The sequence below is a fragment of the Pituophis catenifer genome, unplaced genomic scaffold, assembly GCF_029215685.1.
Source record: "Pituophis catenifer annectens isolate HBS135680 unplaced genomic scaffold, rPitCat1.0.hap2 SCAF_2, whole genome shotgun sequence".
NCBI lineage: Eukaryota > Metazoa > Chordata > Lepidosauria > Squamata > Colubridae > Pituophis > Pituophis catenifer.
The window spans coordinates 158952614-159022925 of NW_027256882.1; the positions used below are offsets into that span (position 1 = coordinate 158952614).

The 70312-nt window shown below is 41.7% G+C and overlaps 2 protein-coding genes across 3 annotated transcripts; one reads left to right on the forward strand and one right to left on the reverse strand.

Moving 5' to 3' along the window:
- The first annotated feature begins 8296 nt into the window (after positions 1–8296).
- Positions 8297–43682, forward strand: LOC139312803 (keratin, type II cytoskeletal 5-like). Of its 2 annotated transcripts, none has more exons than XM_070937897.1 (9): positions 8297–8812; positions 10719–10933; positions 11786–11846; positions 12425–12520; positions 13626–13790; positions 14299–14424; positions 18882–19106; positions 40760–40779; positions 43652–43682. In XM_070937897.1, exons 1-9 carry the CDS (start codon positions 8297–8299, stop codon positions 43680–43682), a joined length of 1455 nt encoding a protein of 484 aa, XP_070793998.1. The 2 variants fall into 2 exon arrangements, with proteins under 2 accessions (XP_070793998.1, XP_070793997.1); XM_070937896.1 differs by lacking the exons at positions 40760–40779; positions 43652–43682 and adding exons at positions 19384–19418; positions 20050–20360 and having other exon boundaries at positions 18882–19102.
- Positions 27417–40060, reverse strand: ETAA1 (ETAA1 activator of ATR kinase). Its single transcript, XM_070937895.1, has 6 exons — positions 39913–40060; positions 38495–38632; positions 35848–35924; positions 32737–32864; positions 30604–32486; positions 27417–28072 (listed from the first exon to the last, which is right to left on the reverse strand). Exons 1-6 carry the CDS (start codon positions 40058–40060, stop codon positions 27960–27962), a joined length of 2487 nt encoding a protein of 828 aa, XP_070793996.1. The 3' UTR covers positions 27417–27959.
- Positions 43683–70312: the final 26630 nt, after the last annotated feature.

The window sequence follows — 70312 nt, forward strand, 5'->3', positions numbered from 1 at the left end:
AAAAGGGATGCATTATTGTAGGCAACCATTTGTAACAATTCTATGCAAGACTGTTAAAAGTTGGCAATTTTTTACACCTTTTACATCTTTTCTTCCCTTGATTCCATTCCGTTGTTCAACATCATAAACACTGATGAGAGAAATGAAAGCACCATTATCTAGTACAGGTAGTCCTCAACTTAACAGCTCGCTTAGTGACTGTTCGAAGTTAGTAACGGCACCAGAGGTGGGTTTCATTTACCTTTACCACTGGTTCGCCCCGTGCATGCATGCTTGCTTCGTGCATGTGTGTGCTATCCATGCATTCACCCGTCCTTCCGCACATGTGCTTTGCTTGCTCGCACATGTTCCGTGCATGCACCTGGCCTCAAAAACTTGTCTAAATAGCACGACTTGGAGCCAGGGTGGGTGGATGAGCAGGCCCACCTGCAACCGCCATTACCGGTTCACCCAAACCAGTGCGAACTGGCTGAATACCACCTCTGAATGGCACTGAACAAAGTGACTCATGACCATTTTTCACACTTACGACGTTGCAGCATCCCCATGGTCATGTGATTTACATTCAAATGGTTGGCAACTGGTTCACATTTATGACAGTTTGAATGTCCCAGGGTCACGTGATCATATTTTGCAACTTTCTGAGAAGCAAAGTCCGTGGGGAAACCAGATTCACTGAACAACCGTGTTACTATTCTAACAACTGCAGTGATTCACTTAATAAATGTGACAAGAAAAGTGATAAATTGAGGCAAAACTCACTTAACAAATGTCTCACTTAGCAACATAAATTTTGAGCTCAATCGTGGTAATAAATTGAGGACTAGCTGTACTAAAGTTTTGGGTCCTAATGGACTCTGGTAGAAAAATTATTCTAGTCTTATTTGTGCATGAAAAGCCATAGTTTGAGAAGTGAATGAGATGGGGACTGAGAATCATGCACTATTATCCTAGAAGCAATGCTCATCTAAATGTTGTATCCTCACCAATCCATAGCTTAAGGGGAGCTTCTTCATAAAAGACAGGATTGTCATCCTAAACAATAAGAATACACACCATCAATGTAATTAAATGGGCACACCTATCTAATTTATCTCAGTTCTATCAATTCTAAAATTAATTTTTAAAAACATTCTAACATAATGAGAATGTCCTCAGGAGGGCAGATAAGAAAACATGTAAGATGATGTTACCCCACATGTAATACTGTAATTTACATACTTTATCAGGTGTTCCGATGAAAATGCATAATCATGGCATTTATGCAATTACGGTATATTATTACAGTAATTAATATATAATTATTATGATGTCATTATGATCTACTGTGGCTACCTCAAGTGTCAAAAATGTGCATCCTGATTTTCTGTTAAACCTACGCTCAGAGGAGGCATATAATACAAATAATAATTAGCTATGATATTATTGAAATGCTGCCAATTGGACAATGTAAGGAAGATGGAGGGGAGCCATGTAGAGAGGTAGACTTCTATATAGAGAACAAAAGTTCAGCTATTCTTTGTGGATGACCTTGTCCTATCTGGGATGGAAATACCTGCCACCAAATCTGAAGTTCTTGAGCTACTCTAGGTCGAACAGTGAGGGACTGGCACTGGGTCCCCTTGGGGATAAGACAGAGGTGAAATGCTCCCGGTTCAGACTGGATCACTTGATCCGGTAGCGATGGCGGCGGGTGGTTTGGAGAACCGGTAGCAAAAATCCCTGCGCCCCCCCCCCCATTCCCAGCTGAGCTGCGTGATCATCAGAGGCTTTTTTTAAAAAAAAACTTTTAAAAGCATTTTTTCTACAACCTCTTCAGCTGAAGAGATTGTAGGAAAAAAAATGCTTTTAAAAGCCTCTGACGATCCCAGCTGAGTTGCCTGATCGTCAGAGGCTTTTAAAAGTATTTTTTTCTTTACTTTGTGTAAAGATAGATGCAAAAACTAAGGTTAAGTAGTTCTGCTTTCTCCCAGTTGCTTGTCACCTTCGACAGGGAGAAAGCAGAACTACTTAATTCAATTAATGATTTCTGAGATCTCAAGTGTATGCCCATCTCAAGTATACAGTTGTTTTTTTTAATGTTGCCTAAAAAAAGAAAAAATTGCTGAATCTGAATGAGAGTTCCTGAGCCTTAAAAGCAGGCCACGATTGGCTAATGTGTAACCACAGTGTTTCCCAATGTAGGATGGCATTAAATCATCATAATAAGCCCTAATTCTGGCTTCAACAAAACTTGCTAACATCTCTCACCCCCCAAAATATGGATGCATTTGGCTTGCTGAATTGTCTCAAGGTATTTTCAGTACTACAATACCCCCCCCAAAAAAATAAGAGGAACACTCCCCTTTCAGCTGTGACTAGAACTACTCTGCAGATGAATAGAATAGAATAGAATAGAATAGAATAGAATAGAATAGAATAGAATAGAATAGAATAGAATAGAATAGAATAGAATAGAATAACAGAGTTGGAAGGGATCTTGGAGGTCTTCTAGTCCAACCCTCTGCTTAGGCAGGAAACCCTACATCATTTCAGGCAAATGATTGCCCAATCTCTTCTTCAAAACTTCCAGTGTTGGAGCATTCGCAACTTCTGGAGGCAAATTGTTCCACTGATTAATTGTTCTAACTGTCAGGAAATTTCTCCTTAGTTCTAGGTTGCTTCTCTCCTTCATTAGTTTCCACCCATTCCTTCTTGCCCTGCCCTCAGGTGCTTTGGAGAATAGCTTGACTCCCTCTTCTTTGTGGCAACCCCTGAGATATAAGAACACTGCTATCATGTCTCCCCTAGTCTTTCTTTTCATTAAACTAGACATATCCAATTCCAACAACCATTCTTTATATGTTTTAGCTGCCATTCCATTAATCATCTTTGTTGCTCTTCTCTGCACTCTTTCTAGAGTCTCAACATCTTTTTTACTTCGTGGTGACCAAAACTGGATGCAGTATTCCAAGTGTGGCCTTACCAAAGCATTATAAAGTGGTATTAACACTTCACGTGATCTTGAGGCTATCCCTCTCTTTACGCAGCCTACAACTGTGTTGGCTTTCTTGGCAACTGCAGCACACTGCTGGCCAATGGTGAAATTCAAAAATTTTCCCTACCGGTTCTGTGGGCATGGCTTGGTGTTCATGTGACTGGGTGGGCGTGGCTTGGTGGTCATGTGACCAGGAAAACCAACTATCACACTTTACACAAAAATAACACAAAAGCTACACAACTGACTCACACACAATGCAAAAGCAGCTGGACTTCACACAAAATGGCCCCTGCAACCAAGCAGGAACCTCACAGAGTCACAGGGAGCTCAAAAACAAACTATCACACTTTACACAAAAATACCGGTTCAGGCAATAGGTAGTAAAAAAATGCTTTAAAAAATAAAATAAAAGTTCTGACCATCGCATGGCACAGCTGATTGTCAGAACCTTTTTTTTTACTTTTTTTAAAGCATTTTTTTACTACCGGTTCCGGCGAACCAGTAGTATTTTCACTACCCAAACCGGTAGCATTTCACCCCTGCTGCTGGCTCATATTTAAATGATTGTCCACTAGGACTCCAAGATCCCTCTCACAGTTACTACTATTGAGTGAGGTACCACATATACTGTACCTGTGCATTTTGTTTTGCTTATGACACAATAAGCTTTAAGCAAACTCCAGACAGCTGTCTGTTCTAACAGTCTTGCTCAAGGAGTGGAAACAGTGGCAGTATGTAGACAGGCCTATCACGTAAACTGATTAAAAACTAAAACACCTATTACAGAATGGATAGTGATGTTGGAAACGAGTGATTAAAAACATATCAATCCAATCTTTTAAGCTACAGGAGTTTCCGATTCCTTGGGAAATGAAACCAGAGATCCAATTCCCATCTTTACTTCCAGCCTCATCATCCCTACTCAGGAACTGGGTACTCAGATTACTGGGCACTCTAGGCTCAGGATCATGCTACTGAATGCCAGGACGGTTGTAATAAAACCAGGCGCACCAGTGAATTAGCATGTATTACAATAGAGGGCCACATTGAAGACCTTGGAAAAAGTATCCAGAGACATTAAAAACCTGTAGAAAAACATGGTTTAAGGGCAAGAAACAAAGAAAACATAAGAAAGAAACTTAACCTTGCTCTACTAACTCTCTGGGATGTAAGGAGAGAAGGGAAAATGCATGCAGGCTTTCCAGATTCTGTTGCTATAGCCAATGTCAATACCGTGTTTCCCTGAAAATAAGACCTCCCTGGATAATAAGCCCAATCAGGCTTTTGAGCACATGTGCTTAAATAAGCCCTCCCCAAAAATATTTAAACGCATGCACAGCCGGTCCCCGCCATTTCCTCTGGTTAGGGATAGGGAGACAGAGCTGGAAATCAGATAAGGCAGCAAGAGGAGCCCCATCTTGTTCCATGCCCCCCAAAATAATAAGACCTCCCCAAAAATAAGGCCAAGCGCTTATTTCGGGGTTCAAAAAATATAAGATAGGGTCTTATTTTTCAGGGAAACACGGTATATCATTCCAATCAAACCAGTAGAGTCATTTTCTTGCTCTGGCTTACTTTAAAGTGCTCGCAATACTAAGAATTACCTGAATGGTCCATGGAGGGGGGAGGAAATGTTCCTATTCATGGAGGTCAAATTCCATTTTTTTTGGCAGGGAAGAGGATATGTTGTGTCAAATGTAGAGTGTGATATGCTTCTGGGGGGATTTTCCATCTATATCATGGACAGAACACTTCCTTGTGATGTTAACTGAAATCACCAATCTCTGCACCTATTAAGGTGGTCCATCCATCTTAAATATCTAATGATCCAGCAAATTCCTTGCTGGCACTTGGAGAATTTCCAAGCAATTTGGAAGATGTTTCTGTTGCTGACCCCTGGGATATAGAAGTAATAAGGGTACACAAGCGGGGTACCCCTGAGCAGCCTCTCCCCACCTAACGCCCCGGGCAGTTCTTTGTTTTATTGTGGAGCTCGATGAAATGGTGCAGTGCAGTGGTGAAATCCAGGGTTTTTTTACTACCGGTTCTGTGGGCGTGGCTTGGTGGACGTGGCAGGGGAAGGATACTGCAAAATCCCCATTCCCTCCCCACTCCTGGGGGAAGGATATTGCAAAATTTTCATTTCCACCCCACTCTGGGGCCAGCCAGAGGTGGTATTTGCTGGTTCTCCGAACTACTCAAAATTTCCGCTACCGGTTCTCCAGAACCTGTCAGAACTTGCTGGATTTCACCCCTGCATAGCCTTAACTTTCAGCCAGTTATGTGATCTTTAGCTAGTCATTGCCTTCATCCTTGCAATACAGGAATAATAATAATAATAATAATAATAATAATCATAATCATAATCATAATAATAATCATAATAATAATACCCCGCTATTTAGAAACCTGTCAGAACCTGCAGGAGTTCACCCCTGGAGCAGTGATGCCAGCACAAAACAAAAAGCTGGTGCAGCCAGAAAAGAGTAAGCGCCCAGATGCAAGACAATTCTTGGCCATAAAGGTGATGAAATATAACTACTACTTACTTCTCTGTACTACTTCTTCAGGTACTTATGGCACCTGCAGAACGCCAAATGGCTGCACTGTTTAAGGTGTCATGGAACCTTTTGGGAAAGGATCAGCATGAAAATCCAGTCAATGTAAGTTGAGGTGGCCTGGTAGACTATTTCATGGATAAAAATCACATTTTCTCCAAATGTACAAAGGCTATTGAGATGATAGAGGTGCTGTTCAGTGGTGCTACTTGGAAGCTTTTTGAACCTGCGATTCTGAAGACGTGCACAGAATCACTGTGTTAGCTTAGTTCCATCCATTTGTGGCTTGGCATTGTGCCCCACTTAGCTAATTAAAGCAGACAGCAGTAGTGCAAATGTACTAGAGGTGTAGCTGCAGAGCACTCACAAGTATCCAGGTTATGTGGACCATTGGCAGATTGATTTGAGCACAGGATGGAAAGTACATTGGTGGTGCTTATGGGTGACCAATGGCAGAGCACTGAGCTGTTCCTAAAATTGCGAGACTGACACGCTCCCTTTAAATTCCAATAAACATACGTGACTGCAATGCTTATTTATTATTATTATTATTGAATTGCTTCACATGCTGCAAGAGTGATGGCATCAGGCCACTGCCAACACAATTTCTGCTGAGGAGTTACTTTTTTAAATGATATCATAAACGCCTGGGTGTGTGGCAACCTTATGCAGGGTTGCCAGGATTCTCTGGACATTATTATTTTTTAATTGATTCTCTAGAACTGGGACTTCGAGAATCAGTTGATTAAAACGACAGGCTAGAAGCAATTTAAATGAGTAAAACAGAACATCCATTTCTGACTAGATTCACAAATGGTATTATTTAAGGTTTGCTCGAGCATAACCAATAATAAGTGGTTGGGTTCAAGAATATTCTCTTCAATTCAGATTTAGAAATTTATAAGTATTTGCTGATACTGATATCAGCAAATATATTATAAGTATTTGCTGATACTGGATATTGTAAACTGTAGTACTGAGACGATATAATTGATTAATTTGTAAACGCTTTATTGCTTTGACGCTTTATTGCTTTATTTTCTCTTGCTGGCTTTTGTTTTTTATCTTGTTTTTTCCTTCTCGGTTTTTTTTGTATGTTTTTTTTTAAACTTGTTATAATAAATTTAAAAACAACAACTGATAGGTTTACCACGATGATAAGACCTTACCCATGGTATGCAACTCACAGGGGTGGGATTATGCTATGTACTAAACCATAAATCATGGTGTGCAAATATTCACAAATTCTCAATAAATGAAGCATGCTAGGCTCCAAACAAACAAGTCACATAATGGCTAAACAGGTTGCAGGAACCCAGGTTGCATCTACAGTGTAGACAACAGAAGAACCCGAATCTCTCCCCCAACCCTCATCTTGCAGTGCAAGTGAAAGATACAGGATACAGTCAACTCTCCCTTAAAGACAATGGCCGACTTGTCTAGCATTGCAAGCCTTAGATAAGACTGTAATTCAATTCTGCAAAACATCCCCAAGTTGGGGAAGATACTATTCCAGAGCCATTGTTTTTTTCTCCCAATGTTCTGAAATTTTATTCTGCTTTGCAATTAGACAATAAAGGCGGGGTGTCTCCATCCCTGTTGTGAATTTTTTTCCTTGAAGGAAAGTGACAAAAGAAAAGACCATCACCCTCAGAGGCATGAGTAACTGATTTGGAGCACAACCTTTCATCAGTTCTTGTTCTTTAGCTTGATCACAAATTAGACTCATTTCCCTGGCCCATTTTCATCATCTAGGGCAGGGGTGTCAAACTCGATTTCATTGAGGGCCACATCAGAGTTGTGTTTGACCTTAGGGAGCCAGGGTGGGCATGGCCAGTTCAACTTCACTTGTGTCGTGGGCACCTGTGGTGGTCCAAGCACTCTGCCAGCGAAAACAGGCTCCTGAGCTCCATTTTTGGCTGCGACGGCCTCCTGCCAGCAAAAACGGAGCTTAGGAATGCCACCTTGCGAGCTCTGTTTTCAGCTGTGATGGCCTCCTGCAACCCTCTGCCAGTGAAAACGGAGCTCAGGAGGGCCGCACACAGCCCTCCCGAGCTGTTTTCTCTGGCAGAGAAACCATGGGCCTGCCCTTCGCTGTTTCCAGGGTAGGCCCAGTGGCCAGATCTAAGCACCCTGTGGGTCGGATCTGGCCTCCAGGCTTCGAGTTTGACACCTGATCTAGGGAAAAACCTGAGGAAATTATTATTCCCAAATGACAACTAACAATGGCTTAGATTGGTGGTGAACCATATTTCTAAGGGATCACAGTAGGTTTCTGAGGCAACCACCCAAATTGATCTGCCAGGCAAATAATCAATAGGTCGTTATTCTCACATTTCACTATCTGTGCTAATCTCAGCAGCATAAATACTGAAACTTACTAGTGTTTATAATAAATAAAAGAAGATATGAGAGGGAGCCAGAGATAAATGAGCCACAGAAGGGGGCCACAAGCAAGAAAACATTGAGAACCCTGGACTTAGATGATTGCACCACCATTTAGCCTGTGTGGAGCATGTATGGCAAAACAGTGATGTCACAATTCAAAAAAGCCTTAGGGCATGCCCAGCAATATTTAATCAGAAAGATGATCAACTGCAATCACAACCAATCCCACTTCCTTGACAATATAAATAAAAGAAGAAAATTTAAAACCTAGAGCTCACAACTACACCTGCCTCTGCTTCACAGACTGTGTCCTCTCTTTCTCTCTCTACCTCTTTCTGCATCTTTGTTCTTCAGCTCCTCACCAATTAAAATGTCTCACCGAGCCAACATCAGAATTCAGAGGAGAGGCTTCAGTAACTCATCTGCCATCCTACCTAACTTGTGTCGCACCAACTGGAGCTCACAAAGTGTGGGCAGAGGTGGAAGCTGTGGCACAGGAGGTGCTGGCTGGGGCCGGGCCGGTGGGGCTGGTTTTGGCAGCCAAAGCCTTTACAATCTTGGTGGACTCAGGAGAATCGCAATTGGAGGCAGTTATGGCAGTGGCATCGGTGGAAGCTATGGGTATGGTGGTGGAGTTTGTAGTGGCTCTGCTGTTGGTGGTGGTATTGGTGGAGGCGATGGGCTAGGTGGAGCTGGTTTTGGTGGAGGGAGAGGGAACCCTGGCTTCCCAATTTGCCCACCAGGCGGAATCCAAAGAGTAACTATCAATCCCCACCTGTTGGTGCCTCTCAAACTGGAGATTGACCCCACCATAGAGAAGGTTCGCAAAGAAGAAAGAGAACAGATCAAGACACTCAACAACCGGTTTGCCACCTTCATAGATAAGGTGAGAATAAATAAATGCTTTATTATTTCAGGTTGCTGTGGATTGGGAAAGAGCTCAAGTGCCTTCCTCCAGCTCTTCAATTTTTGCTCATGTCATTACAGCTGTTATTTATCACTACCTGGCACCAGCTAGATGAGATTACACAGCTGCCAATTTTGCCTGGTTTTGCTGCTGTGCAACAGCAACTTGATTGGAGGAATGCCATGGGGGATATTTTTCTATTGCAGAAAGGGAGATTGGAAAAGTTAAGATAGTATTTTCTCTAACGTGAATCTCAGTAGGTCAATAGAGTTTCTCACTATATATTAGTGACAGAGGAAATGAGAGCTAATCAGAATGGCTTCATCCTTATCCTTTATGAACAGATTGTATTTTTAAGAAGTGGGATATGAAGTGCATCTAACCATTTTGGCAGGCATGATTATGAGCCTTTATTCTAGAGATTTAGCACATAATATGATAGGGAGAACTGAGTTTTGATGAGTAATATGGGATATGGAAGGGGTGAGTATCCCATTCATAGTGCGTACAAGATAAGGTTTGAGAGTTGAACATCATAAGCAGTGTTGACTCTTAGCAACATGACATTCATAGATTTCTCCAGGTTGATCTGTCCTTAACCAGATCTTCAAATCTTCCAATAGGTGTACTCATTACTTCTGTAAATGTATCTACTCACATTGCTGCTAGTCTTCTTCCGTCTTTCTCAATATTAGAACCTTATCTAGCTCCAGGGAGCTAGATATTTACATAATGTATCTGAAGTAAGACAAATTAAGTCTGGTTATTTGTCTCTTGGGTGAAACTTTTGGTTGATTTGTTTGATGATTCATTGGTTTTTTTTTCTTTGCTATCCATGATATTCTGTTTTCTCTAGCACAGAATTTCAAAAAATGGCAGTACTCTTTTTCTACCTTACTTCTTCAAAATCCAACTTCTGTTATTATAGTGTAACATGGAATGTATTAGCTTGACCTTTCTTACAAGATCTTGCGATCCTTTGCATTTTCAACTATGAGCATAAGCATAGCATGTTATTGATGGTTCTTCTTCCAGTCTTAGTGGACAACCAATTAAATATGAGCCAACACTGTGCAGCAGCAGTCAAAAAAGCCAATACAATCCTAAATTGCATTAACAGAGGGATTCAATCAAGATCAAGTGAGGTGCTAATACCACTCTATAAAGCCTTAGTAAGACCACACCTAGAATACTGCATCCAGTTTTGGTTACCACACTATAAAAAAAGATGTTGAGACTCTAGAAAGAGTGCAGAGAAGAGTAACCAAGATGATTAGGAGACTGGAGGCTAAAAGATATGATGAATGGTTGCAGGAACTGGGCATGGCTAGTCTAGTGAAGAGAAGTACCAGGGAAGACATGATAGCAGTGTTCCAATATTTGAGGGGATGCCACAGAGGGGGTCAAGCTATTTTCCAAAGCACCTGAAAGCCAGACAAGGAATAATGGATGGAAACTGAACAAGGAGAGATTCAACCTGGAAATAAGGAGAAATTTTCTGACAATGAGAGCAATCAATGGAACAGCTTGCCTTCAGAATTTGTGTGAACTTCATCACCGGAAGCTTTCAAGAAGAGACTGGACTGCCATCTGTCGGAAATGGTGTAGAGTCTCCTGCTTGGGTGGGGACTTGGACTAGATGATCTACAAGTCCCTTCCTACTCTGTTAATCTGAATCAGTTTTAAAATAATGCTCACCTTTTCCCAATCCACATTCCCTTAATATATTCTGCATATATCCAGCATATTAAAAGGAGAAAAAGTAATATTTACAATCTGCTCAAGAGCAAATCAAGATAACTTGAGAAACATTGTAGAGGATTTAATTCCCCTACTCCACCACCACCCCCAACCCCCCCAAAAATCCGTGTCTTTCTGCCTCCAGGTGCGTTTCCTTGAACAAGAGAATAAAGTGCTGGAAACAAAATGGGCTCTGCTGCAGGAACATGACCAGAAAACTGTGAAGAGTAACATTGAGCCACTTTTCGACGCTTATATCAACAATCTTAGGACACAGCTGAATGATCTGGAGAAGGACAAAGTAAGGCTGGATGGAGAGCTACGTAACACCCAGAACCTTGTGGAGGATTACAGAAGCAAGTAAGACTTTCAGATTTTCAGCTTTGCTCCAAGTTTCATCTTACTCCCTCTTTTATGCATGTGTATGCCAGCAAGTCAGGCTTTTTTTGTTTTTTTTTAAATGCCAGGCGATAACCTGGACTGGCCCCTGTGGTTTTCTTGGCAAGGTTTTCCAGAAGTGGTTTGCCATGACTTGTTTCCTAGAGCTGAGAATAACTGGCCCAAAGCCATTGAGTTGGCTTTGTACCTAAATTGGGACTTAAAATTCACAATCTCTGAGTTACGAGTCTGGTGCTTTAACTACTACCCCAAAGTGGCTCTTAAAGTTTTTAGCCCTTCGGCTTTGCTCCCTCGTTTACACCCTTTGCTGATATTGCATCTAAGAATCTCACAACAGGTTCTGTTAAAGACAAATGTGCAGAGCTGCTTTACCAGGTGGTGCTCTGCACACATGTGGATTTCAACTCCCTAGGATCTCAGTGTAGTTGATATTCCGGCTTGCACAAATTCAGATGATCATTACATTGGCACAGAGACTCACAAGACTGCTAACTCTTTGCTGTCGTCTCGTGATTGTTCAGCCTTGTCCAGTCCAGGTATGGCAGACCTAAGCCATCCTGAACTGCACAATGTTGGAAGGGAATGAAATTGTGTAGAGATGCTCAAAAATTTGTCCATCTGTCTGTCCTCCTTCAGGCCTTGTAAGTCTAGTTGGGTAACAAAGCAAATTTTCTCAGACCGTTTTGTGATAATTGACCAGCCACAACTGAGAATCACCTCTGAGATATTGTCAGGACCCTTTTAAAAACATTTAAGAAGTGCAGCAGCTTTACTAGATTTACTAGGTGTTATTATTTTCTCCTCCCCAAATAGGTATGAAGGTGAGATCAATAAGCGTACGGAAGCAGAGAATGACTTCGTAATCCTCAAGAAGGTGAGAGTCCGCAGTGTAGCTACTGCAGTGTAGCTACTTTATTTATTTATTTATTTATTTATTTATTAAATTTATATACCGCCCTATTCCTAAGGGACTCAGGGCGGTGAACAGCGAACGATAAAAATACACTAAAATATACTAAACATTCTGGTCCTAGATAATTCAAGAAAGGCAGCCCTTGCTGTGATGTTAAAAGGTGGGACATACGTACATGTATGTACCAGGGGTGAAATCTAGCAGGTTCTGACAGGTTCTGGAGAAACGGTAGTGGAAAGTTTGAGTAGTTCGGAGAATCGACAAATACCACCTCTGGCTGGCCCCAGAGTCAGGTGGAAATGGAGATTTTGCAATATCCTTTCCCTGCCACGCCCACCAAGCCACCACCACGCCCACAGAACCGGTAGTACAAAAATTTGGATTTCACCACTGGTATGTACATACATACATGCTTACATACACACTGTACATATAGGTATACGTATTTTAATATTGAATAATACACAGAAAGCAATAATGAATTAATAACTCTGCAGTCCTTTAACTTCTTGCCCTTAAGTACAATGTTTTCTTTTTAGGAAGTGGATGCTGCCTACATGGTCAAACCAGAACTAGAAATTAACTTACAATCTTTAGTTGAGGAGATTGATTTCCTCAGAGTCCTACATGAAATGGTAAGCCTCAATAATATTTTCTTTGAACTGTGCTCTATTATGCAATTATATGTCCTGCCAAAGAGATAGCTACCATATTCATTTACTTTTCAGAAATAGTTTCCCTGTGAGAAGTCCCGTTTCCCTCACCCCTCAATAACCAAGATTGCTAAGAAAGAAATTTGTAGCATATTTTGTTAGAGGGAGGGAGGGAGGGAGGAAGGAAGGAAGGGAGGAAGGAAGGAAGGAAGGAAGGAAGGAAGGAAGGAAGGAAGGAAGGAAGGGTTAATTCAGGGGTATCAAACTCAAGGCCCACGGGCCGAATCTGGCACGCAAGGTGCTTAGATCTGGCCATGCTGGAAACAGCCAAGGACCGGCCAATGGTGACTGTGCCAACGAAAAGGGACCTCCATTTTCACTGGCAGAGTGCTCGGGCACCGACACGAGTGATATCGAGCTGGCCACGCCCATCCAGCCCCACCCCCACCCCCGAGGTGAAACACACCCCTGATGCGGCCCTCAGTGAAATTGAGTTTGACACCCTGGGTTAAATTAAAATCAAAAGATGTTGAAAATCCCTCAGGTAATTTAAAGAACACAAAGAGTTACAAAATAGGTTCAGAATTAATTAAGAATTATGTAAGAATTCCTGAAGTACCAGAATCCTAAGATCTAAAGATAAATGCTCTTATTAAACAAAAACATTGATCAGGCATTCGGTAACCCCAAAACTCTCTTGTACAAGTTATGATTAATTGATTGCATCTAGACAATAGATTCTTAAATATAACAAGTTGGAGGTCAAAGATGACTTTTTAGGAAAACAGTGCTGAGGATTCTATGTCCTGTGCAGTTCTTTGGATTTTCCATAGATATGTTTAAATAGCTTTCATCTCAACCTGTCCTTTCTGGTCAACCGTATTTTCTATCAAAAAACATGATCATTAGAAAAAAGTTGAAAGTAATTTGGGAAACAAAAGAAATTATGCAAAACGAACACCCCTTCCAATTTCCTTACTTACCTGATAGAAAGGACCGCTTGCTCTAAATTTTGAATTAGGCAGTTGCCAAGGCCTAATCTTTTTGTGTATATTTCCTGAGTGGACTATTCTTATCACACATGCAGGAACTGGAAGAGCTACAGAGGACGATCTCTGACACTTCTGTGATTTTGTCCATGGACAACAATCGCTACCTGGACCTCGACAGCATCATTGCTGAAGTCAAAGCCCAGTATGAAGACATTGCCAAGAAAAGCAGGGCGGAGGCTGAAGCTTGGTACCAAAGCAAGGTAAATCGTCATCCATAAAAGTTGGGTGGGTGAGCTGTTGCTGCCTTACAGTGAATAAGCTGTAAGGGGAGACCAAATGTTTTCTTCCAAAATTGGAATTAGCAAAGCCAAGTCAGTTGGAGGGATGTTGCCTCTTCTCCTTTCTCATTGTCCCACAAATCATTTATTGTAAACCTATTAGCAGTCGGGGAAACAGCAGGCAACTCTGACCTTGTAAAATACAAGGGAGGAAAATCTGATTCCCCTCCCATTTGTTTTTCAATTTGCTGCAGTGTTTACATGCCTGCTTTCCCAATTTAGTGTCCTCAAGAGCAACTTCCCTACTTCTCAGCTAGCATTGCCAATGACTTTTGACTGGGAAATGTAAAATTTGCATTCCAAGGCACCTTGAAGCATCAGATTGGGCAAGGCCTGTAGACAAACAAATATAGACATTTTCACAAATGAATAAAACTGACTCAGTTAAATAATAGTTAAAACAACAGTGGCTGCTTTCTCCTTTTTTTAGTACGAGGCACTCCAGACTACTGCAGAAAGGCATGCTGATGATCTTCGTAACGCCAAACATGAGATTTCAGAACTTAACCGACATGTCCAGAGACTGAAGGCTGAAATTGAAGGTGTGAAAAAGCAGGTAGGTAAAGGCATTCTTCCAAAGTTGTGATCATACAGTGATACTGCTCAGCCACATTTCTGACCTGAAAGAATATCAGTGTCGTGATCTTTCTATTCGTTTCTGAAGTGCAGATTATTCCCCAGTTGAAATACTTTTTCATCCTTAATATAATGCTACCTTTCAACATGTATTTAACCTCAAAATTAGCAACACCTGTATAGTGGTACTGGGGTATTCAACGTCAATTGGTTCTAAGAGGCACAATAGATACTAAAAATTACGAGTGCCAAATAAACCAGGTGACTTACCACATGACTATATGTTTTGGCCAGGAAAAACTTTGTCCTTTTTCCGGTCAATGACCTTCCCACCATGGCCCATTTCCTGTCCACTCTCTGTGCTCATCCCCCTCTTTCTTTTGCAACGTGCCAAATACCAAAGAAACTACAAATACCGGGACAACATTTTTGCAATAAAATACATTCAGTACCAAAATCGGCAAGTTTAGTAGTAGTCAAATACCGAGGTACCGCTATATATGAAACACAATAGGACAATCCACCTATTTACATTACATTACCTGCCTGAAAAAGAAAATATAACACAGCATCTATGATGCTTATCTACATAATTTCTCCATACCAATTATTTTTTTCAAACAGCTGTAAATTTCCTGGCTAACATACAATTGCAAACTGTCATCGTTTCCCTGGTCTGCACACTTCTTTCAACTTTCCATTTACAGGTAGCCCTTGACACATGACAGTAATGAAACCTGCCCGTTATCGTTGCAAGTTGTTACAGTTGTCAGGTGAGGTGATATAATCGCCTCACTTAACAATTTTGTGATTGCCTTGCTTAATGACCCCACCCCAGCTTTCCCCAATGCTGTCATTAAGCAAAGCATGGAGTGCCTCAGGTGTGGGAGGCCTGCCTGGTTCTCTCAAGGTCTCCTGACTCCCTGAGGCACCCTCCCTCAGGATCCTCACATATCTTAAGTCTGTTTCCCACCCAACCAGGCACCACACTCTCCTCCTCACACCAATCAAACACTTTAGAAAAGCCCTGGAGCATTGGGGCAGAAGGGCAGGCCATTCTGCCCCACAGCATCCCTGGGCTGTGTGACTTCATCCCATAAAGGTAAGGTGACCAGATTTTAACATTGGTAAAGAGGGACATTGTGGGCGTGGCTTATTTTGTGGGTGTGGCTAGCTGGTCATGTGACTGGGTGGGCGTGGCTAGCTGGCCATGTGACCGGGTGGCCATGGCTGTGTGTATAGGATAAGGTGAACAGATTTTAACATTGGTAAGAAGGACACCATTGTGGGCGTGGCTTATTGTGTGGGCGTGGCTTGGAGGCCATGTGACTGGGTGGGCGTGGCTACCTGGTCATGTGACCGGGTGGCCATGGCTATGTGTATAGGGACTACTCAGAGGCCTGAAAAGACATTTCTGACAGGTCCTCACACTTTTGACTGGTCCTCACACTTATGACCATCCTCACATTTATGCCCGTGCAGCATTCTTAACAACCATGTCACTCATTTCACAACTGCTTCTCTTCACCATGATGACAAGATAGGGCAAAAATGTAAAATGTGAGGACAGTCGTAAGTTCGAGGACTGGTCAAAAGTGCGAGGACCAGTCAAAAATAACTTTTTCAGCCCTCTGAGTAGTCCATATGCACAAAAGGACTAACCAGAGGGCTGAAAAAAGTCATTTCTGACAGGTCCTCGCACTTTTGACTGGTCCTCACACTTATGACCATCCTCACATTTATGCCCATGCAGCATTCTTAACAACCATGTCACTCATTTCACAACTGCTTCTCTTCACCATGATGACAAGATAGGGCAAAAATGTAAAATGTGAGGACAGTCGTAAGTTCGAGGACTGGTCAAAAGTGTGAGGACCAGTCAAAAATAACTTTTTCAGCCCTCTGAGTAGTCCATATGCATTAAAGGATACAGCAATAGAGAGGGATGAAGGAAGGGAAATTAGAGTAGGAGTGAGGGTAAGAGAGGGAGGAAGAGAGGAGGAGAAGGAGAAAGGAAGAGGAAGTAGGGAGGAGAAAAAGAGGGTGGGGGGAAGAGAAAGTAAGAAGGAAAGAAAAGAGAGAGGTGGTAGGTTTGAGGAGAAAGACTGCTGTACAATAAAAAAGATGAAAGGGAAGAAAGCCAACCCCAAGCAAATATAAAGATATTAAGATAATGAATTGTTAAACTTTAAAGAATAAAAGAGAACAAATATGAATAAATAGCAATAATTAGAAACACACATACAAACATACAATGTATTTTCTTTGAACAGAATAGTTGGCTGGTTCACAAATTTAAACAGCGTTTAGTCATTTCAATTAAATTTACAATTTCTATATTTCCTTTTTGCCATATTTATTCCTCATCTATTTTTTTAAAAAAACAATATTACCCTTCATCCTCATCTCTAATCTTAATCAAATTCAATTTTTCCCTTCTATTCTATATTATACCCCTTCCCATTGTCATCTATTTTTATATCCATCCTCACATTGGTTAATTATGTAATTATGTAATACAGTTCTTTAATACAAATTCAACATTTTAATATAAATCAATTAGTTATATAACTATCTTTTTTGTATATTAATCAATATGAACATGAATATTCCAATTATTTCCATGCAATCCAATTTCTTACAAATCAATTAATTATATTTACCAATAATAATAAACCAAATAATTTCCCCCATATATTCCTCCAAACCACAACTTAATTGCTGGGTCGCCCGCCCCTCGCCCTGCCCCGCCTCCCATCCGCGCGGCATTAGCCTACCCTAGCCCAGGGCTGGGCAATTGTGGCTCTTTTACAACGTTTGGACTTCAACTCCCGCCGAGCCCATTCTGGGGAATTGTGGAGAATTCTGGGAGTTGAAGTCCACAAGTCTTAAAGCTGCCAAGGTGGGAGACATCAAGCATGAGGCTGGCCAAGTATCCTCCTTGAGAGACAACAGTTGAACATCAGGAGAGCTGTAAGAGGGCAGGGCTACATTTGGAAATTTTCGCATTTTTGCAGGTGGTGCATTACGATCTGGTGTCTGCAATGGAGAGCAAAATCCGGCTTCTTCTCTCCGCTGTAAGGGCGGCATCAGGATTCCACCTTGGTATATTTGCAGTGCAAGGCAGCCCTCCTCTCCTGTCGCTTGGGACTCGGAGCGGTAAACAGCGTCTGGTTCGGGGAGCAGCTGGATTTTGCTCTCTATTGCTCTCTCAGCCCCCTGCAAGCTCTCATCTCTCGAGGAGCGCTCCCTGAAATGGCGCGGGAAACTTTGGTTGGGCTTCTCGAGAGATGAGAGCTTGCAGGGGGCCGAGAGAGCAATGGAGAGCAAAATCCGGCTGCTCCCTGAACCAGACGCTGTTTACCGCTCCGAGTCGGCAGGAAACGAGGGCTGCCTTGCGCCGCAAATATACCAAGGTTTTTTTTTTTAACACTGATCAGCTGTAGGTCGGCCCTTTGAAGCCCCGCGGCAAGAGTTCAAACAGTTTTTTTTCCCTCTAGCCATCAGTGGGGACTCAGGAGGCAGAATGAAAAATCGGGACTTTTTTAAAACGCCGCGGGACGCGGGACAAATTGCTCAAAAGCGGGACTGTCCCGCCAAAAGCGGGACGTCTGGTCACCTTACATAAAGGGGAACCATTTTCAGAAGAGCCACAATTCATGTGGGGTTCATGGGGCCTGGTGAGGTGGGAAGCAGGCCCAGGGCAGGATGCGGAGGGGGGGAGATAGGCAGAGGGGCCCGCTGCAGCACACTTGCAGTCAGCCATAAAGGCCATAATTTCAACACCGGATTGTAAGGATCTGTCATAACTTCAAATAGTCATAAATCAAGGACTACATGTACACGGTACTTCATCCTGTCAAGCATAAAGCAGAAGCCACATGGCTGACCCTATTACTGTACTAACTATCCAAGAAATTGTTGCAAAAACAATCCTCTCACTAGACATGAAACAACAGACCAATTGTTCCATACAGGATATTGAAAATATCCCAAATCATTGCAAACTTAAATACTTCCTTCCCAGAGTTGTGGGTGTTTGATCACTGGAGGCTTTCAAGAAAAGATTGGACAACCATTTGTCCAGGATGGTACAAAGACTCCTGACTTAGGCAGGAGGTTCGACTAGAAGGCTTCCAAAGTCCCTTCCAGCCCCATCATTGTATGATTCTAGACTTAAAAGGGCTCTTCCAAAGTTGGAATACTTTGCACATAGTCATATTATTTCATTAGTACCATCCATGCTTACAATGTCTGGAGCAGGAATCCCTTGACGTTTTGGGTGTGTCCTTGGAGATCCTACAAAAGCCCAAGGATGGGTCTTGGCCCAACATAAGTTTACCATATCTGCTTATGGGATAATGTAACTGAAGATATTTTATTCTCTTCTGAAGAGATGATCTTCTATGCTAATTTCTCTTTCCTTCCTCCCTTAAGTGTGCTAACCTAAAGGCAAAGATTGCTGAAGCAGAAGACCGAGGTGAACTGGCACTCAAAGACGCAAGGCAGAAACTGGCTGACCTTGAGGATGCCGCTCAGAAAGCCAAGCAAGAGATGGCCAGGCAACTCAAGAAATACCAAGAGCTACTGAATGTGAAGCTCGCCCTGGATATTGAGATTGCTACCTACAGAAAACTTCTGGAAGGAGAAGAATATCGGTCAGTGATAGTCCATCTAAGTAGAATCTTTAAAGGTCTTGCTGTTTTTTTGATGGAAGTCCTCAAACTCCATCAAAACAAAAAAATTCATCCCCATTAGCATCTAGTTCTGTGGGCACAATGAGTCTTTTTCCCTTGAAGTTCATCCTTCAGTGTCTCTAAGGATTTGATGACTTTGCAACAATAGACATACAAGATTGGTTTTCTTTCAGTCAGCTGTATATGCTCAGAATACATTTGAATTCCTACCCATGCTTGACTTCTGCTTTGTTTCCTGACAGACTGGCAAGTGATGCAGCAGGTGCAGTGAACGTCTGTAAGTATAGTGAAGAATATATACACAGTATACCCATATAACGAAATTCACATGACACCCAGAGACCAAGCCCAACACACATGACAATCCCCAGATATTAGATGGAGGGAGCTGCATTTTGTGCTGTCCTTCCACCCTCCTGCCCTGTCTCTTCCCCTACAATTGTAGATTTTGCAACTGCAACTGCGGCAAATTAGACTAGTAGAAGCACAGCAATTCTTGGTGTGTTATGTCAACATAGTACCACACGTATGGAATGAAAATCTGCATCTGCTTCTATCTACTTTTTTAAACATCTATAGAATGCCATAGGACAGAATTCAACCAATTTTTCAGGCCTTAGACAGCAACACACAAATCTATAGGAACTCTGATCCATCACCAAATCTTGCAACGTTAGTAATTTCATCCTAAAATCTCATATGACCTTGGAATTCTTGCATTTGATCTCAAGCAAAATCATCATACTCTTTCACCATTCGTTTCATTTTGAGAGAATATTTGAAGATCCTTTAGAAAGGATGGACTTGACAGAGTCCGTAGTAATTACCCTTCCTATAATTTCTACCAGGTAGCTGCCTTTCCTAGAACAGAAAATGCTCAGAGTCTTCTCTGTCTCTTCTTTTCACAGCTGTTATCTCTTCACATGTTTCACGAGGTTCGGCTGCTTGTAGTGGTCTTGGCTACAGAACTGGCCTTAACCTGGGTGGAGGTAGTTGCTTTGTAGTAGGAGGCAGCGGTAGCTGCAACATCAAAAGTGCGAGCCAGGGAGATGGTAGCAGCAACATCAAAAGTGCGAGCCAGGGAGATGGTAGCAGCAACATCAAAAGTGCGAGCCAGGGAGATGGTAGCAGCAACGTCAAAAGCGTGGACCATGAAGATGGTAGCAGCAACGTCGAAAATGTGGACCATGGAGATGGCAGCTCCTCTAGCGTGAATTAGGCCTCTTCTCCTCCAACAGATCACATAAGCTTAACTTCCAATCCCTTGCCCTTTTGAAAATGAAACATGTGAACAATGTCTTCTCTGGCCCTCTCTCTGTGCAGTATAAGTAGTCCTCACCTTACTACCAGAATTGAGCCTGGATTTATGGTTGTAACTGAGTCCACGTGATTGCCTCAATGACCACCATGCAATCTCTCCATTGTGGTTAAGTGGAGTGATGGGTCCCTTAGAGACTGCTAAAGCTCCTGGGAGGCCCACATTAGAGTATCTCCCCATAACACACTTGTCCTGCATTGGGCCAGGGCCTCCCTCCTCTGAAAGGCCCCCCTTGAATAGCTTCCCACCACTCTTGGTTCCATACACTTGGAAGTCTCCTCCTCCACTCTACTTACTTTTTCTCAAAGCCACCTTTCCCAAGGAGTTTCATTGTGCAGTCATCCTACACAGAAGCCACGGGATGCCATCCTGAAAATGGGTGCCACTTTGGAGAAAAGAAGAATGTGAGAACTGAAGCAGTTTCCAATATGGCACCTGCTTCCAGGATGGCATTACGTGGCTTCTATGTAGGAAAGACCACATGGCACATCGGTTGCTTCTCCTTGGGAAAAGGGATCATTGGAAAACGTAAGTGGAACAAGTCATGACTGTGGGGAAGGATGTGGGACACAGCAGGGCAGGAAGCAGGCCCAAGGGATCCAACAGGGCGGGATGAGAGGGAAGATAGGCAGGTAGGGGGAACTGCAGTGTTCCTGTGGTTAGTCTTTAAGGGCGGCAGATTACAAAGTACCCAAGTATTATTCATGTGCCTGCCAGGCATACAGCAGCCATAACTTCGGGCATAGGTTGTAAGCCCCTTTGTCCATTGCCATTGTAATTTCAAACTTGAATAAATGGATGAATATCAAGTACTATCTGTATTCATACATGTGTTTTTTCCTTTGTATTCAGCTTTTGAATAAGACAGGCCCTTTCTTTGATTGTATGTCAACAGCACTCTGCTTTTCAAATGAGTCAAACTGTATAGAGGATAGGCTTCTGTTCTCTGATTTTTCCTTCTTTCATCCCACTCAAATTTCAAAGTTTGTATAAACTACATGATCTTCTGCGGGGTTTTTTGTGCTTGAAATATGTACTTTGAAACATGGCTTTACTTTTTTGCGTGTATCCAATAAAGTACACATTGTGATTTATAAAAAATACCTAGCCATTTTAAATACCTAATATAAACATGATTATGAGGGAGGTCATTAAAATAATCTTAACATTACTGCAATAGTTAGGAAGCAGGCCAGAATTATGATACGATTATGATCAGAGCTGCGGTGGCGCAGTGGTTAGAGTGCAGTACTGCAGGTTACTTCTGCTGATCACTGGCTGTCAGCAGTTTGGCAGATCGAATCTCACCAGGCTCAAGGTTGACTCAGCCTTCCATCCTTCCGAGGCCCATAAAATGAGGACCCAGATTGTTGAGGGCAATAGACTGACTCTGTAAACCGCTTAAGAGAGGGCTGTAAAAGCACTATGAAGCGGTATATAAGTCTAAGTGCTATTGTTATGATACTGCAGATGGGCAAGTTCAGACATCTATCATCTTCAGGGTGTTTGAGACAATCTGAACAAGGTTCTTCCCCGCCAACCCAATTCTTGGCCATTAAGAGGACTTTTTGGAGGGGGAATGACCTAATGACTGCCTGAAGAAGTTCCTGTATTTTTCTTAGTAATATTTCAATAATAGTTTGCTCTTGCCTGCTACCTAGGTCAGATAGAGTGACTGTCACTAAACTAGATTTGTGCCTAAGGCAGGACTACAACACATAGATACCTGTCTTTTAGCCTAGTGCTTTAACCACTACACCAGATTGGCTCTTAGAAGACTATAATTGCTGTTTTTTCACTTGAAACATTTCATTCAATTATTTACCTAGAATTGCCTGGGACAACATAGGTTGCACTATGTTAGATATATGACTTACTATAACTACATAAAAATCTGGAGAAAGCAACGTTTCTTGTAACACCTCCCCATAATAAATATCTTACAATGTGAGAAGTTTCTGCTACTTCTTGCAAATCTACCAGAAAACATATATCATTGTAGAGCATGAAAACTTCAGATAAGTGGAAATGATCTGCTCTCTGATTGAAGAATGCATCAGTGATGTCCTAAGTTGTTTCTGTACACTGGGTGATCTTTTTAGACAAACTCTTCCAGATTCTCCATTATAAAAGATTATATAATAATGATGATGATGATAATGATGATGATGAAGAAAAGCAAAGTTTGAATGATTATGTGAATCAAAGTACAGAAAAATTGCTGCAGGCTGTGAAAAAGGAGAACATTACAGAAACAACAGAAACAAAGGCAGAATATAAGGAAAAACAGCTGGATGACAGATTAAATAGATGGAAAACCAAAGCTTTCAATGGACAGCACTTGAAAAACATTGAAGGAAAATGTGATGACAACTTTACATGGGCATGGCTTAAAATGGGAACCATCAAGAAAGAAACTGAAGGTTTAATACTCACTGCTCAAGAACAAGCACTACAAACTAATGCCATGAAAGCAAAGATACAAAAATCCACCAACAATCCAAACTGCCGACTTTGCAACAACAAAGTTGAAGCTGTTTCACATTTAATATGTGAATGCAGCAAAATCGCACAAACTGATTACAAAGCTAGACACAACCGAGTTGCTAAATTAATCCACTGGTCATTATGTAAAATATACGACTTACCTGTATCCAAAAAGTCATGGGAACATAAAGTGGAAAAAGTTATAGAAAATGAGAAGGCGAAGATCTTGTGGGACTTTTAAATACAGATGGATCGTCACTTGGAACACAACATGCCAGATATCAGTTGTTGAAAACTGAAACAATATATTGACATTGCAGTACCAGATACCAGAATCGAAGAAAAAGAACTGGAAAAAATCATGAAATATCGCAACCTGGCCATTGAAACTACACAGCTATGGATGAAACACGTAACAGTGATACCCATTGTCATTGGGGCACTTGGTACCGTGTCCAAGAATTTTAAAAGATACATCAACGAATTGCAGCTTCCTGCAATAACACCAGTGGAACTGCAAAAAACTGTGCTACTTGGAACATCGTACATCTAAAGAATTGGTTGATATCTAGGACGCTGGCAGCAATCTGTATCAACCATTAGCACCAGTCAATGGGTATTTGTGATGCATTTTTGAATGTTCAGTTGACTGAGTTTCATGTTTAATGAATAAAATAATATTTTAATAATAATAATGATGATGATGATGATGATGTTTCAAACCGTGTAGTGTCGACATTGGTTATAACAAACACAAGATGCTATATGGCTTCAACTTTCTTTTCTCACAGCATCTGACCAACTTCCTCTGGGATGTTGGCAGAGCAGAAATATTTCCTAGCAAAAATGTGGTGCCTCTGATTTTGGAGCTAATTTACAGCTACCAATAACCATTGATACCTTTGTAGTCTAATCCTCTTTTAAAGGTCCATTAGATAATGAATTCTCTAACACAACTTTGTTCTGTTTGAAGAATTCAAAAAGAAAGAAATCTTCAAGGCAATCACATTTGGAAAGATCTGAATGAAGATCTTAGATTAGGCCAACTCTTGCTCATTAGAAGACTAGCAAATTTTTAATTCAAAATATTTCATCGAATTGTTTACTTAGAATCCTATGGAAAATATGGGGCACTGCATGAACACGTCCTCTCGTGATAAAGCAGGTGATGGAAGTGGCTATTTTTGGCCATGAAATCCAACAACTCAAATTTTGCTCTAGAATAGGCCCTTCTTGTGACAAACTCAATGACAGACATTTTTCAAATTGGAAAATAGTTTTATTCTTAGACAATCAATTTAGAAATCTATTTTTTGCCAATAATTCCATGTCAGTTTGGGCACTGAAATCTATGACTTTCTATTTAAAAAATTGGCTGGGAGACAGTTTAAAATAAATATTAGGTAGAAATTCAAGCTATGAAATAACTTTGATAAGTATGGTAGGATTACCAAGGAATAAATCTGAGCCATACTTATCGGTTCTGTTAAGCATATTTTGGGTAGCCCATCAGGCTCTATTGAATGGATACTTTGCCAATAACAAAAAAAAAAAATTATTGGCCGGCCATGTGTGGAATGGATTACCTGTGTCTGCTCTGACTGCAGAGGCTCATGCTTTATTAGTTCCCAGTATGCATCTTAAAAAATGGGTCTGAACTGTTTTAAATGAATTAGCATTGGGGCTATTTTTGCCCTGAATGCCTAAACTATAATTAGTTTATATAATCCTTTAGTACTTGTCTCAGCTCTTACAGAACTTCTTTTAAAATCATTTATCCATGACCCTATGTTGGTAAAAAAACATTCTTAAAGTAAAGAAATGAATTTATACAATAGGTTCCCCAATTATTTGCCAGTTATATTTCATGCTTTTGGAAATGTCATCACTTTCAATTTAGCTTTATTGATGTTTAAAAAATTAAGAACACAGTAGGTATTTATTTTTCACAACAGACTTCTCGGGCTCATTTGAGTGTGCCAATATTTATTTATTTATTTAATTGGTTCAATTTATATACCGCCCTTTTCCGGAGACTCAGGGCGGCTTACAATGCGTTAAAGCAATAGCCTTCATACTTTTGTATATACCTGCTTAGTAGGGCTTTCGGGCCCCCCCTAAGCAGTGTTCCTTTTTATACAAAGTCAGCTTATTGCCCCCACAAACTGGGTCCTCATTTTACCTACCTCGAAAGGATGGAAGGCTGAGTCAACCTTGAGCCTGGTGAGATTTGAACTTGCAGTAATTGCAGGCAGCTGGTGTTACTTAACAGTGCTTTAGTCTGCTGTGCCACCAAGGCTCTTAATAGAACCATCTCATCAGCATATAAAAGGATATTATTGAATTTATTATGGTTCTTTGGCATATGAATGTCTGAAGCTTATCGGAATCCTGGAATATCATAGACATTTGGGATAAAAAGCATTGGGGCTAGAATACAACCTTAACATTATAGATAGATATACTTTTAGTTACAAAACCATTTACACCAGTATGGAATTTCAAATGGATGTTTGAGTACAGGGCCTAACCAAAATTAAGTGTCTGGTTTCCATATTTGAGTTAGCCAATTTCTTCCACAAAATATTTCTGTTTATAGGATCAAAAGCTGCACTGAGATCTATACTTTCATCTAAATTCAGCTTATACTTCCACTAAGAAATCTCTTTCAGTCTTTTATTTTGCTCAAAAGATGTTTTGCATATATTTTAGCCACAATTCCAATAAGGTTTATCAGTCTATATTTTTGGGGGTCACCCTCATCTCTCTTTTTATATATAGGGATTATTATGGCAATGTCCAACTGGGATGAAATCTTTATTTTTTATATATGGGAGAATGACCCTGCTAACAATGGGGCTCACCAATCAATATATGTCTTGAAAAGTTCTGGAAGTAGAAAATCTTTTCCAGATGCCTTATTAGATTTCAGATAATGAATTTTATTTCTGACACTAACATTGGAGGACAGAGAATATCAGTAATTTACTTACATGGGTGGCCCTGGTTCGGTTTAATGAATAGATTTGCATAAAATTTCCCCCAAACTGAATGTCAGCCTCTGCTTTTTCTGCTTTGGCTGCCATAGTAACGGGAGGGGGGAGAGCAGGTAGCATGGGGGGGGGAAGCGTGCTGGAGGAGGAAAATGAAACTGATAGTTAAGCTACCAGACTGTATCTTTGAAGCTGCTGTCGAGCCAACTGTCGTGGCATTCCTGATTGATGACGCTGGCAGATGTGTGCTTCCACCTGACCCCTGGGAGACCTTTGGATTGGATGATTTACGGTGGACAGTGGGAGGGGGATGCTTTCTATATGCACTTTTTGCGCGTATTGCCTTAGATTCTGCTTTCCTATGGTTGCGTTCACTTCATCTCTAGTAAAAGTACCTTTCTCTATGAACAATGGAGTTTGGGTCATTCTTTCCTGGACTTTGAAGGAAGCACACCTGACACTGAAGCTGGAATTGGAGTATTGAATTGGAATACACCTGATACAATATTCCAGAAGAAAATTAAAATTTGTCCCTTTTGCTGAAAATTCTGGATCTGACCGTATTTTTTAGCCGTGTCTGAAGCTTTTTTAGAGGCATATTTTTATGGTAGGATGTCCCTGGGGCTGGTATTATGTACAAGATACATTACTTGCTGTAATCACATAAGAATCTAGAAGAATTAGTTTCCTTGTAACATCGCCTCACAGTAAACATCCTAAAGTGTGAGAAACTAGAGCTACTTTTGTAAATAAGAAGACGTGCACTGCTTCCAAGTCAATAGTGTATAAAACTCAATCCTCAACTCTGTCTTATGATGCAGAAAAAAAAAACTACATTTTTTTTCCTTACTGAATCAGGGGTGGAATCCTACCTGTTGAACAACTGGTTTGCGCAGTTTCCATAAAATTGAACTTCTGTGTTGCAAACAAGGAAAGGAGCAAGGAAAACAGCTGAGGGCCAATTCAATCTGTTGCCCCTGATCAGCTGGGCTTCAGAAGCAGAAATAAAGGTCAGTATAACCTGGGTGCGGGTGAGCCCACTTTCACAGCAACAGAGAAAACTCTGTTCGCTCTCAGCAGGAAGTAGGAACTACCGGTTCGGGAGAACCGGTCCGAACCGGTAGAATCCAACCACTGTACTGAATATGAGTAGGCCCCATAACTAGCGACCAGCTATCATCTCCCTGTTTATTATGTTGAGCTACAGAATGGAATCAGAAAAGAACAGCTTAGGAAGTCACCAACACAGAGATACATACTTCCAACAGAGAGAAGATCATTTTCATTTCTGTGAAGAGGCAAGAATACTACGCTGATTAGGTTCTAATGACATATTAGAGAAGAGAGTAATCAGAGAATTGCTATCAGTTTAATCACAATTTACAGCATGTATGTAATGTACAATGATAAATAAATGATAGAAAACTTTCACATGCTTTTACTACAGAATCAGTCCTTTATAATGTAGTGATAAAATAAAATTAAAATGGAACCAAGCTGTGAGTTACGTTCAAGGCTCACTATTAAACGTTTACATTATTGGTACACATTTTAAAGCTTGGAATTTTGTCATTTATGACCTCAGTATAAACAAAATGTTCGTTACAAAATTTAAAGATTAATCTTTCATGGGACATGGACTAAATGGCCAATATATAATTAAACCAGATATTGGTCTTCTCAAACATTCCAGAGTAAGAACTGACACATTATGCTTCATGGGGAATAACAAACGCCAACTGCATGATTTAATTACAAAAGAATTGATATCAGTTCAATAGATCTAATATCCCAAGTCCAAATAAATAATTTATTTAAAAAAAAAAACAGTTGTAAGCAATAGTGTTTTCAAAAAGGAGCGAAGGAAGGAAATTCAAAAGCAATTAATACTGCCATTATGTAGAAGAATAAAGACAGCAGTAGGTGAAGGAATTGGCAGTACTCTTCAATATAGACATATATTTTAGTGACAATGACTCCACTGCCCACCTGCCATTAATTCTTCTGTACTGAAAAGTACTCAGGTAGGTGCAGCAGTTTTGAACAATGTTTCCATTTTACACTTTCTTCGCTCAAGAGCTTCTTGCTTTTTCCGTGCAATTTCTTCTTGAGAACACCTCCTACTTTTATATTCTGCAAAGAGAAGGCAAACGGTCTGATGTAGCCACATTTACCCAGTACCTTATGTTTCTACTGATTAGGAGTAAGAAGAATTTTATTAATAATGTATCAGAATAACTCTTGCCCTCTAATTCTTGCAAAAATGTCTACCAAGTAAAAGGGGAGTGGGGGTCACTTGTATCAAGGACAGTTTAAAATCTTGCCCTCTTCAAGAACCAATTTATAGAATCTAAGGAAGTGGAGCAGGAAGAACAATTATTAAAAGTTCAACTATTAATTGTAAGTATCACTTGCACGGTTTCATTTCTAAACATGGATTTTGGCAATTTTGTTAAATAATTGATATCATCCTGGAATGATTAAAAAAGGCAGAATGAAATTAGCTCTAGCTACATCCAAAGATCAGAACAGAAAGCATTAATGCCAGGCAGATGAATCATAAAAAATACACCATGGAGAAAACAGAGAGACTGTAGGGAGGAACTAGCTTATAATAGCACAAATAAACTTGAACCCACATTGTTCTCCTATGGAATTTCTGCATTTTGTCAAAGGTTTTATTTTACAATATAAAACCCAAATGATACAGTCAGGTCCAAAAATATTGGGACATCGACACAATTCTAACATCTTTGGCTCTATACACCACCACAATGGAGTTGGAATGAAACAAACACAATGTGCGTTAACTGCAGACTGTCAGCTTTAATTTGACAGTATGTACATCCAACTCAGGTGAACGGTGTAGGATTTACAGCAGTTTATATATGTGCCCCCCACTTGTTAAGGGACCAAAAGTAATGGGACAATTGGCTTCTCAGCTGTTCCATGGCCAGGTGTGTGATATTCCCTCATTACCCCAATTACAATGTGCAGATAAAAGGCCCAGAGTTCATTTCAAGTGTGCTATTTGCATTTGGAATCTGTTGCTGTCAACTCTCAAGATGAGATCCAAAGAGCTGTCACTATCAGTGAAGCAAGCCATCATTAGGCTGAAGAAACAAAACAAACCCATCAGAGAGATAGCAAGAACATTAGGCATGGCCAAAACAACTGTTTGAAACATTCTCAAAAAGAAGGAATGCACCGGTGAGCTCAGCAACACCAAAAGACCTGGGAGACCATGGAAAACAAGTGTGGTGGATGACCAAAGAATTCTTTCCCTGGTGAAGAAAACACCCTTCACAACAGTTGGCCAGATCAAGAACACTCTCCAGGAGGTAGGTGTATGTGTGTCAAAGTCAACAATCAAGAGAAGACTTCACCAGGGTGAATACAGAGGGTTCACCACAAGATGTAAACCATTGGTGAGTTTCAAAAACAGGAAGGCCAGATTAGAGTTTGCCAAAACATCTAACAAAGCCTTCACAGTTCTGGAACAAGATCCTATGGACAGATGAGACCAAGATCAACTTGTACCAGAGTGATGGGAAGAGAAGAGTATGGAGAAGGAAAGGAATTGCTCATGATCCTAAGCATACCACCTCATCAGTGAAGCATGGTGGTGGTAGTGTCATGGCGTGGGCATGTATGGCTGCCAATGGAACTGGTTCTCTTGTATTTATTGATGATGTGACTGCTGACAAAAGCAGCAGGATGAATTCTGAAGTGTTTTGGGCAATATTATCTGCTCACATTCAGCCAAATGCTGCAGAACTCATTGGACGGCACTTCACAGTGTAGATGGACAATGACCCAAAGCATACTGCAAAAGCAACCAAAGAGTTTTTGAAGGGACAGAAGTGGAATGTTATGCAATGGCCAAGTCAATCACCTGACCTGAATCCCATTGAGCATGCATTTCACTTTCTGAAGACAAAACTGAAGGGAAAATGCCCCAAGAACAAGCAGGAACTGAAGACAGTTGCAGTAGAGACCTGGCAGAGCATCACCAGGGATGAAACCCAGCTTCTGGTGATGTCTATGCGTTCCAGACTTCAGACTGTGATTGACTGCAAAGGATTTGCAACCAAGTATTAAGAAGGGAAAGTTTGATTTATGATTATTATTCTGTCCCATTACTTTTAGTCCCTTAACAAGTGGGAGGCACATATGCAAACTGCTGTAAGTCCTACACCGTTCACCTGAGTTGGATGTACATACCCTCAAATTAAAGCTGACAGTCTGCAGTTAACACACATTGTGTTTGTTTCATTCCAACTCCATTGTGGTGGTGTATAGAGCCAAAGATGTTAGAATTGTGTCGATGTCCCAATATTTCTGGACCTGACTGTACCTAAGTGCCCTTGTTAAGAAATCACTGTATTCATGCCCCAGTAGTGGGGGACTCCCTGGGGAGTCTAACTGATCAATAGAAATTCATTATTGGATGAAAAGCATCCTTAATCTCATCTAACAATACCTCTATTCAGATATAGTACCTTATCTATGACAGAACAAACTTCAGGTTTAACTAATGCTGCAGTGCCAGTGTGCATTCTATAAAGATCCAGGGATTCCCCAGAGGATTCCATGAAAGAAGAGGGCTTACCAGCTTACCTATAAGAACTGTGTTATTTTGAGAAGAATCCATCAACACCTACCTTTCTCTGATGGTGCAAAATCAATGCTCTTAACAACTGGCTTGCCGTTCATGACTTTCTGAAACGGAATATTTGGTGCATTCTTGCTTTCCCACAGGCCCTTGTTAGTTCCAGAAAGACTGCCTACATTCACATTTTTATGGTCCAAAATAAGGGCTTGAGAACTACTGGTCTTTTTGAACATATATTTGGATTTTTCAGAAGATAACTGATTGCAGTTGGTTTTTATTTTGCCCACATCATGGCCATTCTGCCATTGCCTATTATTAATATTTATCTGCACACCGGACATAGTAGCTATGCCAGTTCCAGATGCAAAGCTGCCTTCAAACACTGTATTTGCAGAATTTTCATTCTTCCTTACTGCAATGGGCAGATCCAACGAAAAGGTCTTTCTGCCTGCACGATTCTTCTCCGTCTGCAGGCAAATGGGAAGCCTTTGCCCTGGCTGACAAAGGCTTTGCACCAAATTGGAAGTACTTTTTGCCATTGATTTAGCTTTTCCGGTTTCCTTCATACCCATTTGGCTCTGTGTTTTCCTTTCTACATCATCACAAACTTGATAAAGCAAGTCATCATCATCATCACAATGGGTGCCCCAAGATGTATTAGATTCACAAAACAATTCTAGAACTTCGTCTGAAAACTTGGGATCACCCCAATCATCGAATGAAAACATGCCTTTCTTTGCCACGGATGTCTGTGATGGACAATCAGAGTTTCCCCGGTTAGCTGCCGTCTTTAGATCATGATAGTTTTTATTGGCAGAAACAACTGAGGCCTTGTAGCTTGTGCCATGCACGTGGCTTTTGAATTTCCCAGTCGATAGTGTAGCAAGATCAGAAAACGAAATTGAAGTTCTTTTTTCAGAACTTGTATTTGTACCACTTTTAAGATGGGAAGGGCCATGAGGCACATTCCTATTTTCAGATTTCACTGAAGTAAAATTATAGACCAGAGTGTTGTTTTGCCTAATTTTAGAAAATGAATCCACCTTGTTGGTTTTTAATGAGCTATCTCCATGAAAAGGAATAATCTTGGCTTTTTCTGTCCGAATATTTTGGTTTGACATGGAAACACACGATACTGGTATGGTATTGGAAGCATTATAAACTCCAGCCTGGGCGATAGATGGCTTCTTGGGATTTATAGTCCATTTTTTTGATTCTCCATTTTCCTCAGAAATACGAGCATCTTCTGTGCTCTTTATTGCATCTTCTGCACTCTTCATTAATTCGGGCTCCTGAACAATTTGCATGAGAAGTGAATCATCAGGTAACAAATCAGCATCCCAGTCATAGTTGTCGTCACTGAAAGTATTGTCAGGATTATTATTAGAAAGCTCTGCACCTGAAAATGTTTGTACAGAAGTTGTTCTAGCTTTTTCAGTTAGAAGGAATTTTGAATGCTGTTTAAGATGCATGGCACTTTGCCCTTGAGGTTCATCACTAACCGAAGGCTGTTCTGCCTCCAGCAAAGTACCCTTATCCTGCACAACAGGGATCAAGGAACAGTTTAACACACCTTGGCTCAATCGGCCACTACACTTTTGGGTAGAACAATCAAAAAGCTCATTTAGTGCCCCTTCAGCATCTAGATCTATGGATTTTTGACTACTGCTCTTAGGACTCTTAACTGTCCCAGCATTTTCCTTAAGTCTCCCATGGGACGAAGTAGAATTAAGTGCAGGATGTTCATTCAGCAATTGCCACTGATCTTCCCTCTGGACCTGGATATGATGGTCAGTTGATGGTTTTGCTGTTGATGAAACATGGATAGAATTTGGCTGCAAAAAGTTTTGTTCTTGGACTGCATCAATCAGATTTTTATCAAACTGCTTTGCTAATTTCATAAGCTCTTCTCCATGTTTTAATTGATGATCTCTACATGAACAAGCAATGGGAAAAAAAAATTACCAACATAAAGTATTTGGAAATGGCTCATTATATAATTATTGGAAGATGGATCAATCGTATCACAATAAGATTCAACTCTTACAAAAAATTAACTTTTTTTAAAAAATAGTTCATCATTTTTCAACACCTTTACCACTACATCAAACTGTTCTCTGGTTTTCCTACACAGAAGTTTTGTGATGATTCCAAAAACCAAATAGCAAGTTTTCCAACATACCTGGAACATCCAGCAGTATTTATTTTTGTTCTAGATCGTGCTTTTGTTACTCCAGGAGTACAAGGAATTGCATCTTCACCAATCCATAGCCCAAGAAAAGATCCTTCATAACAGGCAGGTTTTTCATCCTAAATAGTAAGAATAAACATTATCAATTTGACTAAATGGACATACAGTATCTATCGAATTTACCTCAGTGTTATAAATTCTAAAAGTACGTCTGAATTTTCCAATAGTGAGATTGCTCTCAGGAGGGCAAATAGCAAATATGCTTGATGACATTACATGCTGCATTTTACATATTTGTAAGGATACATAATCATGGCACTTTTGCAAATCTTTGCAATGTATAATTATTATGGCATCATCATATCCTGTTGTGAACACTGCTATTTTCAGACATTTATATCCTGATTTTCTGTCAAACCTAATCTCAAAGTAGCTGAGTGATTAGTTTTAATACAATTACATGGAATTAACGCTTATATTATACAGGTTGGACAATGTAAAAAAAAAAATTGGAAGATAACCAAGTAGAGGCAGATTTCTATATAGAGAACAAAACTTCAGCTAGTTTTTGGAGGATGATCTTGTTCCATCTGGGATAGAAATACTTGCCACCAAGTCTGACATGGGAAATCTTGGGTTAGCCTGATTCCAACAGTGATGGACTGGAACTGGATCCCTTTGGGGACACGGGTCTTACAGGCATTCCTGTCTTAGAAAGAGGAATCATTTTGAAGGACCACTTCATGATTTTCCTCCTCCATTGGCTCTCACTTCAACCTATTTAAAGGCCTGGGGGAAAGAGAGCCATGGGGTAAGCCAGTGCCCAGGAAACTTGTGCTTTGTGTCCAAGGAGATATCTCTTCCCACTGCACCTAAACAACTGAACGAGCAATCCACTCCGGCTATAAAAATGAAGATCCAAGGAGAAGTATCTTCTCAATGTCACGCATACAGACTAAACATATTTCCATCTCTTGAACCTCTCCAGATAGAAGCCAATGTGTTCTTTCCAGCTGGCTAGCTTTCCTGGGGTCCAGAGTCACCTTTCAGGGGCCCAGGTGATTAAAGAAGTAATGGGATATGAGGGGGAGAGCGTTTGCCTTATCCGTCAGATAGAAAATAACCCATAAGCCACTGGGAAAAAGGAAAAGAAATCTTCCATCCTTCCGCTTCATCTCCTCCAAGCCAGCAATCCTTGATCCCAAAGGCAGTAGGGTAGGGGTATCAAACACAAGGCCCGTGGGCTGGATGTGGCCCCTTCGGGTGCTTAAATCTAGCCTGCGGGGCCACCCCGGAAACAGCAAAGGACTGGCCAGCAGCTCAGTTTTCGTTGGCAGAGGGTTGCAGGAGGCCGTCCCAGACGAAAACGGAGATCGGGAGCCCGTTTTTGCTGGCAGAGCGCTCGGGCCACCACAGGTGTCACCGACACAAGTGATGTCGAGCTGGCCACGCCCACCCTAGCCCCCAAGGTCAAATACTACCGTGATGCAGCCCTCAATGAAATAAAGTTTGACACCCCTGCAGTAGGGAATGATTTCACCTTTGAAGAAGGGGCACAGTCTGTTTCTTTTCTCCGAGATCAATGAGGAACAGAGCTCCCCAACTGTTATTTCCTAGTTGCCCATACTCAACGGGCAACTATAAAATAGCAGACACAGGCAGCCAAAAAGTCTCCTAAAAAAACTTCTTGGGCCTTCGGAGACCACAGTGTTTCCCACAATGATGGACAGTTAGGCAAAAGGAAGTATAAACTGGGGTGCTCACCTCTCCTCTCATAACATAAAAAAGTTAAAAATGGTTCTATCAGTCACAGCTATCTAGTCCTATGGCAGAAACAATCCTCCAACCAGAGTTCCAAAAAGCCCCCTTACATTTCCACATCCCATAATTCAGTGGTTGCTGAATGCGGAATGTCAAAACAGGCAGGACTGGGACACTGCTAAGGTCCATAGCAGCATGGAAAGTCCACTGCCAAGCTGGAACAGCATCAGCTAACCAGCATTCTATTTTTTAATGTTAGCACAAACTGGGAGAAGAGGAACACGGCAAGCACATTTGTACTACTACCCTGAATTCGTATGGCCTATTTTCTGTATTCATATAATGAAAATTAAGTTCCGATCATGTGTTCAAATGATGTTTTTTTTCTAAGAATTGTCATCTTAAGGTAAAGCCAAATACCTCACATTCAGGAGGATCAGGATGTGAATGTTATCTGATAATCTAAATCAGTAGTTTAAGCATATCCTTGGGTAAAGGAAGCAATTTATAATTGCTTGTTTGCGAGTCAAGAATCCAATTTGCGACTTCCGCTGCTGAGAAGCTTGTGTAAAAAAACAAGGTTTGCGTGAATGACATTTGAGTCTGTGAAAAAGGGTAATTTGGTCAAACAATTTAACAAATGTTGGTCTAAATATCTATGGAGATTCTTAGTCATCCAGGCTGGGTTTTCCCAAAGGTGCTTTTTAAAAAGGCAACTAGTTTGTTTTTTCTTGAAGACATTTTGTTTCATCCAAGCAGCAGTTCTGACTGAATGGTGGGGAATGGAAGGATTTGTATTCCTTGCAGTCGTGTGGTTGTCAGCCATTAGCTCTCTGAGAGTAGCTAAGACCACTTGGTGGTTTATTTGTGTCCTCAGGGCGATCTGAATCACAGTGCAAATGGGTGTGGAACCTTCTTGGAACTGCTGAAAGGACTGTGTTATAAACAGGAGATAGGTGGTGTCGTATCCCTCCCCTTCAATATGTTCAATTTTAACACAGACGGCCTCTTTTATCCCTCTTTCAAACCAGTGGTCTCTCTGTCCAGAATGTGGACTTTGCTGTCTTCAAAAGAGTGACCTTTGTCTTTCAAATGCAGATGGACTGAAAGATGGATTGAAAGAAAGTATGGCACAACATAGAGAACAAACCCATTAGGATAAGATTGAGCAGTCCATCTGCACTTGAAAAAACACCTTTAGGATTGATCTAAATAATTTTTTTTCCTCAAAGTAGGATGTTTATTTTTTACTGGACATATAGATTGCTCTAATCAGACGCAAATTCATGTAAAAGTAAAACATGCCAAATTTATAGAGCTGTATCCTAGAAAACTCATTACCTGAGGAGCAATTCGATTAACAATCTCTGAGATCTCAACTGTATGTCCACCAATTGTCAGTTTCTTTTGACTGTTACCTAAAAGAAGAAGAAATTGGAATAAGAGAGCTCTTCTACCTTAAAAGCAGGCCAAGATTGGCTAATCCATTCCTAACCCCCTCAACCACTGCAGCCTGATACCATGGTCGATGGTATCAAAAGCCGCTGAGAGATCTAATAGGACTAGGACAGAGGAGCAACCCCTGTCCCGAGCCCTCCAGAGATCATCCACCAACGCGACCAATGCCGTTTCTGTGCTGTACCCCTGCCTGAAGCCCGACTGGCACGGGTCTAGATAGATAGCTTCATCCAGGTGCCGGGGAAGTTGTCGTGCTACCACGCTTTCAACAACCTTCGCCACAAAACGAAGGTTGGAGACTGGACGATAGTTGGCTAATTCAGCCGGGTCCAGGGAAGGCTTCTTGAGGAGGGGCCTCACTACCGCCTCTTTCAAGGCGGCAGGAAAGGCACCCTCACTCAGAGAAGCACTTATAATTCCCTGGAGCCAGCCTCGTGTAACCTCCCGGGAGGCCAGTACCAACCAGGAGGGACACGGGTCCAATAAACACGTGGCGGCACTAATCTTACCCAGAACCCTGTCCACATCCTCGGGAGTCACAGGATCAAACTACTCCCAGATAACATTCTCAAGACCTGCCCTCGTCTCCTCCCGTGGACTCATCCAATCGGAGTCCAAGCCATCCCGAATCCGAGCGACTTTATCATGCAGGAATTGCACAAAATCCTCAGCACGACCCTGCAAGGGATCTTCTCGCACTCCCCCGCAAAGAAGGGAGTGGGTCACTCTGAACAGGGCGGCTGGGCGGTTCTCTGCAGATGCGATAAGAGCGGAAAAATGGTTAGATTTTGCCGCTTTTATCACCACTAGGTAGGTCTTGATATAAGACCTCACCTGTGTCCGGTCGGAATCGGATTGACTAGTCCTCCAAATGCTCTCTAGGCGTCTTTTCCGACGCTTCATCTCTCTCAGCTCCTCAGAGAACCAAGGAGCCAATTGAGATCGGCATCGGGTCAGAGGCCGCAAAGGCACGACGCGGTCCAAAGCTCCAGCGGCCGCCCTTTCCCAGGCGGCCACCAGCTCTTCAGTCGAGTCGTGTGTTAGAGTCTCAGGAAACGGCCCAAGCTCCGTCAGGAACCTTTTGGGGTCCATCAGGCGCCTGGGACGGAACCATCTGGTCGGTTCCGTCTCCCTGAGGCGGGGGAAGGCGGTAGGAAAGTCTAAGTGGAGGAGCGAATGATCTGTCCATGACAAGGGTTTGATATCGAAGTCCCCTCTACCAAGATCATTCAACCACTGACCAGAGATAAAAATCAAGTCCAGAGTGTGTCCCCCTATGTGAGTGGGGCCTTGAACTAACTGAGTCAGGTCCATGGCCGTCATGGAAGCCATGAACTCCCGAGCCACCTCTGACGCCTCAGATGGAAGGTTGAAATCCCCCATGACAATAAGTCTGGGGGTATCAACCGCCACCCTGGCAATGACGTCGAGTAGCTCAGGTAGGGTTGCTGCCACGTGGCAGGGAGCCAGGTACATAGTCAGCAAACCCATCTGCACCCCACGGCCCCACTTCACAAAGGGACTCACATCAGGCTATCTGAGGAACAGTGGTCTCCCTCGGACAAAGACTTTCCCTAATAATCACCGCCACTCCCCCACCCCTCCCTTGGGCCCTTGGCTGATGAAATGCACGGAAACCTGGTGTGCACATCTCGACGAGGGGGACCCCCCCACCTCTTGGCCCAACCAGGTCTCCGTAATATAACATAATTGTTTTGGTTTTTATTTTAATTGTGTGTACTACCAATTATCTAGCTGCCCACTGTCAGGTGGGCAGCTATAAAACTTAAATTAGCACAAAACTCCCATTTAGCACTACAAACCCATTAGAGAAAGGACAAACACAAAACAGCAAAAGGACAGTAAAAATCCGAAAGGTAAGCAAGACCTGTTTCTATTTAGTAAACTTAACAAGCTCAGCTCCTGGCAGGACAAGCTGGGAAGAATGCTTTGTAATAAGGTTCCCCCACTAAGTTGGCCAACTTCATACTGGAAGATGGGAGCCCAACAGTAAAGCAGTGAAGTCTTTAAAAGGCTACACAAGCATATTTAATTGCAGATTTATTTTTTGACAGCCTGCTCCTAGACCAGGGGTCAGCAACCTTAAAAGAGCCACAAAGCACCAGAAGCCCCTGTTTAATTCTGGAGCTGACCGGAAGTCCGGTTCCCCCACCATAGAGTTTCCTCCTAGCACGGCATCCTTTTTCCTCTACCTGTCCTAACCAAAAGCCCTATCAATTGTGGAGCTGACCAGCAACAGGGAGGTGCAGCAGTGATGAAAGAGCCACATGTGGCTCCAGAGCCACGGGTTGCTGACCCCTGTCCTAGACAATAGCGTGGACATTAGTATAGTTATACCCTGTTTTGGAAATGCTTTAATGGAAAATGGGCTCTCCTGAACAGTTATTTTTAATAGATACAGGTTACTATAGTTCAGCATCGTGTATAGTTAGGATGTTCTAGGGTTTGTAAACACACATTTTGAAAGATAAATTACTTAGAAAACATTTTAAATATGAACAATAATTACCGAGTTTATATATTGTAGGTGATTGAGGATCCCAAAAGATCTCTTGCTGATTGTCAATTTCATTTGTAGGAGAACTGAAAGTAGGCAACCGTGATCTGCTCACCTGAGTTCTCTTTGGCGTCTTATACAAAGACCTTTCTATGGAAAAATATAAAACAAAACACCTATTCAAAATGGACATGTACACCCACTTTATGAGCTTTGGTAAAATGAAACTATGCAAGTTGTGACAAATTATCTAGGCAATTGGTGACCAAAATTACTCTCAAGTGTTTTGGGTTCCATGCCAGCTGACCAAGTTCTGATGAGAAAGGATTGCCTGGTTATTTTAACTGAGTTACAGGGGACAGGATTGTGTGTGACATCAGCTTCCCCCACTTGCAATCTGGAACCGTATCCCTCCTGATTAGTGAAAGCTTCGACTAAGTATTTGTTCATGAAGCTGGAAAATGCATCTCTGGAAGACCAGATTATGCATTCTACCTTCTTTAATCCAGCAATTCTGGATTAACCTGTTCCAAACATACCTTTCTTGGGAGAGTGTTAAAAAGGTGCAATTGCAGATAGTCCTAGAGAGGAAATGGATTATCTAAACCCATTTCAGGCCTGGGCATGGCACCAAAATATTAATCTTATTTATGGATAACATCTGGCAAAACCAAGGATAGTGTGATTCTCTTGGAACTGCTTGATTTCTCAGAGGTCTTTGATACCATTTCTCACAATATCCTTTTGGATTGCCTTTGAAGGTTGGAAACAGAGAGCACTGTTTTGCTACAGTGTTTTTCCTCCTTACAGTGGATGTGCTAATCAGTGGGAGATACAGATCAAGCTGTGTGATACTACAAGACTTAATGTTCCTGAAGACGAAGGGACCGAAGGGAAAAAAAGCCTTCATTTTGTAGTTCATACAAAGATATATTATTGGAGATCCTTGCAGACCCACAGGATAAGAACTTTTATTTTTTCTGAATGTAATAAATGCATAAGTGCTTTAAGTGCAATGCAGCCTTTAACTCCCTATTTAAAAGTCCTACTTGCAGATCCAGTAGAAAAAAAATATAAAGATTCTGGAAATAATGGGAAAGCAGTATTATAAATTAGGAAAGGCTCGTTAACAAGGAGGGGGAAAGGGACTACGGATTTAAATGTGGTACCCGATCCGCCAACCTTCCGGTTACGTCCAGATGCTTCTGATAACACTTCCCATCAGTCCCAGCTGGATGGGATGGTGGGAGCTGCGTTCCAAACTCGCTACTATTCCTTGGGAATAAACCACGGGATCCAGTGCAAAATTATACTCTTGCTCAGGATGAAGCTAACGAAACGGGCAGGCAGAGGAGCCGCATTGCCCAAAGCTGGGCTGAAAGGTGCAAACAGCAAGGACAAAACAGGGGGGGGCTCCGCAGGCTTCTCACCCTCCGCTCTGTTTTCGCTACAGGGACTCCCACCACGTTGGGCACTCTCAACAGCAGCTCTTCGTCTATTGCTCCGCCTCGCCGGGCTCGTTACGATCAGCTTTTCAGTTCCCGTTACCGACACCGGTTGCCGCCGTTTGTTTGCCATGGAAGAGTCCGGTCTCCCATATTCCACTAAGCCGTTCGTAAAGCCGCCATCTTTCTCAGAGTAGCGAAGGAGTAGTCGCTGATTGGCCAAATCGGATCCTGCGGAAGCGGGGGATTGGCCGCACTCGCTTTAAGAGGAAAAAAAAGAAAGAGGGGCGTGGCCTCTTAAACGCGCGCGGTTTAGTTTTAGTTAAAAGTTTAATTTAAATTTAATTAAAGGCTCTCTAGTTTTTCCACTTTGATTAAACAGGGAATGCACGCTTAAGAGAATGCTGTGAGTACAGTAATTAGGGGCTTTAACAGAAACTTGGTTGTCAAATCAACTGCAGAGGGGATTGCTTGTCAGCCGCGAGAACTTTGCACTTAACCAGGCTCTTGCGTTTTAGAAGAGCTTTCTTATACGAGAAAAATCACATCCTACATACTCCGACTGAGAGCCTGCTGCTGTAAAGCGCTAACCGTATTTAAAAAACTAGCGTGCTGGATTAGAAGGGTGCACACGAAGTTGCATAAACTTTTGCAAACATCTCTACAGTATTATTCAACTTTTTCCAACGAATTTATTCCACTACCTAGGAATAAAGAGCCTTGATAGTACAGTGGTCTACGCACCCTGTTATTAACACAGCTGCCTGCAATTTACTGCTTGTTCGAATCTCTCCAAGGCTCAAGGTTGATTCAGCCTTCCATCCTTTCTAAGGTAGGTGAAATGAGGACCCAGTTTGTGGGGGCAATAAGCTGACTTTGTATAAATATACAAAAGAATGAAGGCTATTGCTTAACGCATTGTAAGCCGCCCTGAGTCTCCGGAGAAGGGCGGCATATAAATCAATTTTTTTTTAAAAAAAAGGTATTTTTTCCCTCTCATCCTGTTTAGATGGGCGTAGTTTTTAAGAAGAAATTGAGAAATAAGGTGGTTTTCTAAACAGAACAGGGAGAACAGTATATCCAATTTTCTCCTTGCTTAAATTATTTCTCTTTTTAAAATTATTAGAAACCTCCCTCCCCCCATGCACACCCCAAACTGGCATAGTCCAGCTGTCATTCCTAAAACTCACCTGCAATCAAAGTACAAAAGGGAAGTGGTTTTATGCCACCGTAACACCAGTAAGTAATTCAGGACAGATAAAAGACAAATTTGTAGATGATCTAGTCCCAACAATGCCTCTGTTGTCTCAGGATGGGGAATATTAATGTTCCAGGACATCTGAATGACATGTGAGGAAGCCACAAATGCTGTTGTAGGAGGAGCTTTCGCTGGATTGCAGGTGCTGGGTTGTGATTTTTGCTCTCTGAACATTATCCTATCTGAAAAATATATGGAAGCATTTTTAGTCCATAAATGATCTCTTATTTTCATATAATTAATGACACTATTTTGAAACTTCTTTGATAGCTGTTAACTGTGAGAAGAGGCACTTAAGATTTACAGATTGTTCTTCAGGGATGTCTTTGCTTAATGACAGCTCTGTCATTAAGACAACCTTTCAAAGTTATGATGGTGCTGAAAAAGTAAATTTCTGACTGATCCTTGCACTTCGTCACAGCATTCCTTTGGTCATGTGATCAAGATTTAGGTGTTTTGCAAACGGCCTGCATTTACAGTAGCTGCAACATCCTGTGGTCACGTGATTACTATTTGCAAACTTCACAGCCAGCTTCCGACAGAGTCAATGGAAAAGCCAGCAGTAAAAGCACAATTTAGTCTGTTGATATTTCTCTTAATGGCTGTGTCCTTAAGTGACAGAGTTGCCAGTTCCAATTGTGTTTGTTAGGTGAAGACTATTTGCATATCTTTCTGTCATACAGACTGCTATATTATGGAATATAAAACAACTGAAATGTCTGTACAAGATATATGATACAGGAGGAAGAGACTTGGATAACTGCAGCAGCCATAACATATTTCTGTGAAACACTGTGAAACCATTTTAATTTATGCCACAAAGTGAATGAGCCCCTGCCTCATATCATTTTCAGGTGGAAGATTTAAACTGATGCTGCTACAATCGTTTTGCTCTCTTTTTGGATTCTGAGAGGGCTAGGTTACATATTAATCTGACGCTCTCCTTTTCTATACTTTTTCTCAGTTGCAATATGCCATTTAGCTATTGATAACTTTCTAAGCATCTATGTAGTTTGAGTTATTTCCATTCCACCTGCCCACCCCCACCCTGATTTAGAAATAACTCTGTTTTTATTAAATATATTTCTGAAGGGCTTATTAAGTTATAATTATAAAGATGGTGCTGTAGTTGCAATTCTATTGGAGAGCAACAATGGGTTCCACCCCCCCCCCCCCACTCCACTGAATGTTAGATTTCTCAAGAAAAATTCCATTTTGTGCATCTGATGAAATAAACTGTGGTCCATGAATGCTTATTTTGTTTACCTGCCATGTGCCCTCAAACCTTTCTTATGAGAACAAATAGATTGCACTGTACTACAATTGTAGTAAAATTAAAATGATATTTACTATAGAAATTAATGTAACAGTATGCAAGACTGTTGAGGAAATCCTTCTTCCATACTGGGGAGCCCCAACTTGCTTGTAACCCCATCTTGCTTCTGCTTTGCTGCTTATGACAATGGGCTCAATCTAATTGATTTAGATTGTGATTTCTTTATTAGATTCATATCCTGCTTTTCATACAAGAGTTCAGAAGTGCATATTTATTTCTTAGACTTTTATCCCACCTTTATTGCTTTATAAGTAACTCAAGGTGGTGAAGATACATAATACTCCTTTTTCCACCTCTTTTTTCCCACAACTGCCTTGTGAGGTGGGTTGGGCTGAGAGAGAGTGACTGGCCCAAAATTACATAGCTGGCTTTTATGCCTAAAGTGGGACTTTAATCTCCTGATTTTTAGGCCAGCCTCTTAACCATATACCAAACAATACTGACTCTCCTGCCATCAAAAAAAATGTTTTCACTCAACAACCCTGTCTAGTATGTCAGGCTGAAAGGAAATAACGTGTCCAAGGTCACTCTGTGAGATTCTATGCCCAAGATTTTATTATGACATATGAACCAAAATTGTAATTTGTTTGTTTGTGAATTAGTGAGAAAAATATTTATTCTAGCAAACAGATACATAATTTTTATTAGGCAATTATTTGCTTTATGAGGTGAAGTTTTGTATGTGTGTAGACTAATGCTAAAATTTGTATCTCACAAATTCTGTGAATTATTCTATAGTAGTTACCTAAGCTAAAATTAGTGATTTTTTTGATCGGAATAAATGTATATTCTAACACTCTGATCAAATTGAACAAGATTTTAAAATTATGAAATATTATGGGTTCCCCCCAATATTTTCAATTGGGCCCCCCAAAATGTCAGTTAAACCCCACCCCCGACATTTTGAATTTGTTACATAAGTGTCTGATGGAGGGGGGAACTTTCAAGATTTCATGCAACAATGATTTTGAAGAAGATAAATTATATAATCTGTTTACCTTTGTATATGTTGCTGTGTGGAAAACAGAAAGCAGAATTGTTTATTATATTATAGGATTTCATGGCTGATATTTGCTTAAAAATCTGCTTTCTAGACCACAGTAACTAAACACTGAAGTTCAACACTGTAGTATTAGTATTAGTATTACTAATACCCAATAGTATTAGATAAGTTCACTGCCTAGAGGGAGAGAGAAAGGTGAGGGAAAATATAATAATAATGACAATAATAATTCAAATAGACAACTACCTGCCACATACCAGCCCCTATCAACAATTGTTGATAAGAAAAACAAAAAGTGAATAGTGGACATTGCTGTACCTGGAGATAGCAGAAGAGAAGAGAAAGAACTGGAGAGAATTGCACACAATATAAAGACCTGTAAATAGAAGGACTGTGACAAAAGAAAACAAAGATAGTTCCAATATTAATCGTGTCCTGGTTGCAATTCCAAAACCTCTGGAGCACCACTTGAACACCCTCAGCATTGACAAAATCATCATCAGTCAATTGCAAAAGGCAGCTTTACTTGGAACAGTTTACATCCGGCAATGATACCTTTAACACCATTGTCAAACAACACCTGCCTATCCCAGGTCCTTGAGAAGGACCCGATAGGTGGATAAAAATGCCAAAGTCAATCTAAACATCTGGCTAACTGCAACCAAACATAATAATCAGTCACAACCAAATTAGCTATTTTTCTCTTTCCAGAAATAGGGCTGCAAACTCTATAATTCCCCTAATAATATTGCATTGTAATGCAGGAAAAGGTGCCCTTGGGGGTTGAACCAGCCCATCCCCTAATGCCCATTAATTTTTGTGGTAATCCACACCTGAGGAAGAACAATGACTGAAAAAGCCCCCTTGCTGCCAGCCCCACCTTCAGCCCCTTTGTTATAAACCCGTGATGGCGAACCTATGGCACGTGTGCCAGAGGTGGCATGCAGCGCCCTCTCTGATTTCACGTGAGCCGTCACCCCAGTTCAGCTCTGCTGCGCATGTGCGCACACCTCCCATCAGCCAGCTGTTCTTCGGGTCTCTGCATATACATGGGGGGCGGGGCGCATTCGGGGGCCATGCGTGCATATGCGGGGGCAGGGTGCATGCAGGGGGTGTGCACATGTGTGGGGGGTGGGGCACATGCAGGGGGCCATGTCTGGGGGTGGGCACATGTGCGGGGGCCACATGTGCATTGCATTTTGGGGTTTCGCGGGCACGGGTTTTGGGCACTCAGTCCAGAAAAGGTTAGCCATCACTGTTATAAGCCATTTTCTCCCTCACCAGCCTTCTGGGGAACCAAGAGAAGACTGAAATCCTCATCCCACTCTGGGTCTGGCTAAATTGCAGGAAGGTGAGGGATTAGTCCTGGAATTAGGAGGGAGCCATCCTGAGGAAAGTGGAGACATCCCAGGAAATGATGTATATGTGTGCTACGTGCCTGCTTGAGCAGAAAGAGATAAGATATGTGCCTGACAGAGCAGAAGGGAATTAATAAATAAGTGTTTAAAAGGATGGTGTGGTTGTGTACCTGGCCAAGTAGGGGTGCATCAGGTGGTCTGTCCACTTGATGTTTCATATTAAGGCAAATAATGTATGTTTAACCAATGAGATTTTGTAACCATCCTTTTTCCTTGTTTTCTTCCTTTGAACTGTATAAAAGTAATTGGAAAACACCGCTCTGGGTCTTGGCTCCTTTTGCTGGAGTACTCCAATAAAAGAAACTGAAAATGCCATTCCTTGTGTCTGGTGGTCTTTATTGGCTTTGGAGCCAGGCTAGGACTCATTTTGGGTACAACAAAGAGAAACCAAATAAAACTTCAGGGGATCAATAGCTGAGGCAGGTACCAGTCAACTCCAGGATTTACGGTAACTCAAAATCAACTTTATTGAAGATGCCAAAAGAAGACAAGGTTTTACACCAAATACAGTTAAAAAAAATACAATCTTAATGCTATTCCAACTACTACAGCTAAACAACTCAATGTCCAGGTTTGCCTGAGGCCACCCCCTCATACAGGACTCCAGTTAAATCCCCCAAACCCATAATCTTCACCGCTACTCAACAGAACCACCCTTCTTTTCCTTTATTGGCTCTTAGGGGTCAGGTGACTCTGGACATATGACTGATTTGCTCTTTGAAGGACCAGCTACTCCCCACTACCTATTCACATCAGGTAGATTAAAATTGTGTGTCATCTGTGACAGTCTTAAGTAGAAGCAGTAGGACCTCCCAAAATGGTGATTTTGTACGAAGAAAATTCCTTTAATCTCATATGATTCCAGCAACTTCATTTGCAATCTAATGCAGTTTCCACATTCTTGTCATCATGATGCCTAGGACCTGTAAAGTTTATTAATACTTGAGGTTAATTAATCAGTGTTAGAAAACTTGAAACTCTAGAGCAATATAATATAGATTTACCATTTTGTAAAATCTATACACTTCATTGTAAAAGAGGGGAAATATTTCAGAACACTACTTTTATATGTTGAGAAAGTACCGGCTGGGAAGTGTTCTTATAAAAATAATACTTACAATATGCAGAAAGTCTGCTGCTGCAGAGCAAATTAAAGTGTAACACAGTATGATCCTTATATAGTAATTAAAAATGGAAATGTCCTATTCTGATGCCACTTGCATCTCATCCATAGAAAAACAGAGGCCCCTAATGGTGGCATTGGGAAATAACATAGGCAACGTATTTAGGATCCAATATAGAAATGAAGAAATTAACAAGTGGAGATGCTTCTGAAATTTTCATATGAATTTTTACTCAGAATTGGGGTTATTAATTTAATTTTTAAGAATAGAATAGAATAGAATTCTTTATTGGCCAAGTGTAATTGGACACACAAGGAATATGTCTTGGTGCATACGCTCTCGGAGTACATAAAAGAAAAGAAACATAAGTCAAGAATCATAAGGTACAACATTTAATGATAGTCATATCAACAGTCAATATAAATCTTAAGGATAGCAGCAACAAGGTTACAGTCATAGTCACAAGTGGGAGGAGATGGGTGATAGAAACAATGAGAAGATTAATAGTAATGCAGACTTAGTAACTAGTCTGACATTGTTGAGGGAATTATTTGTTTAGCAGAGTTTAGCCTTTTTTTTTTTTAGCAATTTTCCTTTGGAAGGGGAAACTGATTATTTCCAAAACTTTCCATTCCTCCATTATTTATTTTGGAGCAACTAGACACTGTGGCCCTTAACTTCTATCCTTTCACTCACACCCTGTTATTGATGTGCTTTTGCATGCAAGGGGAATTACATATAATTGTGTGGATTAGTTATGTTGATTTTTTTGGGCACACTTTTTATTCCTGAATTCCTGAAAAGTGCAATTAAAGAAATGTGCTAAACACACACCCCTATGAAAAAGAGGGGGGCCCTGAAAATTCTGGGCCCCACCCCTAGTGAAGTCCTAGTGTTATCATCATATCTCCAGTGAGCTTCCGCAGGCTAAATAATGAAGAGGATTCACACTCCAGCCTCAAAACTGTAGTTTATCCCTATGAGGAGGAGGAGGATGAACATGAATTAATAGGAGATGTTTCCAGATATTCCCTGCAGCTGAGATCCAAGGCACACTGATGTCTCTAACTCCAGAATCTGATGAAATGTTTTGCTAATCCAAGCACTGAGATGTTGAAAAGGAAAATCAATTTTCTTCCTGCCAAACCTAGGGATGGGTTATCTCCTTCATGGCATGAAATAGGGTGTTATATCAAAGTGGGTATTACCCAAGCCAAATTCTGAAATTCAATTCCCATTACATTCCTGAGAATCTCAGGAGCACAGTGAGGGCCCAAATACCAGTACTTCTTGACCCTTGCTGTTCCTTTTCCATCCAATTATTCAGCTGGATCAGGGCCATGGGGAGGTCACAGCCTCTCTGTGATATTGGTATGTTCTGAGTTGTTTATTCTGACTAATTCCATGGTCCATGCTGAGGTTTCCCTATCAGGAGTGGCTCAGGAATTCATAGTTACCACAGCAACTACAAAGTCTATGGTGAGTTATTTCTGGCCCTACCCATTCAGCTGAATATAGTTTTAACTAGATAATGTTAACTAGATATCCCATTGGGTTATTGTTTCAGAGACATTTCCTTACATCAACAAAAAAACAGAATGAAGACAGGCCAAAAAACTGGGAGTGAGAACAACTTCCAACTTCCTGCTAGCTTGTCTTGTGGGAAGTTCACAGCCCTACTCTTATTTTAAATCGTATAAGATTTTATTGGTGATATGTGTTTGCACCTTGTGCTTTGATATGGCCTATACGCTAATCAAAGCTATCATTTTAAACTGTATTTTATTCCAATTTCATTTTAAATCGTATTGTATTCCAATTACATCTTAAATTGTATTTTATCCGATTCCATTTTAAATTGTTTTTATTAGATTTTTGTAATAATTTGTGTCTGGAACTTTGCACTTTGATATGGCCCAAGGGCTAATCAGTAAAGTTGAAGTTGAAGTTCCTGAATCTTCAGAGAGGGGCGGCATATAAATTGAATTAATTAAATTAAATTAATTAAATTAAATTAAGTTGGGAAGTTCACAGGGTGCATTGAAAATCTCCCTTCTTTCCCTTCCTCTTTCTTCCTTCTTTCCTGTTCCTTCCTCCCTCCCTCCCTCCCGCCCTTTCTTTCCTCCTCTTTCTTTCTTCCTTGTCACTATTCCTCCCTTCCTTTCTATTCCTTCCTCCTTCCCTCCTTCTCCTCTTTCTACCCTTCCTTTCTTCCCTCCCTCCTCCTTCTTTCCCTCCCCCCCTCCCTAGAATGTCAGTTGGCTTCCCCATTTACTTTGCTTGTGGGAAGCTTGCAGGGGGAATGTCATTGGGGAAGCCAGCTGGAAGTTGCAAGTCTGAGGCCAGTAAGCAGGTAAATGACTGCTGTCATGTGGAAGAGGGAGCAAGGGGGTGTGTGGTTCAAGAAGGCTGTATGGGTATGAACAAAAGATGCAATGTGGGTTGTGGAGGGTACATGGATGGCTAACATGGGTCAGGAGGATGCATGGGTGCATGAGAGATGCCATGTGATGTTAGGTAGGGTGTATGGGGAGCAGTGCAAGTCAAGAAGCATGTATGGAGGTTGTAGGGCTATGTGAGAGGTGTCAGGAGGGCAATATGGGTTGGAAAGGTTTGTGGATTTGCCCAAGAGGTGCCATGTGGATCAGAGAAGTGTGGTGGAGGTGAAACAGGGACTGTACTATATGGGTTGGGAAGACACACGGGGAGGGGATGTGGATCGAGGGAGCATATAGGGAGCAGCCTAGACCAGGAAGGATGCACAGTAGGTTCTTTCTTCCCTGTTTCTTCCTCCCTTCCAGGGGTGAAATCTAAAATTTGTTACTACCAGTTCTGTGGGCATGGCTTGGTGGTGGTGGTGGTGGTGGGGGGGGGTTAATGTGACTGGGTGTGGCCAACTATTTTTTTTTTTTTACTTTTAAAAGCATTTTTTTCTACAGCCTTAAGAGGTTGCAGAAAAAAATGCTTTTAGAAGCCTCTGACGATCAGGCAACTCAGCTGGGATCGCCAGAGGCTCTTAAAGGCATTTTTCCCCCTACAATCTCTTCAGTCGAAGGGGTTGTAAAAAAAATGCTTTTAAAAACCTCTGATGATCCTAGCTGAGCATCAGAGGCTTTTTTTTGTTTTTTACTTTTAAAAGCATTTTTTCGGCCGAAGAGGTTGTAGAAAAAATGCTTTTAAAAGTTAAAAAAACAGCCTCTGATGATCGCGTGGCTCAGTTGGGCATGGGGAGGGGCGCAAGGATTTTTGCTACCGGTTCTCCGAACCACCCGCCACCATCGCCACCAGATTGGGTGATCCGATCCGAACCAGGAGCATTTCACCCCTGATCCCTTCCCTTCCCTTCCCTTCCTTTCCCTTCCCTTCCCTTCCCTTCCCTTCCTTTCCCTTCCCTTCCTTTCCCTTCCCTTCCCAGGAGATAGATAAGTGGCTGAAGTTGGATGGGGAGAGAGTGTGAGAGCGGCTGGGAAACTGTCATGAAATGTTAAAAATGAGCTTCTCATGACTGCAGCAACAGTCTGGCAGAGCTGAAGTAACAGCAGTCTGGCAGCATTGAAGCAGTCTCAACTACTAATTACCCACTGCTAGTACTGAATTTATAAGTAGTTGAGTTTAGAAAAATTGGACAACCTTGGTCTAATTTCCTGTGGGGGTAGCTTCAGAAATTTTCTGCCAAAAAATCCAGTTTAGGTCTTTGATATGAGAGGTGTGTCTCTTTTCTGCCACATGCTATTTGGGGGCGAGACAAAGTTGGTTCAGCTCCCACTGACCCTGCTGGCTTGGGTTTATGGAAGTTAAATCCAACACATTGGGGTATACCAGGTTAGGAAGACTTCCCCGATGAAAAATAAATAGTGTCTCTCTTTTAGCCCGATCCACCTCACAGGACTGTGGTTATGGATATACTAATAATAATAGGCTTGCATCTTGTTTCTCTTTTTATTTGGAATAACAAAACTGAAGTTTTTTTTCTGTGTGGTAAATTGTTTAAAACTGAATCCTGGCTGTTCTTCTTGCAGTGTGCCACTATGCAGACAGCCATTGAGGATGTTAAAGAACATGGAGAATTTGCTCTTAAGACCGAACCTTGCTGAATTGGAGGAGGCACTCACAAAAGCCAAAGCAGAGATAGCCTGTCAGCTGAGGGAGTACCAGGACCTGCTGAATATCAGGTTGGCTCTGGATTAGGGGTGAAATGGTCCCGGTTCGGACCGGATCACCCCATCCGGTAGCGATGGCGGCGGGTGGTTCGGAGAACCAGTAGCAAAAATCCCTGTGCCGCCCCCCCACCCCCATGCCCAACTGAGCCGCAGGATCATCAGAGGCTTTTTTTTTTTCACTTTTAAAAGCATTTTTTCTACAACCTCTTCCGAAGAAAAAATGCTTTTAAAAGTAAAAATAAAAAAAGCCTCTGATGATCCTGCGGCTCAGCTGGGATAGTCAGAGGCTTTTCAAAGCATTTTTTTCTGCAACCTCTTGGCCGAAGAGGTGGTAAAAAAATGCTTTGAAAAGTCTCTGACGATCCCAGCTGAGTTTCCTGATCGGCAGAGGCTTTTCAAAGCATTAGAAAAAATACTTTGAAAAGTTAAAAAAAAAAGGGTTGGCCACGCCCACATTACCCCACCACCACCAAGCCACGCCCACAGAAGCGGTAGTAACAAATTTTACATTTTACCCCTGCTCTGGATGTTGAAATATTTACCTACAGGAAGCTGACTGAAGGGGAGGAGAGCAGGTGAGTGGAAAGCCAAACAAGAGATTGCAGAGAGTATGCTATTTTCTATATCATAAATATTTAAATTTTATTTTATTCAAAAGTTAAAATACAAACTCAAAAAAAACCCCCAAGAACAGAAGAAAACCAAACAAGACCTCCAAAAATACACCTATGTTGTCCCTTCTAGTTGAACGTAGTATAAATATATTTCAGCATAGTAGTTTTTCCCCTTACAGAACAGGTCTACAATATATAAGCTTCTAACCCAACCACAAAAACTAACTTCAAGACCCTCTGTTAACTATTTATTATCGTATTTAACTCACAGAAAGTTTGTAACGGCTTCAATTTCAGCCTTATCCACTACAGTCATTGCCTCTCGTCCATCCAGGATCAAATATCCTTGTCTGATTCATAATAATAACATTTTTCCTTAAAATTATTACTAGGATCTTTTAATGCAATTGCATTTCATTTCCCAAAGTCATAAATCTCTGCTGTAGATATATCCACACATTTGTTTTTCAAAAAGTCCATAAGAGAGTCCAATTCATTACTGATCTACTTTGTCATCTCTAGGATGGATTCATAATCCTTTCAGTTTTATCCATCAAACCTATAATTTTCCAACTAAGTTCCTTCTCCAACTCTGTAGGCAATAAATTAATTTCCAACCACAAATCTGATTTATTATTGCCTGTATCTGAATATCCTGTTTAGGTTGATTTATAATTATTGCTTCATGGAACCTATTTTCAAAAAGAGCTTGTAAGTTAAGAAGCATTCTTTTGAAAGTTTCCCATAAAACTTTTGTTGTTTGCATTTTTACTGTAATCCAAAAACATAGACAATTCCCCTCAATGACAATCTTCCACAAACAGTTAACTGCAGGAGGGATTGAAATATTTTTCCCATCATAAAGAGTAAATGGATGCTTATAAATATTGCAAATTAGCAGAAGCACAAGGGAGGAATCAAATATCTTCTTTTTCTTTTTTTTTTCTTCCTTTTTCTTTTTTTCTTCTCTTTGTTTTCTAATTTTTGCAATTGTCAAATTTGCTGTCTTCATCTTTTCTTCTCGACGTGGACATTAATTAATTAATTTATTTATTTATTATTCAAACTTCTATACCGCCCTTCTCCTTTCAGACTCAGGGCGGTGAACAGCCAAAATAAAAACATTTATACATTTATACATAAAGTTACAATTAAAATAAATTTAAAATAATTAAATAATTAAATAAATTTAATAATTAAATAAATTTGGCCCGTAATTTAAAACTTATCAATTTAAAATCCGTATCAAATTTTAAAACCAACCATAAAATTATGACAGACCGGCTAACTACCAATACCAAATTATCATCTTAAGACAAAAAAAATGTTTATTCTATAACAAATCCCTGGATGTAATCTGCAGCATTTTTTATTCAGTTCTGGATGTAAAAGGTAAATAATCTGATGGTCCTTAATATTGACATTTTAAATCATAATTAACACCAATATAATATTTTACACTCTTTTATCTTCAATGGTTTAAGTTATCTAAACATCTAATGTGTTAGCAGTCTTTAGGCTATATGGTATAAATACCACTGTATCAAAATAATGAATTGTGTATGTGTCTTCATTGTTTACTCCAACTAATTTCACTCACTTTCAGTTCAGGATATACTTCAGTGCATTCTTAAATTCACCTGATTTATCCATGTTCAAAATAAGACGGATCCTGATTTTGTAATCAAGTGTTCTGAGATAAAACACAGTTGAGGAAATAGCTCTTAGCTCTCTATGAGGGGTTTTTTTCTTTTTTAAATATAATCTGCGTAAAACTAATCCACACATATGTACTCTATATGGATTAATAATCTGTCGCTTGAAATTATTTTCATTTTGCCAAACCTCTAGAATATGCACAAACTCATAGAAAAAAGAGTAAATATGCTCCTATGTGGCAAGTTCAGGGTATGGCACCTTTTAAACTTCCCTAAAAGTAAATTATAGGCTATGTAAATTTTATGACCAAATATCATTTTACAATTGTGATTCAATGGGAAAAGAAACTGTGCAATCTAATTGCAAAATACTAGGAAGGTACATATAACCTGCAAGTCTAACCTATTTATCCATGGTTAGCAACTTGCTTGCCAGACCTGAAAATACTGACAACTTACAAATTTTTCAAGGCAATGTCAAAATGCTTTGGGCAAAGTCCAGTGATCATACACTTTTTTTTTTTTAATTTGGGGATATGCATGAACCACCATCCAGCACTGCATGTGGTTCTTGGGGCTGAGGGGATTGCCCTGCTCTGCTATAAATGTTCTGTGGCAAACTGTCTTCCTTTCTGCAGATTTATTGCTGTGAGTATATGCTCATTTCATGGACTTCTGCTTTCTCAGCAGCATAGGGATTTGACAAAAGAGCCCATGCAGTTTCCTGCAGTAAGCAAACGCTTTGCAAGATCAAAGCTGCAGACTACTGGCCTAGGCAGGAAAAGGAGATTAAAACCAGGCCTCAACCGTGAAATGTCCCTGTGCTGAGTACAAGTTTTGTTTCATTCCTGTATAGAAAGGGAGGGGAGAATAAGCACTTTAATGTGTGGCGCTTTTAAGTGTAATAAAGAATGTTTGTGAAATACCTGAAACCTAAAAGCCATGCTATATATAGGCCAGGTAGCAAGTGGTGGGAAACCATACTAGCAATAGCACTAGCACTTAGAACTTGTATGCCGCTTCACGGTGCTTTACAGCCCTCTCTAAGCGGTTTACACAGTCAGCCTATTGCCCCCAACAATCTGGGTCCTCATTTTACTGACCTCCGAAGGATGGAAGGCTGAGTCAACCTTGAGCTGGTGAGCATTGAACTGTCGAACTGCTAGCAGCCGGCAGTCAGCAGAAGTACCACTGCGCTAACATGGTTCATCATGGTTACTCCATGATGCTGGAATAACCACCTGTGGCCCAAGCAGAGATGTGTGTACAGATGCCACATCTCTTTGCAGAAATGCAGGGAGTTGCCTTGCTTCCCACCTTTATGGCTTGCTCACATGTCCCTGTCCAGGTGGCTTCAGATATGGGAACGGAAGGGGAGCCAGTGTCCGATTTCTGACATCCATGGCCAATTGTGTATGTAGTTTTTAGGAAACCAAAGAGCCATGGTGGTGCAGTACTGCAGGCGGCTTCTCCTGATCATCGGCTGCCAGCAGTTTGGCCAATCGAATCTCACCAGGCTCAAGGTTGACTCAGCCTTCCATCCTTCCCAGGTGGGTAAAATGAGGACCCAGATTGTTGGGGGCAATAGGCTGACTCTGTAAACTGTTCCGAGAGGGCTGTAAAGCACTGTGAAGTGGAATATACAATGGTGGGATTCAGCCAGTTCGCACCACTTCGGGAGAACCGGTTGTTAACTTTCTGAGCAGTTTGGTGAACTGGTTGTTGGAGGAAATCATTAGGGCAGAGAACCGGTTGTTAAATTATTTGAATCCCACCACTGGGTATATAAGTCTAAGTGCTATTGCTATTGCTATTGCTATTGCTATTGCTATTGCTATTGCTATTGCTATTGCTATTGCTATTGCTATTGCTATTGCTATGTAAGACAAACAATAGTTTAGAAAACTGATACCAAGAACAAAAAGAATATTACTGGCTATAAATAACAATGGTTGCTTCAAAACAAACAAACAAACACAGCTCCTTTCTGATGCCTTGTTGCCAATAGTTGTTCAGAAATGCTAAATTGATAGTTCTCACCTTATCTTCTCTAAGGTGGGAGAAAAGCCACATTGGCAAGGTGAGGTTTCCAACAGAAATGTTCCTTCTCAGACATCTTAGCTGATCGCTTTCCCTGACTTCCCCGGAGGAGACTGGAATGACCTGCAACTTCTACCTCTTGTTCCTATCAGAGGAAAGAGTTATCAAAGCTTCCCAGATTTGCAGTCAAATTGGTCTATATGCTTATAGAGGTAGTCCTCCCTTATTGACCTCTCATTCAGCGACTGTTTGAAATTGTATCAGCACTGAATGAGTGGGACTTATGACCAGTCCTGGACGTTCTGGTCATTGCAGCAACCCCACAGTCCTACGGTTGCAATTGGGACGCTTGGCAACCAATTCATATTGATGAGGGTTGCAGCCTCCTGTGATGAAGTGATCACCGTTTGTGACCCTCCTTGCCGGCTTCTCGCAAACAAAGTCAATGGGAAAACAGCCAGAGAAAGTTGCAATTTGTTCTGGTAAATCTTCCTACGCACCAGATTGTGCCCTCCTTCCCTCAACCTCCCTGTGCTTGCACCCACTTGCACTACCATGTCCTCTTTCCCTCGGCCTCCCTGAGCTCAAATGTGCTTGTACTGCCACGTGAGCCTCCTTCCCTCAGGTACCCTGCACTTGTACCTGCTTGCACCATGCCATGCCCTCCTTCCCTTAGCTTCCCTGGACTCAAATGTGCTCACACCACAGTGCACACTCCTTGCTTCCCTGCACTTATACATGTTCGCACTGTACCATGCTGTTCTTCCCTCGGTTTCTCTGCACTCATACATGCTTGCGCTGCACTGCACTCTCCTTCCCTCAGCCTTCTTGCACTCGTACATGATAACACTGACCCACACTCTCCTCTCCTTGGCCTCCCTGAATTCACTGCACACTGGAGCATCCCCTCTCCTAACTCACTTGTGGCCTGGGCCAGGTTTTCCAGGACCTCTTATATCCCTTTGGGGCAGTGGTGAAATCTAAAATTTGTTACTACCGGTTCTGTGGGCGTGGCTTGGTGGTGGGGGTAATATGACTGGGTGGGCGTGGCCTTTTTTTTTTTTTTTTTTTACTTTTAAAACCATTTTTTCTACAACCTCTTTGGCGTAAAAAAATGCTTTCAAGACGCTCTGAGGAACCCAGCTGAGTTGCCCGATCGGTAGAGGCTTTTTTTCTTTTAAATGCCTCTGATGATCAGGCAACTCAGCTTGGATCGTCTGAGATTTAAAAGAAAAAAAACCACTGCCGATCAGGCAACTCAGCTTGGATTGTCAGAGGCATTTAAAAGAAAAAAACCCCTTTTTTCGCTCTTCGCTCTGAAGAGGTTGTAGAAAAAATGCTTTTAAAAGTAAAAAAAAAAGCCTCTGATGATTGTGCGGTTCAGTTGGGCATGGGGGGGGCAGGGATTTTTGCTACTGGTTCTCCGAACCACCCACCTCCATCGCTACTGGATCGGGCGATCTGGTCTGAACCGGGAGCATATCACCCCTGCTTTGGGGTATTCCTGCACTCCTTACCTGGGATTCCAAGCACTTCCTTCTTAACAACCCACATATTTTGGGATTATGATGGCAACTGGGATTGCCTGGATTGTCATCCCTAAACAAAGCAGTCATGTGACATCGTGTTTTACAACCACATCACTTAGCGATGGCAATCCTGATCCAATTGCCATCCTAATCTGAGGACTACCTGTACATGGCAAGAAAATAACATGAAAAATGAATGCAGTGAAAGAGTTCAATCTTTCAGACATAATACTTGTGAACCTCCCTCTCTTTCTATTCATGTAGTTAGGAATTTCAGTAAGTGTGAAAGCTTATATGTCCCTCCCTCTCCAAAGTACCGAAACAGGTATTTTCACAATGTTTTCATGCTATAAAGATGATTTCATATAATTATCATTATCGCTATAATCCGCCGAAGACTTGATCAGGCATGGGCCGCCCAGAATACAAAGGGATTTACATCAGGGGAAGTGTGATTTCATTGCAAATCTGCTGACTGCTTATATGAGATTCGTAAGCTTTTTAATTTAATATGCTTCTCCTTGCCTTTTCTTTTATCTTGAGGGTGAGCGTTCTCTGTATGAGAGAGGCTTGTTAGTAGGTATTTTGTATGATCTGGCTATTGTGTTTGTCTGGCCATTCCCTGTGAAAATCTGACTTGTTATAGCTTCTCTTGTTTCTGCTTTATATCTTGAGCCATTTATACCAGCAATGTGGAGCCATCTTGCAGAATCCAATAACTACAGCTTATTTGAAGATGAAAAGCCTTGTCTCTCCTTTAAAATCCTAGAAAATGAAAGCCCATTTTCATTGTCAAAAAGATAAAACTATACAGTGGTGAAATCTGAACCAATTTGCTACTGGTTCGCTGGCTGTGCATGCACGCTGCACGCCAAGCGAGTGCAGTATTATTTATTTATTTTATTTATTTATTATTTATTTATTAGTTCAATTTATATGCATTAAGTGATAGCCTTCATACTTTTGTATATACCTGCTTAGTAGGGCTTAGTAGGGCTTTCGGCCCCCCCTAAGCGGTGTTCTTTTTTATATATATATACAAAGTCAGCTTATTGCCCCCACAATCCGGGTCTTCATTTTACCTACCTCGAAAGGATGGAAGGCTGAGTCAACCTTGAGCCTGGTGAGATTTGAACTTGCAGTAATTGCAGGCAGCTGGCAACTAAGTGCTACTTTAACAGCACTTAGTCCACTGCGCCACCAGTACACGCCAAAAGAAGGCTTGAGAAGGTAAGTAGCTGGGGGGGGTGAGAAATCAGCTGTGGCACGCGAGCTTGGGAACCTTTTTTTTAAACTTTTTAAAAGCATTTTTTACTACCAGTTCTCCAGAACCGGTAGTAAAAAAATGCTTTAAAAAGGTTAAAAAAAGGTTCTGACAATCACAGCTGTGGCACATGATCGTCAGAATCTTTATTTTTTTTAAAGCATTTTGTACTACCGGTTCTGGAGAACCGGTAGTAAAAAATGTTTAAAAAGTTAAAAAAAAAAAAAGTTCCGAAGGTCAGCTGAGCAACACATGATTGTTGGAATTTTTTTTTTTTTTTTTTTTTACTTTTTAAGCATTTTTTTACTACCGGTTCTCCAGAACTGGTAGTTAAAAATGCTTTAAAAAGTTTTTAAAAAAAGTTCCGACGATTGTGCGGCTCTCAGCTAATCTTTGGGACTTTCTTTTTTACTTTTTTACTACCGGTTCGGCGAACCAGTAGCATTTTTTACTACCGGTTCGAGGCGAACCGGCCCGAACTGGTAGCATTTCACCTGTGATCTTGACACAAAATCTGCCTCTTTGAAATTTCTACCCATCAGATCTCCTTAGATGTGTCCACCAGCTTAAGGGCAGAGGTGTCAGCCTCGGCAACATGGTGGATGAAGAGTTGAAATGCAATCCCTGCCTCCTTCTGTATTTTTTGTTAATAGCAATCTTATTAAAAATTATGATTATAATCATAAAAAACTAAAAGAAATAAAGGGAAAAAGAAAAAATAGAAGGTGCAGACAGAAAAGAAAGAGGAAAAAGAGAAAATACTGTAAAGAAAAAGAAAAACATATAAAGAAGTTACTTCCCCCTTCTTCACAGTAATAAATAATTTTAGAAATTTATCACTTTCTGTAAAATACAGTAAATCATCTCTTCTTCCCATATGCCATCTCTTATCTATAAATAAATCCATATAGCCCATGTTGTTTCAGTCCTGATATCAGCAAAAGTCCATTGAAGGTTACTAGAGATAACGTATCTCTCATAAATTAAGGCAAATATATGTGTCCCAAGATAATGTTGCAGGATCCAATCTGGTTCAGTCACCGGGACCAAAGGTTTAGTCTTCCAAGCTTTCGGATTCATGCCTGAGCCCATCCTCGGGATCATTGCAAAAAAGGCATTAATAGTTGTCAATCTTATTTTATGAGGTTTTCTCTCTGGTAACACTATACTTCAAACTAGGGCATATAAAACCTTTGCCAGACCTATACTTGAATACTGTTCACCTGCCTGGAATCCTCACTGTATTTCAGACATCAATACATTAGAGAGGGTCCAGAGATATTTTACTAGAAGAATACTCAAATCTTCTGTTTGAAATAAAATTCCCTATACCACCAGGCTTGAAATTTTAGGTCTGGATAGCCTCAAACTCCGCCGTCTACGTTCTGACCTATGCCTAGTTCATAAGATTATTTACCAAAAAGTCCTACCTGTAAATGAGTTCTTTAATTTAAACCGTAATAACACAAGGGCTATCAATAGATTCCAACTCAATGTAATTCGCTCTAATCTTGATTGTAGGAAATATGACTTCTGCAATAGAGTAGTAAATGTCTGGAACACTCTACCTGATTCTGTTGTTAGTCTCGCTAATCCCCATACCTTTTACCTTAAACTGTCTATCGTGGACCTTTCATGTTTCTTAAGAGGTCCCCAAGGGGGCATGCATAAGGGCACCAGCTTGCCTACCATCCCTGTCCTACTGTCCCCATTTATATGTACTTATTTTATGTGTTTATGGCTACGTTTTATTTTTATTTATTTTTTATTTTATTTTGAATTTGTATACCGCCCTTCTCCCTGAGGACTCAGGGCGGTGAACAGCCAAGTAAAAACATCAAGTACAAATATTAAAATACAGTTAAAATATACATATATAAATTTGGCCCCATTAATTAAAAACAATAAACAAAACACTTAAAAACACTTTAAAAATTAGGCCAGCCCGGCTTGCTGGAAAAGGAAGGTTTTAAGGGCACGGCGGAAGGCACCGAGGTCTTGGATTCTCCTTATCTCTGGAGGCAATTGATTCCAGAGGGTAGGTGCCCCCACAGAGAAGGCCCTCCCCCTGGGGGTCACCAGCCTGCACTGTTTGGCTGATGGCACCCCGAGGAGGCCCTCTCTGTGGGAGCGCACGGGTCGATGGGAGATTGTCAGTGGCAGCAGGCGGTCTCGAAGATAGCTAGGCCCTATGCCATGGAGCGCTTTAAAGGTGATAACCAACACCTTGAAGCGCACCCGGAAGACCACTGGGAGCCAGTGCAGCTCGCGCAGGAGCGGTGTTACATGGGAGCGCCAGGCTGCTCCCGTCACTACCCGCGCTGCTGCATTCTGGACCAGTTGGAGCCTCCGGGTGCTCCTCAAGGGGAGCCCCATGTAGAGAGCGTTGCAGTAGTCAAGGCGAGAGGTGACGAGGGCATGAGTGACTGTGCACAGGGAATCCCGATCAAGAAAGGGCCGCAACTGGCGGATCAGGCGAACCTGACAAAAGGTCCCCCTGGTTACAGCCGTCAGATGTTCCTCCAAGGACAGCTGCCTATCCAGGAGGACTCCCAGATTGCGAGCCCTCTCTGTGGGGGCCAACGACTCGCCCCCAATAGTCAGTGATGGAGTCAACTGACTATATCGGGATGCCGGGAGCCACAGCCACTCAGTCTTGGAAGGGTTGAGCCTGAGCCTGTTCCTCCCCATCCAGATCCGCACAGCCTCCAGGCACTGGGACATCACTTCAAGGGCATCGTTGGGGTGGCCTGGGGTGGAGATGTACAGCTGGGTGTCATCAGCGTACTGGTGGTATCTCACCCCAAAGCCACAGATGATCTCGCCCAGCGGCTTCACATAAATGTTGAACAGGAGGGGCGAGAGGACTGACCCCTGAGGCACTCCACATATAAGAGGCCTTGAGGTCGACCTCTGCCCACCTGCCAACACGAACTGCGACCGGTCGGAGAGAAAGGAGGAGAACCACCGTAATACGGTGCCCCCCATCCCCATGGGGGTGCAGCATGATACCATGGTCGATGGTATCAAAAGCCGCTGAGAGGTCTAACAGGACCAGAACAGAGGAACAACCCCTGTCCCGAGCCCTCCAGAGATCATCAACCAACGCGACCAATGCCGTTTCCGTGCTGTGTCCAGGCCTGAAACCCGACTGGAACGGATCTAGATAGGATGTTTCCTCCAAGAATTGTGGAAACTGTCGCGCGACCACACTCTCAACAACCTTCGCCAGGAAGCGAAGGTTGGAGACAGGACGATAGTTGGCCAATATTGCCGGATCCAGGGACGGCTTCTTGAGGAGAGGCCTCACCACCGCTTCTTTCAAGGCGGCGGGGAAGTGACCCTCACTCAACGAAGCGTTGATAACACCCTGGAGCCAGCCTCGTGTAACCTCCCGGGAGGCCAGTACCAACCAGGAGGGACACGGGTCCAGTAAACATGTGGCCGCACTAAGTCTCCCCAAAATCCTGTCCACATCATCCGGAGTCACAGCATCAAACTCCTCCCAGGTAACATTCTCAAGACTATTCCTCGTCACCCTGCCCGGATCTACCCAGTCAGAGTCCAAATCCCCCCGGATCTGAGCGATTTTGTCATACAGGTATTGTCCGAAATCCTCCGCCCTGCCTTCCAAGGGATCCTCCCGCGCTCCCGGATGGAGCAGGGAGCGGGTTACCCTGAACAGGGCGGCCGGACGATTCCCTGATGACGCAATAGAGGCGGAAAAGTAGTTAAACTTTGCCGTCTTTATCGCCACTAGGTAGGTCTTAATATGCGACCTTACCAGTGTTCGGTCAGATTCAGCGAGACTGGCCCTCCAACCGCTCTCTAGGCGTCTTTTCCGGCGTTTCATCTCCCTCAGCTCCTCGGTGAACCAAGGAGCCGCGAGGGATCGACACCGGGTCAGAGGCCGCAAAGGCACGACTCGATCCAAGGCCCCACCAGCCGCCCGATCCCAGGCAGCTACCAGGTCCTCGGCCGAGTCGTGTGCCAGATCTTCAGGAATTGGCCCAAGCTCCGTCTGGAACCTATCAGGATCCATCAGGCGCCTGGGGCGGATCCATCTAATTGGGTCCGCCTCCCTGCGGCGGGGTGTAGCGGTTCGAAGGTCCAGACGAAGGAGTGAGTGATCTGACCATGACAAGGGTTTCATGTCTATATCCCCTATAATAAGACCACTCAACCACTGGCCAGAGACAAAAATCAGGTCCAGTGTGTGTGTCCCCCTGTGAGTGGGGCCATGAACTAACTGGGTCAGGTCCATGGCCGTCATGGAAGCCATGAACTCCCGAGCCATCTCTGACGTTTCACCAACGGACGGCAGATTGAAATCACCCATGACCATAAGCCTGGGTGTATCAACTGCCACCGTGGCTATCACGTCGAGTAGCTCGGGCAGGGCCGTTGCCACGCGGCAGGGAGCCAGGTACGTAAGCAGCAAGCCCATCTGAACCCCATGACCCCATCTCACAAAGAGGGACTCACACCCGGCAATCTGTGGCACAGTGGTCTCCCTCGGACCCAGACCTTCGTTAATAATAACCGCCACCCCCCCCCGCCCCTCCCCTGGGCCCTCGGCTGATGGAATGCTCTGAAGCATTTGGTTTTGCCTATTTATATCCTTTTATTTGTGCCAATTTTTTTCATGTGTCCATGTCTATGTCTATACTGTTACTTGTTTCCTTGTACTTGTTGATAAATAAATAAATAAATAAATAAATAAATAAATAAATAAATAAATAAATAAATAAATAAATAAATAAATAAATAAATAAATTTTTACTGGAATGTCACGTTCCGGAGAGAGAGAAGTTCCCTGAGGATGGGTTTCTACACCTCTGGTCCCAGTGATCGAACCAGATTGAATCCTGCAATATATCTATTTTAATCTTGATCAAATAAATGAAATTTATATTCTTCCTTTTACTTCTAACTATCTTGGTTTTTAGTCTTTTTCAAGTAATGTCATAGAACTTGATTTCTTTTCATTTTTTTTTTTTTTTTTTTTGTCCTTTCCTCACAAAATTCTTCAAAGCTCAAACAAGCTTCTTTTGTAAATCCAATGCAGGAAAATTATCCAGGTCGCTCTCTTGATTTGTTATTTGTACAGCTGGATCCTTTTACATGTATAACATCTTTCTCCATGGTACCATCAGGGTTGGGGCCTGCCAGACTTCAGTTACATAGCGCCCACTCTTATTAAGATCTGTATGAGAGATGTTAACTTCAGTTGCCTCTAGTTAGAAATATTCTGGGCCTTCTCAGTAGCCAGCCCTGAGCTCTGAAATACTTTTCTCTGGAAACCCGGAGAATGTTCATGATGCCTAGTAGTTAGGAAAGATTTGAAAATAAAATCTTTTAGTCAAGTTTTTTCCCTCACCTGGAATTTGAATATTTTTATTTTTATTTTATTTTTATTTTATTTTTGAATTTGTATACCGCCCTTCTCCCTGAGGACTCAGGGCGGTGAACAGCCAGATAAAAACATCAGATACAAATATTAAAACACATTTAAAAATATATATAGATTTGGCCCCAATAATTAAAACGATAAGCAAAACAGAACAATTAAAAAACCCTTAAAAAGAAATTAAGCCAGCCCGGCTTGTTGAAAAAAGAAAGTTTTAAGGGCACGGCGGAAGGCACTGAGGTCATGGATTCTCCTTATCTCAGGGGGCAACTGATTCCAGAGGCATTTAGGCATTTTACTCTACTGTTGTATAATTTGGGAAGTGCTTTCACACATTTAGTATTTTTTTTCTTTTTACAATTTTGTAATCCCTTAATTCAGGGTAGAGTCGGGACAACTGAATGAAACTGAGTATTTCCTGGCAGGATGTCCTTCCTGATGCCTATTTGAAGTTTGCAGCAGATATTTTCTCTGAGCCCTGAGAGAGAAACATCTGCTGCTACCTAGGATTGAAACTTCAACCTTATGAATCGGAGGCGAACATCCTCAACCACTGGGCCACCATGTCACCCTAATTAATTATAGGAAGTAATTAACTTCCTATAATGTTGAAATGAATAGATGAAGGTGGGGGAAAATATTTAGAAAGAAGGTGTGAATAGATATAGTATTATATCACCTATAGAGTAATATGGAAATGATACTTGTTTTGTCTCTCCATCCTCCTTCCACAATAACAAAATGTTGATTCAATAGAATCCTCACATACCATTTGATACTTTCCAATTCTGCCAGACAGACATTTTTCTTTCTGGAACAATGTTATGTGCATTCTAGAGGTCTGCATACTTTGAGACTGATCCAGAAATGTTTTGGGACTTGAAAAAAGGCTATAACTGCTACTTTAAATTTGGCATTAATTTTAATGATTGGATTCTAAGATTTTAAAGAAGAATCTAAAGTGTCTTCTCTGTATTTGTGTGAAAACCTGAAGGAGTCAGGCTGTTTGAACATCAAGGAGCTGTAATGGTCATGTGGGTGCAAAGCACTTCTTCTGAACTGTTTTTGAAGTGTCCAGTGCCTATATATATATATATATATATAATAATATATATATTATTTTGTACAATAGACATACAGTAACTTATGAAGAGAAAACAAATATTCAGCTCATTTATGTATTGATGCATTGTTATCAAGAGCTGGAAGGCAAAACAATTGGCTGTATAATTCTTCAGCCTGCAGACTTGATGGAAATTTGGTAACCAGATCTGGGGAGCCTGTAACGGAGTCTCTGCATCTCGTTTGGCTATTGAGTCACTAACGTTTATCTAATGTTGCTGCCAAATGTGCAAAGACAGAACTTGTTGCAGGTCCCAGGGATGAAATTGGTTGTGGGAGAGAGGAGCATTGTGGAAGTTTCCCAAGAGATTTTTCTATTTCCTTTTGATTCTGTAATTTCTCTTGGTGAGGAATAAAAAGGAAGCAAGTCAGGACAAAGTCCTCGAGCTTAGCAGATAATTATGCAGACAAACATAACAATTACAAAGATTTCCCTCTGAACCCCACACACAGTTTTGATCCCATGAATGTCATAAGGGTTGGGTGGAGATACTGGAGAATAGCAGTTGCAGAACCAGCATAATCACCAGAAAAGGCAACTTGCTCTCATTTATGGTTGGTTATTTTTTGGTTCTTCAGGCCAGCTTGGGGAACATCTAGTATAGTGATGGCTAACCTTTTCCAGACCGAGTGCCCAAAGTGCGCCTGAACCCCCAAAATGCAATGCATGTGCAACCCCCGTGCATGCGCTCCGCCCCATGCATGCACGTATGACCCCTGCACATGCCCCCCATGTATGCACGCCGTCCCCTGCATGCAACCCGCACGCGCCCCACCCCCTGCGTATGTGTGTCAGACATCCGATGACCAGCTGGATGGCGGGAGGCATGCGCACATGTGCGGTGGAGCTGAACTGGGGTGACGCTGGCTCACGTGCCCACAGAGAGGGCACTGCGTGCCCCCTGTGGTACACATGCCATAGGTTCACCATCATAGATCTAGTATGTGACATTACATATTTAGCAGGAGAAAGCTGATCAGACCTCCTGACACTTTGAAGGAGATGTTGGGGATCTTTTTTTTAAAAAAAAAATTGATTTATATGCCGCCCTTCTCCGGAGACTCAGGGCAGCTTACAATGCGCTAAGCAATAGCCTTCATTCTTTTGTATATTTATACAAAGTCAGTTTATTGCCCCCACAATCCGGGTCCTCAATTTACCTACCTTAGAAAGGATGGAAGGCTGAGTCAACCTTGAGCCTTGGCGAGATTCGAACCTGCAGTAATTGCAGGCAGCTGTTCTTAGGGTGCTTTAGACCACTGTACTACCAAGGCTCTTGGTATTTATATATCTTGATATATATATATAAAAAGACAGGGCTTTGATCATGCTCGTGACTTTTTTGACCCCCTTGCCCCATCCCGGTGCCGGTTCCTTATTGTATTGGATGGATATGTATTGTTTGGGTGGTACTATATTGATTGTACAGTAATAATTCTTTTGCGTGAACCATACCCTTGTCTTCCATTTGATGTTCCTGTGATTCTGTATTAAGCTTACAATGCTTATTACATCGAAATAGTAATTAATATGCATTTCTTCCTCTCTTCCTGTCCTTGTTCAGTAATAGAATATTAGTTGAATTAATTAAAGGTTCCCCCTCACACATATGTGCTAATCGTTCCGGACTCTAAGGGGCGGTACTCATCTCCGTTTCAAAGCCGAAGAGCCAGCACTGTCTGAAGACATCTCCGTGGTCATGTGGCTGGCATGACTCAATGCCAAAGGCACACGGAACACTGTTACCTTCCCACCAAAGGTGGTCCCTATTTTCCTACTTACATTTTTTACGTGCTTTCAAACTGCTAGGTTAGCAGAAGCTGGGACAAGTAACGGGAGCTCACCCCGTTTACGCGGCACTAGGGATTCGAATTGCCGACCTTTCGATCGAGAAGCTCAGCGTCTTAGCCACTGAGCCACCACGTCCCTTTAGTTGAATTGATTAGCTTTGCATAATCTCTACTGAATGTTGAATCACAATATACAGCCCTGACTGACTATCATTATTATTAGTTTTATGAAACAAACTATCTTTCAGGCTAATGTGTTTGTTTCTAATCCTGTGTGTGTCCCTCTCAGGAACAGAAATATAGTAATCTCAATATGTTTTGAAAGTAAGGTATGATAAGAACAAAGAGTCTGGCTGATGTCAATCAGGAGTCTAGAGGTTATAGACCAGGAGTGTCAAACTGGCGGCCAGCAGACCAGATGCTTCACATGCAGGCCACCCCCACCCCAGCACTGCAAAGGGAAAAAATGTCGCGATACATCACATGACGGCAGTGTGATAGCACGGGTATAGACCTTCACAATGTCAGGATGTAACATCCTTCTCAGCCAATCACACAGATCCAGAAGTTGGAACATTGCCCAAAGGAGCCAATTCTAAGCTGGACTGTGTGTGGGGAGATCCAGTTCAGAGTAGCTAAACAACCAAAGTCAGAATGGACAAGATCTAATCAGCACCAGGGGGCCAATGATGAATTTTGATGCTATGTTACTACCAGTCTATCATATACTTCCTGACATGGCTTCTCAAAAAGTCCTCCTGCACTTTCTTGTTTCTTTGTCTATTACTCTTTCTCTCCTAAACAAGGCTAAAGGCTTGTTGGATACAGAGCAGAACTGGCTATATAATCCCCATATCTGCATCAAAGTTGATCCTTATGCTTGTAATTTTTTCTTATTATTGCTCATGTCTTATACATTAGCCAATCTTATCTGGCGAAGCCTTGCAAAATTCTTTAAGCAAACAGAGAAAACAGTAAATGAATGCATTCTTATCTTGTGTTTTACCTTTTAAAATTGCATCAAGGTAATTACAGAGGAAGTGACTTACTTTCTGAATGTGTTACCATGGATGCATGAGTGAATAACAGAATAACAGAGTTGGAAGGGACCTTGGAGGTCTTCTAATCCAAGCCTCTGCTCAAGCAGGAGACCCTGTTTCCTTGTCTGTTTCAGACAAGTGGTTGAGTGATCTACGAGACAGTGATTACCTGGATATGAGTTTTGGATCCTAAGAGTAACAGTTTTCTGGGATCTTGCATGTGTATTATTAACAGAGAGCACCTAGTGTGAATGAAGTTGAGCTGTCCCAGCTCTTCAAGTTAAGAGAGAAAGACAAATGGCTGTCTGTGTAAATCTGATAGGTATAATTTAAGATACAATACTATGGCTTTAGAGCCATGATGGCGAACCTATGGCACGCGTTGCCCTAGCTCAGCTCCAGCGTGCATGCGCATGCCGGACAGCTGATTTTCGGGCCTTCCGAGCCCACCAGAAGTCGGGAAACAGGCTGTTTCCAGCCTCCAGAGGGCCTCCGGGGTGGGGGGAGGCCGTTTTCGCCCTCCCCAGGCTCCTAGAAAGCCTTGGAAGCCTGGCGAGGGTGAAAAACGGGCCTACTGGGCCCACCATGACATCACGTGTCAAAAGCATAGGGAGCACAGGGGGGGAGTATGTGTTGTGCTTAGATACTTAGATACAGAAAGATGATCTTACACATTGATGCTTCTTCCATTGTAGAATTTAGTAATGTAAAGTACAGTAAAAGGAGAAAGAGAAAGGATGCATCCCATAGATCATTGGCTGTGGCACCCAACCTTTTGGAGACCCAGGGACCGGTTCTGTGGAGAGAGGTTTTTCCATGGACTGGAGGAGCATGATTTCACATGCTGCCTTCATCCCACGGATGGGACTTTACTTGTTTGTGTGGCCTGGTTTTTGGCATGCCATAGAGTGGTGCCGATCCACACACTGGGGGTTGGGAACCCCTGCCATAGATGCACCTGAGAAAGGTTGGAAAAGGCTTCTCAACCTTTCAGGTAGTCTGACATGAACTGCTGATAAATCCATGTCCTGGAACAGATGTTAAGCCAGAAACATCACCATCGTCATCATCTCATATCAGATGAGATGAGAAAAAGAAGAAGTGCAAATATTGCTGCTCTTATCTCTCTCCCAACTTCCAGACTGAAGTGGGCAGAGCTTAGGGTTAGGCACAAACTCTCTGCATTATCAGGGAGGGTGGTTCAGTTGGGTGGGCAGAACTGTGGATTGAGAAAGTTTAGCCTGACTTTAACTATACTGAGACACAAGGATGAAATCCAGCAGGTTCTGACAGGTTCTGGAGAACTGGTAGCGGAAATTTTGAGCCGTTCGGAGAACCAGTAGCGGAAATTTTGAGTAGTTCGGAAAACCGGCAAATACCACCTCTGGCTGGCCCCAGAGTGGGGAGGGAATGGGGATTTTGCAATATCCTTCCCCCAGGAGTGGGGAGAGAATGGGGATTTTGCAATATCCTTCCCCCAGGAGTGGGGTGGGAATGGGGATTTTGCAGTATACTTCCTCCAGGAGTGGGGTGGGAATGGAGATTTTGCAATATCCTTCCCTTGCCACGCTCACCAAGCAACACCACACCCACCAAGCCATGCCCACAGAACTGGTAGTAAAAATATTTGGATTTCATCACTCCTGAGACGGTGCCATTTTGTAGCTGCTATTTCCACCTGATTAGGAGAAATTCTTCACCAGTTTCTTCTTTAAAGTCTACAGCTTTTAACTCTAGTGCAATTTACTGTCCCTTGTGGATGTCCTGTTCATTAGTCTTCCTAGGACAAGGAGAGACACAACGCCCTACATCCTTAATCTCACTCAATAATCTCAAACATTAAGATTTATTTCTAAACACTGAGTTTATTTCCAATCCTACGGGGAAAATAAAGAAAAATACAATCAAAGTTTACAACAGCTTTCTCACCTCAACCCACAGACAAACTGTAGCATTGAAGACATTGTTTGGCATACAAAGAAGCAGGGTAAGGTGGATGTGACATAGATAGATGAAAAGATACACAGCATGGAAGCTGGGAGCCAGGAAAGTCTTTCTCCTTTGCTCATGATGTCGGAATGCAAGATCAAACACTGAAATAAATGCGGGAAGATCCAGGATTAATAAAAGAAAATCCTTCTTTACAGTACATAGTTATTAAAGAATACAGCTGCCAGAAGATGTAACAAAGGCTCCCACTTTAGGTGGCTTTTATATGGTCTAGACCAGGGGTCTGCAACCTTAAACACTCAAAGAGCCATTTAGACCCGTTTCCCACAGAAAAGAAAACACCAGGAGCCACAAAACCCTTCCCGTGCCTGACTATTTCTTGAGCGGCCACAAAACTAGCATATGTAGTTGAATTAAACATTTCATTTTCTTCTGAAACTTTTCTTTTCTTGGATTTATCCATGGTTGGCCTACCGGGGTTGAAAAGCTCAATAAATTGCATGCCGGTGGGTGTCGGACATTGGCGGTTGTGATGCATATTTTGAGTGACAAGGAGTCGCAGCAGAGGGGTGAAAGAGCCACATGCAGCTCCAGAGCCGCAGGTTGCTGACCCCTGGTCTAGACACACCCATTCAGGACATGCCTATTATAATCAATGACTGTTACTGTCTATGGATATAATTACTCTTGAATTTCTCTTGAATCTTGTACATCCTGTCAGTGGGTCTCCAGGGAACCTCTGCTGGATTAATGTGGAAAAGTTGGTCTGCTCCAGCATTTTAGGATCTTAACACACCTAAATTATATCTTGTTGCCAAATCCCATTAAATAATCTCCACCGATTTCAATAATATCTCTGTTTGCAGAGTAACCAGGAGAAGTAGTATGTGTGTTTGGGTGTATAGAATAGAATAGAATAGAATTTTTATTGGCCAAGTGTGATTAGACACACAAGAAATTTGTCTTGGTGCATATGCTCTCAATGTACATTAAAAAAAAAAGATACGTTCATCAAGAATCATAAGGTACAACACTTAATGATAGTCATAGGGTACAAATAAGCAATCAGAAAACAATATGAATATAAATCGTAAGGATACAAGCAACAAAATTACAGTCATACAGTCATAAGTGGAAGGAGATGGGTGGTGGTATGTATATAGCTGTGTAGGTATGGGTATGGCTCTGTAGGTGTGGGTATGATTGTGTAGGTGTGAGATGCGTGGAGGAGCAATAATAATTACACTTAATTAATAATTTATTTGTAACGACACTACTAATTTCAATTACGGTGTTAGATTTTTCAAAACTTTTTAATACACATTTTTAAAAGTGTTATTTTGTTAAAGTGCTAAATTGCTTACTATGGATGTTTTAGTATTAAATATACCATAAATGTTACAGTATAGTAGATATAGAAGTATCTTACATACCAGTGGCCCTCAACCTTTTGGGCACCAGGGAATGCCATGGCCTGGTGCTGATCCACGGACCGGGGGTTTGCGACCCCTGTTATATAATGTATTTGTATTTCCCTTGACGCCCGAAGCAGTAAAAGAGGAAGTAAAGAATAAGAAGAAGTATTTTTACCATTGCAATTATATTGCTTTATGTTGTTATGTATTCCATAGACTTTAATTGTTCTTGCAAGCTGCCCTGAGCTGAAAT

What these genes read in the sequence shown, in the direction of transcription:
- ETAA1 (XM_070937895.1), bottom strand. Translation starts at nt 40,060, where the DNA reads ATGGCAAACAAACGGCGGCAACCGGTGTCGGTAACGGGAACTGAAAAG. An exon ending in ACCTACAATATATAAACTCG is followed by an intron (nt 35,925 to 38,494) that starts GTAATTATTGTT and finishes TTCTTCTTTTAG; the next exon opens with GTAACAGTCAAAAGAAACTG. An exon ending in TTAATCGAATTGCTCCTCAG is followed by an intron (nt 32,865 to 35,847) that starts GTAATGAGTTTT and finishes CTTACTATTTAG; the next exon opens with GATGAAAAACCTGCCTGTTA.
- LOC139312803 (XM_070937896.1), top strand. Translation starts at nt 8,297, where the DNA reads ATGTCTCACCGAGCCAACATCAGAATTCAGAGGAGAGGCTTCAGTAAC. An exon ending in AAGCTTGGTACCAAAGCAAG is followed by an intron (nt 13,791 to 14,298) that starts GTAAATCGTCAT and finishes TCCTTTTTTTAG; the next exon opens with TACGAGGCACTCCAGACTAC. An exon ending in AGCAGGTGCAGTGAACGTCT is followed by an intron (nt 19,419 to 20,049) that starts GTAAGTATAGTG and finishes TTCTTTTCACAG; the next exon opens with CTGTTATCTCTTCACATGTT.